This window comes from Cryptomeria japonica, chromosome 7 (genome assembly GCF_030272615.1).
Source record: "Cryptomeria japonica chromosome 7, Sugi_1.0, whole genome shotgun sequence".
In the NCBI taxonomy this organism is placed as follows: domain Eukaryota; kingdom Viridiplantae; phylum Streptophyta; class Pinopsida; order Cupressales; family Cupressaceae; genus Cryptomeria; species Cryptomeria japonica.
Genome location: NC_081411.1, coordinates 15,874,008 through 15,946,096, shown reverse-complemented (window position 1 = coordinate 15,946,096; position 72,089 = coordinate 15,874,008). Strand labels below are relative to the sequence as shown.

General features: G+C 36.1%; 1 protein-coding gene across 1 annotated transcript; it reads right to left on the bottom strand.

The window, feature by feature from the left end:
* Positions 1-57,404: 57,404 nt before the first annotated feature.
* Positions 57,405-59,742, bottom strand: LOC131037165 (protein CDI). The gene is made up of 2 exons (XM_057969227.2): positions 59,586-59,742; positions 57,405-59,176 (listed from the first exon to the last, which is right to left on the bottom strand). The coding sequence occupies exon 2, from the start codon at positions 59,153-59,155 to the stop codon at positions 58,004-58,006; it is 1,152 nt and encodes a 383-aa protein (XP_057825210.2). The 5' UTR covers positions 59,156-59,176; positions 59,586-59,742; the 3' UTR covers positions 57,405-58,003.
* Between the last annotated feature and the right edge of the window lie 12,347 nt (positions 59,743-72,089).

Below are 72,089 nucleotides of genomic sequence, written 5' to 3'. Positions count from 1 at the left end.
GCCCTTCAGGTAAAAACATCTACAAAAACAATGGGTACCGAAAGAACTTCCTCCAACAAACATTGTTTTTTGTGTTAATGACAAGATATATCACATAGCACCTTCATCCTTACATGGTTTGGGCCTATTTTCCATGGACGACATAAAGGTCTATTACAACAAAGTTGCCAAATCAATGGAGTATGTCAGACCTTGTTACAATTACAAAAATTGGATGCAGATTGTTTGATATAAAAAAAGTATGCCTAGGTATGCACTGTTAGCAAATTATATACAATAGAAAGATAATGATCAAAGTAAACAAGTGGCTGTATACATTGATGGAAGGCCAAAAACAACAAGGAATATTGTAGGTTTTATAAATAGTATGCAACTTGGGTCAACTAATAAGCAACCCAATTGCATATTTGAGGCACACGAGGGAAATCATATATTCATATGTGCGATAAAATCAATAAGTGCAGGGGAAGAGTTGCTAATCGATTACAATTGAATCGTATAGATACAAACAAAGTTACTAACATGGGGATGGTACGTACTATATACCATTTAAACCAACCTCCAATTAATGACTCCAATATACCATCTTATTATTAAGTTTTTTTGCTAAGTCTATTGGTTTCATTTCGCTAACGTGTTTATATTTTTTCTTTGCCACAGGGAGAACTGGATCCGTCATATAGCACAGATAGGGATGTAGGTCCCAACATTTCTACCGAGTAGGTAAAACTCATTGTAATTGTACAAATTAGATAGAAGCAAACTGTTACATTATTATGTTATTTTATTGAGTGTTTTAGAGTAATTTTGATAGTGTTAATAATATTCTTGTCATAGATGGATGTTCAGGGAAAGGGAAAGGAACCTCCCTTACATTAACACCTCAACACAATATTAAGTGATGATGACTACACAATTTCCACAAACCCTATAGAAGTGATAAAAATGTCTATCACAAAAATTAATAAAGAGATTGTTGCTTTGGTATGCACGACCCCTCAGAATGATGAGATAAAAGATAGGCTGAATCAATTGATGCAAGTGACATAAAACATGTGAGTAAGCAATAATGAAAGCTTTAATTATAACAAAAGTTCAAGGGTGTGTGCACAAAGATGGTGGTCAGAAAAGTGGACACCACCCAAAAAAAACATGGAAAAACAAGCAGCGCGTACGCACTGCTTTTAGAAAAATGAGCGCGTACACTCTACGCCTAGGAAATTGATCGCATACGTGCTGTTCATAAGAAAATGAGCGCGTACGCGCTAATAATCCAAATAAAGCCGCGTACGCGGTGCCTGGTAAAAAAAGTTTTTAAAAAAAAACTGGGTCTCATTTACCCGTGAATAGCGCGTTTTTAACTTCATTTTTTCCCCATTAGCTCTCCTAAACCACGAACGGGGTGCTAGATTTGTCCTCCAAGCTATGGATCAAGGTTAGTTTTTGTTTATTTTTGTCTTTCTTTCTGGTTTATGCAATTTGTTTTACATTTTGAATTTAATTTCATTAATTTTGATTAGGTTTTTTCATTTTTTGTTTCAAAAACCAGATTCTTCTAATCCAGAACAAGAACAACCAAATGTACCTCCTGAAAACCCACAAGAACAACCAAATGCGCCTCTTGAAAACACATAAGAACAACCCCCAATTCTTCCTTTTGACCGCACACCCGAAACATAGGAAGAATTAATTAATCAGTTAGGACTAAATATGTCTAAAATCAATAGACTGATTGTTAAATTCAAAAATTCTGAACTTGACCATCATCAATCCCTCGCCACTAGCCTAGAAATATTATCTAGTGGTGCCATAGCTGTTTCCCCAGAAATTACCAAATGGGGAAGTTTTAAGGATATGTGTCGTCAATTCTATGCTAATGGGCTATCATACGATGGAGTAAAAAACAAAAATATTACTAAACAACAAATATGTGTCATTTTTGTTGATCCCAAAACTGGTCAGTCATTACCTCTTAATGTAAAGATGTTTCCCATACATTGGTGTACCAATGTGCAAATGAAGAATCGTTTTTGGTAGAGGTGGTGGATGGTCTTTGATGATCCACCTTGTAATAATTATGAGGTGCCATTATATTTTTTGAGAAAAATACATTGTGAGTTTGTGCTCAATGTGCGGCCAAACTATTTTGACATGAGAGAGTTTCATGGTAGAGGTGGTGGCTCTGCCCAAGATAGACCTGGAGCCCGTAGGCGATTAGCCGCAAAGAGTCGCCGCCCCCTAGCACCCAAACCCAAGGTGCATCATGTTGTCCCATTAGAGCTAAAAGAGTCAATGGAGCTACAGACTCTTCAGGGGGCCACAACATTGATTGGTGCCATCATCCAACATGGGATGTCATTAGCACACCCTATTGTATTAGATGATGAGCCATTAAAGGGTGACAGAGAGCCCATCCAGCATATGTGTGTCATTTGCTCGGGGATATGCTCGGGGATAGATGATGCAGCTGGTGCAGATGGATCCTCATATCATCTGTGCATGATTTGCGGTTGTAGATGTCAGGCTCACATAGTTAAGGATGTCGCGCTGACAGATGAGTTGATGGACATGGTGTTTGCCCATAAGCCACAGACACAGATGTGTTGATTTGAATTCATAACATTTTATTTATCAGTCACTTTAAATTTGTAATTACATAAATAAATTTTTATTTATACATCGATTTAAATTGAGACAAATAATATGCATTTTAGGATGTAACAGTGGTATCCCATACACCTCCCCCAGTTACTATAGCTGCAACTTCGATGCTTGAGGTATAAATTTTGTAACATGTTAAAATAGAATAGTACACTTTGAATTCAAAAAATATAAGATATACTTACTATCTTTAATGCTTGGTCCAATTTCTGGTTTGTAGGTGTTGACAGGGGACGAAATGTCCCAAATTGATGACATCACGCTCTCAGCAATTGATTTTGGCCTACAAGGCTATACGGTATCATATTTTGTACAACTCTTTTTATGTATTGTTTTGATGGAATATGCAAGTCATTTCATTTTATATTTTTAAAATTATGTTTAATTTATTATCTGTACTAATATCTCATGTTAATTTTGTTTTTTTAGGGTACCCCCTCTGCGTCTAGGGCTCGTCCTAAGAAGAAGAATTCCTCGAAGATGCCAAAACGTGGGAAGAAGGTAATTGAACACATTTTTAGTTGTACAATTGTTTGAAAATTTTGAAATCAAGTATTAGTTGGGGTTTGTAGATTGATTAGTGTTTTTTTTTTTCTATTTTACATGTACAACGACCATTGAGCTTTGTGGATATGCACGCATACATGTGAACTTGTGATATATTATAATCTTATAATTTTTTCATACAGGAAATATCCATACCTATTTTGTCTATTTTATATGCACGCGTACATTGAGCTTTGTAGATTGATTAGTGTTTTTTTGTCTATTTTATATGCACGCGTACATGTGAACTTGTGATATATTAAATCTTATAATTTTTTCATACAGGAAATATCGATACCTATTTCGTCAATGGCGAACCCTCCTCCCTACACTGAAGAAGCATCTCAGGATCTGGTACACTTTTGTTTGATATGTAAAATTAACTGTTTTTAACCTTCAATACTTATCATTATATTAATTGTATTTAATCTTCGAATATTTTTTATATAGGTAATAGTGATAGTTTCTACATCGATGGTGAGCCATCCTCAATCCATTGGAGAAGCATCTTAGGCACAGGTACGTCATTGTTCTCTATATTATAGCTTTTAAGTGTTTTTGATATATTTATGTTAGTACACTGTATTAATTGTACATTTAATCTACAATAGACCCCTTCGTGTTACGACCATAACGTGGATCCATTTAAGTATGTCTTCAAGAAAACTCCTAAGAGTGACAAGGAGAGGAGAGCGAAGACATTAGCTCCTAGATCAACCGATGAGGTAATCTACATTTCAATTGAAAAGGAATTAAAGTTAAATGCATAGTTTTGTTGTTAATTGTGAACTATTTTCTACAAAAGAATTTTAATTTGGCTTTTGAATTGTGGTTTTGCAGCCATCTATAGAGTCGCCTACTACATCAAAGAGGCTTGATTTTGATGATCCACCACAAGTTTAGGATCACATAGTGTTAGTTTTGGTCATAGAATGACCAATACATGTAGATATATTCTACATTTTTATTGTATATCGATTTGGACATGACATATGCCACATTTTTGTAATACTTGAATTGACTTGGTAGACATGCCTTTTTTATATATATAAATATCGATATTTGATCCAATAAATGTGTAATGAGTTCATTATTTTGTATTCGTTGTATTTTGTGGTTGTCCTTTTATAAATTTAAATGAATATTTGCATATGTAATCAACAATATGAATATAAACAACAAAAATATATGATATAAAACATTGCAATCGTGGAATATGATTTGATAAAATTTCTAAAATGTTGAATTAACCCTACAAAAGTCCTTGTATTCGGTTCATTATTGTGTATTCGTTGTATTTGGTGGCTGCCCTTTTATAAATTGAAATGAATATTTGCATATGTAATCAACAATATGAATATAAACAACAAAAATTGACAATATAAATATAAACAACAATGTGTTTGGTGCAAGAGAACCCTCACGCTCGCAATGATCAAATTTTGTTCGTCATGTGCACAAACTGATGTCACAAGTGCATCTAGGTGGGCAGGTTTATGCTAGGCATGCCCCTTTCATGCATCCCAAAGCGCCCAAACGTCGAGAGTCATACCGTACCGGTGCAATCTCTCAATTGCCTCGAGTCCAAACAATTGTCAAAATTTGACGGACTGTTTCTTCAAAACCAGGACACATATGGTCAATCTATTTGATCTCATGGGTTTACGTGAGGCTCCTCTACAATAGCCTATCTCGGTTTTCGATGACTCGGAGCCATTTTCAATTATTAACATTTTTTCACCTGCTCCAAAAATTGTCAGTTGCATGCAATGAAAAGTTGCAAGATTGGCTAGAATTGATTCGGTTCGTCATGTGCACAAACCAACATTGCGAGTGCATCTGGGTGGGCAGGTTTACACTAGGCATGCCCCTATCATGCATCCCAAAGTGCCAGAATGTCGAGAGTCATTCCATACCGGTGCGATCTCTTAAGTGCCCTGAGTCCAAAAAATGGTCAAAAATTGATAGACTATTTCTTCCAATCCAGGACACATACGGTCGATCCGTTTGATCCCATGGGGTTGCGTGAGACTCCTCTACAATGACCTATCTCAATTTTCGATGACTTCGAGCCATTTTTGATTTGTAACATTTTTCTTTTGCTCCAAAAACCGTCAGTTGCATGCAATGAAAAGTTGCAAGATTGGCTAGAATTGATTTGGTTCATCGTGTGCACAAACTGACATTGCGAGCGCGTCTGGGTGGATAGGTTTACGCTAGGCATGCCCCTGTCGTGCATCTCAATGCGCCAGAACGTTGAGAGTCATTCCGTACCGGTGCGATCTCTCAAGTGCCCCGAGTCCAAAAAATTGTCAAAACTTGACGGACTGTTTCTTCCAATCCAGGACACATACGGTCGATCTGTTTGATCCCGTGGGGTTGGGTGAGGCTCCTCTATAATGACCTATCTCGATTTTTGACGACTCCAAGCCATTTTCGATTAGTAACATTTTTTCACTTGCTCCAAAAATCATTAGTTACATGTAATGAAAAGTTGCAAGATTGGCTAGAATTGATTCGGTTCATTGTGTGCACAAACCAACGTTGCGAGCACATCTGGGTGAGAAGGTTTACGCTAGGCATGCCCCTTTTGTGCATCCCAAAGCGCCAGAACGTAGAGAGTAATTCCGTACCGGTGTGATCTCTCAAGTGCCCTGAGTCCAAAAAATTGTCAAAACTTGACAGACTGTTTATTCCAATCCAGTACACATACAATTGATCTCTTTGATCCCGTGGGGTCGCGCGAGGCTCCTCTACAATGACCTACCTCGGTTTTTGATGAATCTGAGCCATTTTCAATTAGTAGCATTTTTTCGCCTGCTCCAAAAACTGTTAGTTGCATGCAATGAAAAGTTGCAAGATTGACTACAATTGATTCGGTTCGTTGTGTGCACAAACTGACATTGCAAGTGCGTCTGGGTGGACAGGTTTAAGCTAGGCACACCCCTTTCATGCATCCCAAAGCGCAACAACGTCGAGAGTCATTCTGTATCGGTGCGATCTCTTAAGTGCCCCGAGTCCAAAAAATTGTCAAAACTTGATGGACTGTTTCTTCCAATCCAGGTCACATACGGTCGATCCATTTGATCTTGTGGGGTCACGTGAGGCTCCTCTACAATGACCTATCTCGGTTTTCGACGATCCGAGCCATTTTTGATTTGTAGCATTTTTTCGCTTGCTCCAAAAACCATCAGTTGCATGCAATGAAAAGTTGCAAGATTGGCTAGAATTGATTCGGTTTGTCATGTGCACAAACCAAAATTGTGAGCGCCTTTGGGTGGACAGGTTTACACTAGGCATGCCCCTGTTGTGCATCCCAAAGCACGAGAACGTCAAGATTCATTCTATACCAGTGCGATCTCTCAAGTGCCCTGAGTCCAAAAAATTGTCAAAACTTGACGGACTATTTCTTCCAATCCAGGATAGATACGGTCGATCCGTTTGATCCCGTGGGGTCGCGTGAGGCTCCTCTACAATGACCTATCTCGGTTTTTGATGAATCCGAGCCATTTTTTGATTTGTAGCATTTTTTCGCCTGCTCCAAAAACTATCAGTTGCATGCGATGAAAAGTTGCAAGATTGGCTAGAATTGATTCGGTTCGTCGTGTGCAAAAATAGACGTCGTGAGCGCATCCAGGTGGGTAGGTTTATGCTAGGCATGCCCCTGTCATGCATCCCAACACACCAGAACATCAAGAGTCATTCCATACTGGTGCGATCTCTCAAGTGCCTTGAGTCCAAAAAATTGTCAAAACTTGACGACCTGTTTCTTCCAATCTAGGACACATATGGTCGATCCGTTTCATCCCGTGGGGTCATGTGAGACTCCTCTACAATGGCCTATCTTGGTTTTTAATTACTCGGAGACATTTTCGATTGGTAGCATTTTTTCGCCTGCTGCAAAAGTCGTTAGTTGCATGCAATGAAAAGTTGCAACATTGGCTAGAATTGACTCAGTTCGTTGTGTGCACAAACCGACGTCACAAGCGCATTCGGGTGGGTAGTTTTATGATAGGCATGCCCCTATCGTGCATACCAACGCACCAGAATGTCGAGTGTCATACCCTACCAATGCAATGTAGAAGTTGCTTGACAACTTTTTTGACAGTTTTTTGACAACAATGACAATTTTTGCTCAAATTGTATCTAGTCTCAATCTATGATCCCTATGACTCGATAATGACTCAAATAATTCTCCATGATTATACAAGAATCAAGAATTCTCATGACTGACTAGGGACACATCACATATACTCAAAACATTGACACACAAAATAGTCACAAAACATTGTCACATATTATTCAAAAATTTGCCTCTAAATATGGTCAAATCAGCTCTTGGCTATTTGATTATACAAAAAAATGTCTTACAAATCATCTCATGGGCTTTAATACAAAATTTGGCATTACAATATGTGCGATTACAACTCATCGCCATTTTAATATAAAAATCATCTCATGGGCTTTTATACAAAATTTGGCATTACAATATGTGTGATTCAGCTCATCGCCATTTTAATATATAAAATTTGGCATGTACATATGCACAAATAAGCTCATTACCATTTAAATATACAAAATTATGCCCCTAAACTTGTAAAATTCAGCTCATGGACATTTATATATACAAAAAAATAAATATAGAACAATTCATCGATGATTTATACAAAATTATCAAAATCATTCTACTATGAACCGTAGAATCAATCAAGTGAGCCTTCAGGATCGACTCTAACCTGTATTGTGTCAAGTATTGCCTTGTGGTCAGATTCATGAACTTTCCATAAAATCTTGTTATGAGGTCTACTAGGATACTTCATCAAATGAATATTTGTTGCAACAACAAGGTTAGAGAAATGAAGAATATGTCTGTGTGTTTCAAAGTCCTTGAACAACCAAACATTAGAATTCTTGATAGGGTATCTCCGAAGCCATGTTCCTGTCACGACAAAAAACCCTATTGGGTACTCGATACTCTCTTCGTCAATGATTGTGGTTGTCAATTTTCTTTTAGGCTCAACACAACGACACAAATAGTAATCGGTTCCTTCTTCATTGTTCTCTTATGCAACAACTGCATACACATGACCTGTATTTTATAAAGTGTTAATTAATACCAAAAATAAAGTATGATGTACAACAAAATGAACCAAAAAGAATACTTGCAAAAAAATTAACTCAAAAAATCACCTGAATCCACTAGGTCAGATACATGGTCAAAATCCACTGATGTCTCCATCTGGCTCAATTGTAGTGCTTTGGGAATTTGATATGAATCAATGGGAACCAACAGTCTACAAGACCATTTTGTCAACCCCCTCTTGTGATTCACATTCTTCCCACAAACAATACATGCATGAAGAACAAAAACATACCATCTGTCTCGTATAAATTACCAGTGAACTTGAATTTGAACTCATAAATGAGTGCATGTCACTCGATCCTGCAACTGTACAACAATCTAGATAGTTTTCAATGTTAGATTCAATGATCAACCAAAAATATTTATGAACCAATGACGTACCTGGATTACCTGGACCCATCGTAGACTTACACCATCGCACAATTGTTTTTGCATCTACCAACTCAGTACCACCTTCATACTTTAATTCTTCCCTGGCTAGGGCTCTTTTCACACATGCTCTTGCACCATCGTGCTCTCCCTTACCATGTCCAGCCTCAGTGAAATTATAAAAATGTTGTACACCGCTTGTCACATGCATCCTTATCAACCAATAAAACATCCTTGCATTCTTGAATTGTGTGGTGCAATTATCTGACCATATTAAGTGTCGGTTGTATTGTATGTTCCTTTCCCTTAAACTATCATAGAAAACTTTAAAGCATCCTTGTACAAACTCCGATGAATGAGTATGATCATCACTTATGTAGAAGTGATACTCTTTTACAACCTTTCTATCCTCCTCTGTGCTATCATTTGCATGCATGAATGCTATGTGTACAAAAATAGAAACTTGTGTAGAGTGATAATACATGGATTGCACTTCATTTTGAGGTTGTAGTGTATAATTTTCAGCGAAATCAATGATAGAGACAATGGTGCTAAGAGGAAATGTGTCCTTACATAACTTGAATTGCTCATCTAACCATCGAGCTCTATGTGTATGCATTATGTACTCATAAACTAGTTTCTCTTGAAACATTTTCATAAATTGAGCTACACATCATTTTTCACTAGCTCGCATCTCTTCAAATCTTTTCCATTTTTAACTCCATATGTGTCTGTCTTGTATTTTCCGAAAGAAACTAGTTTCGTACTAATTTCATGTGTGCTCTCCAAATGTACACATCTTGGCAAACTTTGCAAACCACCACATATAGCACAAGAACCTTCCAAACAAGGCATCTTATAATAAATGCAACCATCATGTCTATTACATAGCACACTTGAAATAAATTCTGTTACCGATTTAGGAGGTGTTTGTATATTACATTCCTGCAAAACATTGTTAGTGTGCAAAGTAGAACAAATATGACGAAAAATATCATAATGCAAGGAAAATTCAATATGCATCCTACAACAACACGTGGTGCGTACATGATTAATCTTAATATAAAAAGGTTTTGCCATTTCAAAAAATCTTTGAGAAATTTTTATTTAAGGAAATTTTTGAAGGAATCTTTCATAAAATTTAGTTTGAGTCATATCCAAATAGTGTTTGGCATGTGGCTCATGATTTTTAGACCCAATTCGCCTTCTAACAACATCTCTTCGGTTGGGTGATACTCTTGTGTTGTCATGCCAAAAATTTTCAATTAATGTTTTTAGTGCATCAACAACAACCTTGACTTTGCGTGGTAGTCTACCCGAAAATGCCCAAAGAGAATTATTGTGAGGTTCCTCTATTTGTTCCCACCTCTTTAATGCTTTACTTAATGTTGTTCTACTAATGTTTAATGACTTGTTTTGCTTATCAAACGATCTTTTTTTATTTTCTTGCTCATTATGGTTGATGTAATGACACGTCGAGTAGCATTAGAATCTTTACTACGTGATTTTGAACCAATAGATTGATATGCATCAAATAGATTTCTGACAATAGTTCTTTCATTGTTACTTTCAGATGATCTTAGGCGTAGAATTTTCATTGTCTCTCTAAAATTCAATTTTTTTATCATTTGAACAATTAATTGACATCTTGCGGTTCGACTTAAGTTTTTAAAATAGTTTTGCCATATTCTTTTAACCATTCTCCTACAAGTTCGTTCATTCATTTAATTGGGCATTGACTTCAATATATTCTCATCAATGTCAATTAGATACTTTGGTTTCCTATGAATGATTCTAGGAGGTGTTAACATCGGTGCATTATGTACATCAAGTAGAGAAGGTGTAATATGTTCATCATTTATTTGATTATTCAATGCAGTATCTTCTTCAATTGCATTAGGTTCAAACGGTAAATTATCAAATGTTTCTTCTTCAATTGCATTAGGTGCATTATATTCATTTGGTAAATCGAATTGAGATGTTGAGGATGACATACCTTCTTCTCCCATTGTTCTTATGTCACGCAATTTCATCATGTGCTGCCTTTTTCTTTCCTTTTGAGCCTCTCATTGTTCCATCGTTCCTCGCTTGTTCTTTCCCATGGTTGATATCAGTTGACCTAAATAGAATCATATTACATATATATGTAAAGAAAAGTTCATAAATAAACAAATAACCACAAATATGCATCTTATCACTATTTTTTGGAATCAAACTATTAAACAATTACAATTCAAACATTTGAAACCATGCAAAAACAAAAAACTAATAAAAACAACAATTCAATCATTTGAAATCATGCAAAAACAAAAAATTCACTTACTTTTATGTATACAACAGTGATAGAAGTGCAGACACAGTTCCAGTGGGACCTTCAACGACCTCAAAAACTTCTTTTGAGGCCGTTGAGGCTCTTGGGCAACTAAAACTATGTCTATAAACCGCGTACGCGCTACATTAATAACCACATACGTGTTGTTAGATCATAAAATGTTGACAAGCCCAATGGTACTTTTTTCCCATTCTGGACTGATAAGTAGTGCGTACGTGCTACCAAGCCTAAAAAATGTTATCGCAGGGTATCGAATAATGGGAATAGTACCCTGTACGTGATAATTCTAATACTTAATGTTAAGTATAGATGCCAAGCTAACAAGATGAGAGGGGGGGGTGAATCATACAAACTTAATCTTCCATAAAAACAACAGATTCAACCTCGGTAACATATGCTACAATAATATAACCAAAACTGCTAAACATGCAAACTCAAAAGCATATAAACATCATAACACTCATAATACCAGATTTAACGTGGAAACCCAAATAGGGGAAAACCACTGAGGGATTTCGGACCCACTAAGAAATATACTCTTCTAGAGTATGCTTGGTTAAAAGCAAATCCTGTTAAAGATTACAAACACATTGTTAGATGTGACCCGGTTAAGGGATTTCCCTCAAATCTGTTAGGGTCTTCACCTTGTTCGAAATGACCTTGTTAAAGGATTTCAAACACTCAATCAGAATGTCACCTTGCTAGAGGGTTTTACAAATAAGACTGTTAAGTCCACTCGGAGAGATTTTCTATTACTTTACAAAATAACAGTAATAAAAATCTATCTACAACTTCACATCTAAAATGCTAAAGCAGGTTCTTATTTGTTCAATACAATAGGACTTATCTTATCCATCTGCTAGGCTCTATACTCTGTTAATCAAATAGGTCTTCAATCTTCTGTGCTCGGTAATCACTATGTAGCATCCTTGTGCATACACTTGCCCGCATGCATTGTTTATCAACAGTTCCTTATTTATAAACAATTTGCCAACCGCTTAATCTCCTTGATCACATTTCCCATGATCAATCATAGCCATCAGATCTTAAACTTGACTAGGTTCAATGTATCATTCGATCTGAAAATGTTTTACCCCACCTTGGAAATACATTTCTTGGAACTTGTGCTAGGGTATTATGGTTCAATCTGAGCTGTAGATCTTCCTGCCAATTTTCCTTTGCCATAGATTCTTTAACAAACTTCATTCACGACATACCAATCATTTAATCAATTCCAGCTCATTAGCTTCCTTCATTAAATAATGCTTTTATTCATTCAATGCATTCTGTTATTACTAGGTTGCAACTCGGTAAATACTAAACTTCACTCGGTAGACATTCTGCCTTCATTAACCGATAGCGATAACCTTAGGGTTTACCGACTAGGTTCTTTGCTCGGTAACATAGTATAGTATCAACCTTACAATCAACAACATATGTAGGATATCAAAACAATCTAATCATCATGATCTCACCATTATCTAACTCGATAATAGTTGCCCATTGAATAACTTATTCCTCCCCTTATTCATCACATTCTGTTTGTCTTTTATCGACATCTTTATACTCATCAGATCATACTTCTTAAGATATGGCAACATCATACTAAATTAGAAAATCAATTTCTTGACATCAATGACAAAATAATAATATTAAAACAGTAAACATCCACAATCAATTATATTCATAATCATCAACAACTTTCTCAATATCCTTATTGAAATGCCAACAATCTTCCTTTGTCTGTTATAATGCCAATAATCTCCCCCTTTGGCATTGATGGAAAAACCAATTGATTTGAATAATTGATTCAGATTCAGATTGCTGAAATGCTGAAATGCTCTCCCCCTATCATCAGTCTTCTCCCCCATACATTAGTCTTCTCCCCTTTTCTTCAGTCTTCTCCCCCTTTGACAACAATGCCAAAAAGTAAAGAACGAAAACATAATTTCTTCTTGTATGAAGTGATTTCCTACAGTTATGTGTCAACTTAGTCTCGGTTAGAGCATTTTGTCTCCAATTCCTATTTCCTGTTATTGTTTCCTACACACCTTTAGAAAAAAAACTCCTAAAGTGTGTAACTCAACATCAACTCCTAAAAGATATTCTGTAGAGTCGTTGAATTGATGCTTTCACTGAACTCGGTCAGTGAATGGAAGATAGGGGTAGGACTCCTAACTTACTTCTGAGATACTGAAAAGTGTCCCTTGGTAGTGGCTTGGTGAATATATCTGCTATTTGTTCCTTTGTGCTAACATACTCCAACACTACTTTCTTCTCTTGAGCTTCTTCTCTAAGATAATGATATTTGATAGAGATGTGCTTTGTCTTAGAGTGCATAACAGGATTCTTTGAAATGTTAATGGCACTAGTATTGTCACAAAATATAGTTACTGGCTTGGTAACTTTCTCATTTATACCTTCCAAAAGTTGTTTGATCCATGCTATATTGGTACAATTCAATGCTGCAACAACGTATTCAGCTTCTGCTGTTGACTGTGAAACACATCCTTGTTTCTTGCTAAGCCAACTCACTAGTCTTTCTCCTAAAAAGAAATCTCCTCCACTTGTTCTTTTCCTGTTATCAATGTTGCCTGCCCAATCAACATCAGTATAAACTTTTAAATCAAAGTCATTTCCTTTCTGATATACTAAGCCATAATCTTCAGTGCCTTTCAAGTATCTGAAAATTCTCTTGATTGCTGTCATGTGTGTTTCCTTGGGATCTACAGAGAATCTTGCAACTATACCTACTGCATGTGCTATATCTGGCTTGCTGTGAACAACATATTGTAGTTTTCCAATCATGGATCGGTAAAGTGTCTCATCAATAGATGCGGATTCATCATTCTTTGATAATTTACAGTTGGTAGTCACAAGAGTACTTACTGGTTTTGAATCCTCCATTCCAAATTTCTTCAAGATTTCATTTATGTACTTGTATTGAGTAATGAAAATCTCATCTTTCATTTGCAGTATTTGTAAACCTATAAAATATTTTATCTCACCGATTAATGACATCTCAAATTCTTTGCTCATTTAATTTCCAAAGTTCTTGCATAGAGAGTCATTTCAACAAAATATAATATCATCAACAAATATGGCTGAGATCAGTATTCCATTTTCATCATTCTTCATGTACATATTGCTGTTTTCACTTGTTCTTATAAAACCAATCTTGATCAGATAAGAGTGCAATTTGTCATACCATGCTCTAGGTGCTTGTTTCAAACCATATAAAGCTTTGTTCAATTTACATACCTGATCATTATTCTTGTCTTCAACAAATCCTTCCGGTTGTTCAATAAAAACTTCTTCCTCTAATATACCATTCAGAAATGCAAATTTGACATCCATTTGATATACCTTGAAATTATTGTAAGCAACATATGCCAACAATATTCTTACTCCTTCAAGTCTTGCCACAGGTGCAAAAGTCTCACTATAATCAATTCCTTCTTCTTGAGCATAACCTTTGCAAACTAGTCTTGCTTTATTTCTAATGACCTCACCTTTTTCATTCAGCTTGTTTCTGAAAATCCACTTTGTACCGATTACATTTTTGTCCTTTGGTCTTGGGACCAGTGTCCATGTGTCATTCTTCTTGATTTGGTCAATCTCTTTTGTCATAGCATTTATCCAATCTTCACTGTTAAATGCCTCTTTCACTATCTTCGGTTCAAATTCAGATATCAGACATGTGTTCTGTCTCAGTTTGTTCCTTATCATCACTGGATCATCCTTATCTCCTATAATCTGACTTGATGCATGATGTCTTCTGACATACTTGGCTAATATAGGCTCGGTAGGCTCTGTATGATTTTCTTCATCATTCGATAACTGGATATTCTCTTCATTTCCTTCAACAATTCTCTCGGTAAGACTTGTCGGTTGAACATAGACAAATTCATCATAATCTTCTGGTTCCTTGGAGTTTCCTTCATCATTTCTTTCTGCAAATTCATCAATTTTTACATTTGCACTTTCTACTATTTTGTTAGATGATTTGATCAGACATTTAAATGCTTTGCTTCTAGAAGAATAACCAAGAAATGTTCCTTCTTCACTTTTCTGATCAAATTTTCCATTTCTATCATCTTTGTGAACATAGCATCTACTTCCAAAGATTTTGAAATAAATTACATTAGGTTTCTTGTCATACCAGATTTCATATGGTGTCTTCAAAATTCCTTTCTTCAGTTGTACTCGGTTCAGGGTGTAAACTGTTGTGCTTATTGCTTCTCTCCAAAATGTTTGTGGCACTTTCTTTTCAATCATTAGGGTTTTGGCACAATCCATAATAGATCTATTTATTCTCTCAACAATTCCATTTTGTTGTGGAGTTCTCGGTGTAGAGACTTGTCTTTTTATACCATGATTATTGCAGAATAAGTTGAACTCATCAGATGTGAACTCTTCTCCTCTATCTGATCTAAGACATTTCAGCTGTCTTCCTGTTTCATTTTCAACTCTTGCCTTGTACCATTTAAACATTTGAAAAGCTTCTGATTTTTCTTTTAAAAACATTATTGACATCATCCTTGAATAATCATCCACAAATAATGTGAAATATTTATCACCTTAATAACTTTGAACTTTCATAGGACCACAAAGATCAGTGTGCACAAGATCTAAAATTCCCTTAGAAGTGTAGGACTTACTTGTAAAGCTTGATCTTGTTATCTTACCCATCTGGCATCCTCGGCACATAGCATTCTCAAGTTTTTCCAAACTCTGTAGACCTCTTACTCGGTGCTTCTTACTTATTTTGATCAGATTATCAAAATTTACATGACAAAACCTTTTATGCCATAACCAGGTATCATCTATCTTTGCATACAAACACTTGTTCCAAGTTGAGTCAAGGTTTAATTTGTTACCTTTTGTTTGTGTCCCGGTAGCAGCCAACTTTCCATGCTTGTCATGAAGTTTGACAATTCCTTTATGAAATTCTATTTGGTAACCTGTGTTGTTTAGTTGTGCTACACTCAACAAATTGTATTTCAATCCTTCAACCCAATAAACATCATTGCATTTTGCATTGTCAAGAAGTGATATACATCCTTTACCTTTTACTGGACATGGTGCATCATTACCAAATCTTACATAATCTTCTAATCTAGCAAATTTGTGTTTATCACCTGTAATGTGATGTGAGCATCCACTATCTATGATCCAAGAATCATTAGTATTTATGTGAGATATTAGGGATTTTTCTTCATACCTTTCTTTATCTGATCCATCTTTGATAGCCACATAAACTACTTCCTCTATATCAGTTTCATCTAATTTATCATCATTGGATTCCTCATCAGCTATTAGGCATGTCTTTCTATCTCTTCTTTTGAAGTCTCGGTGTCCTCTATAATGATTATCTTTCTGTCTGTCATCTCGGTAATCTCTCTTTTCAGTAGAATCTTTGTCAAGACACTTAGAAGCCATATTTCCTATCTTATCACAATTGAAACATTTCAAAGGTAGTTTTCCTTTATACTTACCTTTGCCTCTTGGTAACCTTCTGGCTAATAGTGCTTCAAACTCTTCTTGCTTTCTGATTTCCTCATACAGTTTGTGCACTTTTTCCATGTTCTTGCGAAATCTTTCACTTTCTCCACTATGATCCCCTTCAGTGTACTTACTCATTCTATCATTGTAACCATCAGTTTCACCAATATGAAAAGAACTAAATGTAGATTCAACTTTATTTACCGATGACCCACTATTATCAAAGTTACTTAACTCAAATGCATGTAGCTTACCAATAGTAGCATCCAAGGAAACTGGCATATTGGGTACAGACCTCAATTCATTGATTGTAGAGACTCGGATTGCATAAGTTGGTAGAAGGGTTCTTAACAACTTACTTGTTATATCCTTTTCTTCAATAGTTCCACCTGCTCCTTTGATTTGATTGACAATCTCCTTTAGTCTTGTACTGTACTAGGTTATGTTCTCACCTTCATTCATCCTCATAGATTTAAGTTGTCCTCTTAGACTGTCCACTTTTGCTCTTTGAACATGTTCATCATCGCCATACACAAATATGAGCTTGTCCCACATTGCCTTTGCATCATTGTAGTCTTCTAGATCATTAAACTCTGAGTTGGTCAATGCAGATGTTATTTCAATCATTGCTTGGATATGTTCTTGCTTTGCCTTTATCTCTTCCATTGTCAATGGATAGGTGCTCGGTGTAATGAAATCATTCTCTAGATAATATACAACATATTCTCCAACTTCTGATAGGTGCAACTTCATCCTTTTCTGCCATGTAGAGAAACTTGACTTGTTCAGCTTCGGTGCATCTCTCTTATACATCTTTAGATCTTTGCCTCAAGTACTTTTAAATTTTTTTTCGGAGTCCAATGATCTGATACCAATTGATAGTTCTAATACTTAATGTTAAGTACAGATGCCAAGCTAACAAGATGAGAAGGGGGGGGGTGAATCATACAAACTTAATCTTCCATAAAAACAACAGATTCAACCTCGGTAACATATGCTTCAGTAATATAACCAAAACTGTTAAACATGCAAACTCAAAAGCATATAAACATCATAACACTCATAACACTAGATTTAACGTGGAAATCCAAATAGGGAAAAACCAGTGTGGGATTTCAAACCCACTAATAAATATACTCTTCTAGAGTATGTTCGGTTAAAAGCAAATCCTGTTAAAGATTACAAACACATTGCTAGATGTGACCCTGTTAAGGGATTTCCCTCAGATTTGTTAGGATCTTCACCTTGTTAGAAGTGACCTTGTTAAAGGATTTCAAACACTCAATCAGAATGTCACCTTGCTAGAGGGTTTTACAAATAAGACTACTAAGTCCACTCGGTTAAGAGATTTTCTGTTACTTTACAAAATAACAGTAATAAAAATCTATCTGCAACTTCACATCTAAAATGCTAAAGCAAATTCTTATTTGTTCAATACAATAGGACTTATCTTGTCCATCTGCTGGGCTCTATACTATGTTAATCAAACAGGTCTTCAAGCTTTTGTGCTCGATAATCACTATGTAGAATCCCTGTGCATACACTTGCCTGCATGCATTGTTTATCAACAGTTCCTTATTTATAAACAATTTGCCAATTGCTTAATCTCCTTGATCACATTTTCCATGATCAATCATAGCCATCAGATCTTAAAATTGACTAGGTTCAATGTATCCTTCGATCTGAAAATGTTTTACCCTGCCTTGGAACTTGCATACATTTCTTGGAACTTGTGCTAGGGTATTGTGGTTCAATCTGAGCTGTAGATCTTCCTGCCAATTTTCCTTTGCCATAGATTCTTTAACAAACTTCATTCACGACATACCAATCATTTAATCAATTCTAGCTCATCAGCTTCCTTCATTAAATAATGATTTTATTCATTCAATGCATTTTGTTATTACTCGGTTGCAACTCGGTAAATACTAAACTTCACTTGGTAGACATTCTGCCTTCATTAACCGATAGCGATAACCTTAGGGTTTACCGACTAGGTTCTTTGCTCGGTAACATAGTATAGTATCAACCTTACAATCAACAACATATGTAGGATATTAAAACAATGTAATCATCATGGTCTCATCATTATCTAATTTGATAATAGTTGTCCATTGAATAACTTATTCCTCCCCTTATTCATCACATTATGTCTGTGTCTTTTACCGACATCTTTATACTCATCAGATCATACTTCTTAAGATATAGCAACATCATACTAAATTAGAAAATCAATTTCTTGACATCAATGACAAAATAATAATATTGAAACAGTAAACATCCATAATCAGTTATATCCATAACCATCAACAACCTTCTCAATATCCTTATTAAAATGCCAACAATCTCCTTTTGTCTGTTATAATGCCAACAGTACGTGCTTATGAGTAATAAGTACCGCGTACGCGCTCCTTTTCCTTAAAAAAGTTATGGCAGGGCAGTGAAGTAATAGTTTCAGTACCCCGTATGCGCTATTGGTAGTAGACAAGATGTGAATGAAAAGGGAGAGAGAGAGAGAGAGAGAGAGAGAGAGAGAGAGAGAGAGAGAGGGTAGGGGGAGGGAGGGAGAGAGAGAGAGAGGGAGAGTAGGGGGAGGGAGAGAGGAGTGGGGATGGTGGGAGAGAAGAAGGGGTATGGAGGAACGAAGAGGGGAGAGGGAGAGGGAGAGAGAGAGAGAGAGCGGAGAGAGAGAGAGAGAGAGGTAAGATGAAAGAGGGAGATAGGTAGAGGGAGGGAGAGAGGGAGAGAGAGGGGGGAGGGAAGGTAGAGAGAGGGAGAGAGGTAGAGGGGGGGAGCGTGGGAGAGAAGAGGGGGGAGGGAAGGTAGAGAGAGAGAGAGAGAGAGAGAGAGAGAGAGAGAGAGAGAGAGAGAGAGAGAGAGAGAGAGAAGAGGGGGGGTGGGAGAGAAGAAGGGGTATGGAGGAAGGGAGAGGGAAAGAGGGAAGGAGGGAGGGGGAGAGAGGGAGAGGTAGAGGGAGGGAGAGATGGAGAGAAGAGGGGGAGGGAAGGTAGAGAGAGGGAGAGAGGTAGAGGGAGGGGGAGAGAGAGAGAAGAGGGGGGTGGGAGAGAAGAAGGGGTATGGAGGAAGGGACATGGAGAAAGGGAAGGAGGGAGAGGGAGGGAGAGGGAGAAAGGGAAGGAGAGAGAGGGAGAGAGAGAGAGAGGGAGAGGGGGGAGAGTAGGGGAGGGAAAGAGGAGGGGTCTTAAGGGGTCACAGGATACCATATGACCTCTTAGGAAAACATATGACCTCTAATGACACCTAAGGGGTCATATGGTGGGATAATAAAATGATATATTAAATTTAAAGTTATGAATAAAACATCATACAACGAGACTCCAAGCAAACAAACAATGAGGCTTCACTAAAAAACAAGTGTAAGAGATTGACCTAACCCTAAGAGTACTGCCTAAGTTGTAAAACATATGATGTTATTAAATTTGCAAGGTTATAAGACTGATCTTGATTGTAACTATAGGAATCACACACTTGATTGTTGTTTGACAAGTGATGATCATCATATACTACCATTGCCATGCATACAACAAACTTTAATTTCTTTAGGTGACAGGCACTGTGTAATAACATGGGAACTCTCGCATACCCACCACTATCATTCTACATGACATCATCTGTGTTACTCTCCCTCTTTCTCTTCCTACCTTTTGTTTCCTTTTGAAAAACATATTGCAGGTACTCTGACTTGTCATGTTGCTTTGTTGGTCCACTATTTTCCACATCTACTCTGCTCATTAAAAACACATTTGAGAAGAATATTGCTACAGGTTTCCTTGTTTGTCACGGTAATACACCCGTGGTTTAATTTCAAACCCTATTCCTCCTATTCAATATACACACACAAATCCATCAGTCAATTTTTTTAGGAGAGGATACAAGATAAAAATCAAAGAAGAAGTTGCAGACAAGAAATAAAATCACTTACTTCTATAGAAGTGTAGACATAGTTGCAATGGGGTATGGAGGGAGAGAAGAAGAGAAAGAGGGACGGGGTACGGAGGAAGGGAGAGAGAGAGAGAGAGAGACCTTGTATGCATTTGAGAGGGGGAGACAATACACTTACATGTGTATATATATGTTTAATATATTATATGTATATAAACATATTATATATACAATATCATATTATACACATATTATATATTACATATATTATATGTATATACACATATTATATATAAAATATCACATTATACAATAGCGCGTATGCGCTATTTATAGTAAAGTTAGCGCGTACGTGCTGCTTACACTATAGGTACCCCGTACGCACTGTTTAAACCATAAGTACCCCGTACACGCTGTTTAAACCATAAGTACCCCGTACGTGCTTTTGACTGTTTAGGCTTGGAAATAGGCCTAGATGACAAAGCTATGGTTTGGAAGTTTGATTTCCCTCCATTTCTCTCATTTTTGACGTGTTTTATTTTATCAACTTGGTTTATCAACTTTGTCATCATCAAGTTTACACTTTATAAAGTGGGTATTTCTAAAATTTCCACCATATTTTCACCCATTTTCTGAGCTTTCTAACCACATATTTTTTTTTCAATTTGAACAACAATAACATATTATTATTGAATTTCTTTAACCAGTGTCTCCATAGTTCTCACAGACATAGGTGCATCATTTTTTAAATAAATTTTTATATACTTATCCAAATTTAAAAAACTTTATATATTATTGTAGTGCACTTGATTATTTACAATTTAAAAAAAAAATAAAATTTTTGATTTGTTTAGTGCAAATTATGCTTCGCGCACGAACAGGTACCTAATTTTTAGGATGTGCTCGATTGGAAAAATCATAAAAAAAAATACTCAACAAAAAATTACAAAAAGTTACACATCTTCTAGTGCTCACTCTTAACTATCTTTTCGCCAAAGGCTTTGTCAAAATACTAAATCTAACTATGACTTTTTTGATGTGCACGTCAGACACTATTATGTTTTTCAGAAAAAATTAGGATCAGTTTTTCATGCGCGAAAGATTTGACCCCTTTAATCTTATCCAATTTTGAAAATTTTTAGTAGTTTGGAAACTAGATTCAGAGTACTACAATATTTGTTCTTTTAATATCTTCATATCTTGAGCGGATAACTTTCAAATTTCGCCTCCAAGTTCAAGTTCACCTGATTTCAGAAAAAAAGTGTCCACTTATACCCCCCTTTTTGACCACCATCTTTGTACACTTACCCTCAATAATGGTTTATATTTTATACTCTTTTATGTTACTAACTAAAATATGTACTGATTGTCTTTATCCTAAACATTTATATACTCAATATTAGATAGACTATTGATAAGAGCTTCCATGACTTGCCCATTCTCCTTAATTTCTCTTCTTTGATCATCGGTGAGAGTACCGATAGGGACAACATAAGTATTCTCAACATAGTTCCAGTGTTGAGCACCCATGCTTTTAATGTATATCTTCATTCTGTCCTTCCATATCTTAAAGTTATCTCTGTAGGACCTTCCCTCTTCATCATTAGAATAGGATCTTTACCTCAAGCGATTAAGCTTATAACACAAAAGACCTGGAGGATGCTCTGATACCAATTGATGAATAATGATGAACAATAAATACCCAATAGGTACTGGGAGGGAAGGGGGTGAATCAGTACACACAAAAACTTCTTAAACAACTTAAACTGTAAAGTCTGCACTAACTGGCAAACAGTATCGCCGATCTAAATCAAGGCACTATCGGTAACACAGTATGACTGTAAAAGATATAAACCCATAATATCTAGATCTTCTCAAAACCTAATATCTCAAATTCACCCATATGCTTGAGCAGGTAATGCATCAAAAATTTAATGACCATTGGATCAACATGCTTTTACTGCTTAACAGAAAACACTAAAACATCGCATGAAAAAGCATCACACATAACACACTGATTTTTCACATGGAAACCCAATTGGGAAAAACCACGGTGGGGATGAATACCCACAAGTTGTTCTTGAACTCTTCTAAAGTCCGCTCTGTTAGGAGCCTAGTCTGGTTGAAGACTTTACAACAGGTTTTGCTAGGAATCGATCATGCTAGGGATCACCCGGTTAAGGGATGGCTAAATACCTGGTTAGAGGTTAAAACACTATTAAAGGTTACCTTGTCAGAAGATTTAAAGAACTCAATGATTTTGAGTCACCCTATTTAAGGATTTACAAAAATCCTGTTAAAGCTACCCAGTAAAGGGATTTTCCATCTGCTGAAATGGTGAGAAGTCAACAGGTAATACACTGATTTGATAACAACACTTAATGCCAAGGCAGATCTGCTTCAGTTCCTTTACATCTGCAATCACACTCTGTAGATCTCTACTCACTGCTCCGCTCTGGCAAGAATCACTTCACACACATTCATTTGCCAACAACTTCAAATGAGAATCATCATCAACCTTATAGACAACAATTAGGTCGGTGGCAAAAACCTAAAACCCGAAGCATCTAGGTTAACAATATAGTCGGTCCAATCCTAACCATTTAAACACATTACATGGGGTAAAACAATCTTGAACAAATCTCAAGACATTCTGCATCGTCCGTTTTTCACCGCTTCTGGAAGCTGATAACCCATCATGCGCTCTCCACTGTTTACTAAGATTTTGCACATTCCCGAGGTAGATATAATCAATCTTCTTCATGCAAGATCCTCAAGGAGATTCTTCATGTGCACAAGGCTGATGTGGCAACACGATCTGATCTTCATTTCAATGCTAACTCATCATAGGATGACGTCGATCGGATCACACAGACTTGGAATGCATCAACCAGAAACCCTGAAACCGAGACTACTAACCGATAGTTATGTCAAATGAAACCCTAGTACAAACTTTGCATATACCGGTTCACATTCCAACATACCGGTTCACCTTTTCACCTATACCGGTTCATATCATCATACCAGTTCACTTCATACCATCATACTGGTTCTCTTGCCAGTTTGCTTACTTCAATATACCAGCTCATACTTCAACATATTAACATCAATGACAACATACAATCCTATCATGTCATCAAACTTTGCACATATGCCAACAATGTACATGTTTTTACAAAATTATATGTGTCATCATCAACTTGGTGGACATGATTAGGGTATTGCAGGTAGTGCAAGTGATGACCATGTTCTATACATTAAAACTACTCCTTCTTTGGACTTGTGAACTTTCTTTTTTAATGCTAGTGTTATTTACACATGCCTTTCCCTATCTATACTATTGCTCTTTCTCTAGAATGAATAATAAGAAGTTTTGTGTGTATATATGATTATAATAATAGTTTATTAAATTGTTAATAAAGTATTTAGTTACACAATTAGAAGTTCTCATTTGATCTGATCTGATCACTTGAATTTTAATTTATTATTATTAAATTATATTTCAAAGTAGGGACATTACAAAGACCAATAAGACAACGTGAAGTTTGACAACATGAGATAACACATTGAAGCAATCTAAATAAATAGATTCCATGGGCTATCTTTTGTAAGAACTATACTAGTTTATCACTTACACTGCCCTCTTGTCACAAATTTCCATACCTTTGTCCTGCATCAAAACCTACCTTCCTTATTCTCCTTCATACTGTTATATCATTAAGATTAACATCAAACACTTAATAAAGGTTCATATTTCTTTACAACTCTTGATAAAGGTTCATCCTCTTTTACAATTCTTGCAGTTTTCATATATTTAATGTATTATTCATTAGGTGTTGCCAATGTTCCTGTGGAAAGGTTGCCTCATTCGAGGTTATCCCCATCTGTATTGATGACTACAATGTCAACAACAAGCAATGTGTAGACGTCCTCTACTACTCGTCATGTTGACCCGCCCATTGTTGGTAGATTCCTCTTTTGCTCTCTCTTTTTTTATGTGTTTATTTCCTCGAAGTGTTCTTTCTTGGGGGCATTTCATACTGGATTCATTTTCTACATTAGGAGATGCACATGAGAATGCGACAAAGGTGAATACTAGTGATAATATATCATCATTTCTTGGATCTTCTCGTATTGCTAGTATGGGAATGTTGCAAACCATATTGGTGGTGAGTGACAAAGAATTGATTCCTTTGAAGATACAGAAAGTTCCAGGTACTTTAAAATTGTTATTATATATAGTGTAATTGTAATTTACTTATTGATCATTCATTTTGGACTAATGATCCCATATTTTTTTTGCAGGAAATGATATTTTTTATAAAAATCTTAATGACATTGCATTGCAGATGTTTGGGCCCACCATACGTAAAAGGTGGAACATCATATGTGAACTAACCCTAATCCACTATTTTTATTTCACATTATTTCTAGAATAGTTTTCCTTTGATTCATTTCTTGAACTATATTAAAGGTAGCTTCAATTCATTTATGAATCTAATAGGTTTGTTTTTGCTTAAAAGGTGGAATGACCAAGAAAACTGGTTAAAAGATGAACTCACAAACCGTATGGTTGAGTTGTTCGGAAATGAGACTTTCGACAAAACCGAGCTCCTTGAAAAAGCTGACACATATCTAAAGTATTTGAGGGACCAACATAGGACACATTTAGAGAAGAACTAAAGTACGAGTGTCCCCCCATGATTCCAGAGAGGGAGTGGAAGGACCTGATTTTGGGTGTGAAGGAGAGAATTGAAAGGAAAAAAGGAAACACACCACCAAACGCCAAAAGAAGGTATGCGATACTATTAAGAATGTAATTATGTACTAATTACTTTTTATATTTATATAATCTAACATATTTCAAACTTTTCATAGACTGAGTGACACGCCAAAAGCAACCAAGGCAAGCCAAGAAAAGCACGGGAAACACAGACTCGACTCTGGTGGTTATATGAAACTTGCCACATGAATTGTAAGTATCAGTAAATGAAATATCGCATAAAAATATTTATAAATTGCAAATAGTTTTTTTTTATCAAATAATAAAAGCAAAATTCATGATACTAAACAAAAATGCAAGGCTCTGAATTCAATAGAGCACCCACACAAGATGACATAAGGATTGCCTACCAGCAAGGCTATATAGCCGTGGTTGAACGACTGCGAGAATTTAGTGGGCAAACACGAGATTCTGATGCATCCATCACACAGGTAAATAAGCTATATGAAAATAATTTCAAATTGGATACTTTACCAATAATCTATTTGATGTTAAGTTCCAACATAAAGTGAATTTATTTATTTTAATCAAGAAATAAATTATAACAATGCGCATGGCATTGGAATGCAACCTGATAATCGTGGAACACAACCTCTACATGAAGGTCCAGATGTGCATCCTAGTAGTGGAGGTATTCATTTGCTATTTAAATTTTTTTATGTAATTATTAATACAGATAAACATCTTAAATTGTAATTGGTGTAGAAATTAATGTAACCTTTTTTGTTAATATTTTGGAGCATGTAGTCAGTGGTGACCAAGTGGAGCATGATCTGGGTAGACAACATCATGAACATGATGTTCCCTAGTCAGATAAAGAGGACCACTATTATTTCTTTAAACATATTTAATTGCAATTGGTGTATTGATTAATGCAATATTTCATATTTCAACTCTAGAGGATCTAGAGGGTGTTCAACATGTTGAGGTTGAGACTCGACAAAATGATTTCAAAGATGATGTGACCCCATCAGGTAAAGAGCGCCACGATTATGTTCTTTAAATTAATGAAATACTTGTAAAAAAAATAAAAAATGATTTTAATTTAACCTATTTCTTTGTTATTGCAGAGGACCCCCCTTTGCATCGATGTCCTCGTCCTCAAAAGAGGACTAGGCATACATTGAGATCACGAGCAAAGGGCAGAACAACTAAAGAGGAGGGAAATGATGAAGAAAACGATGCTCCACTTAGACTTTACATAGCTTCAAAAAAAATAAAAATGATTGTAATATACATGATTTGATAATGACTATTTTTATGTGTTAATGAATGTAATTATGTGCTAATGAATGTTCATGAATGATATGTGTTAATTAATATTGATGAATGTTGCGTGTTAATGAGTGTTAATGAATGTTATGTGTTATTGAACGTTATGTGATAATGAATGAATGTTAGATGTTAACAGGGAATTTAGAGTGATGTTGAGGAGGGGGAAGAGGGGAGGGACCAAATGAGCTTCCACCTTCACGTGGTTAGCTCTGTTAAGTAGAGAATATTAAACTATTCTCGAAACCAAGCGAAGCTCAATAAGATAACACACTTTTCAATATTTCATTATGTTGCAGAGTTAATCTTATTGAATAATGTATATTGAATCTTAATTGCAGGGTCCAACAGAGCCAACACGAACAACAACACCACAAGTAAGTGGTTTATTTATTTTTATTTTTTTCATGATAATCTGGGAATGTTCATCTGCAGTGTTATATGTAATTATGAAGGTGAGAAATTTATATTTTTGTGTTTTGACATTTATTTTTTGTTTCGAGTGGATGACTTGGAAGAGGTCAGTGATTACTATCAAAACATGGGTCGCTTTGATGAAATCGTATCCGTGTTTGTAATGAGCAACAACACTGGAATGAATTTACATATTTATATATTCAAGATCATGAATATGATAATGCTGCCACTACTATCATGAACCATTCTCCAGAGGCATGGGATCATATGCAATTCAAAGATGTTGTAGTTAAAGTGGCCAATGTTGAATTGTACTACAAAGCTGTACACTTTTATTTGCAAGAACACCCAGATCTTATTAATGACCTCTTGAATGTCCTTACCCTTAGGGTAGACTACACACAAGTGGTTGACATCATGCATAAGGTATGGATCTCAACTCTTTTATTTTCTTACTGTTTTTAGGATTATCGAGATGTCTTTCACTTGGGTATTAAGTTTTTCTAGATGTTCTCTTTAGTAGCTATTTGGTTTGGAAAAAATTCATGAGTATCTTTTGTAATGTTGTATTTGTTATCTACACTGGACATCTCCATCTTGTGAAGCTGTACATGGTTACAGTACATAGCAACAATGTAGCTATTGTTAACGAGACTTTGAATGAAATTTATGTAGAAGAGGAAGATTATGATAGGCTTCGAGAATCTATAGATATGCAAGATAACTTTGATCAGATAGGGCTTTCTTAGAGGGTGAGAGGAACTTCTCTATTGGTTCTTTCATTAAGTTAAAGTGGGATGTAATTTAACATTTGAATAATTTTCCAATGATCTTAAATTTCAATTAGGTTGAGAAAGATGAACTTCTTGAATTTCGGTTAAAGGATTTTCTATAGCGAATTTTCAAAAAACCAGTGACCTTTCGAGGAGGCAAATGATTCTTGAATTCAGTTTTGTTATATTTATTTCTTGCTAAAAATTATGAAATGCGTACTTATAAATGTTTATGAAGTTGTGCCTATATAAATTGTTGGCATTGAGTTGTCATTGATGTCAACCGGTATTGCAGGTAGGCTATCGGTATTGAGAATGCACCAGTATGGTGATGGTGAAAGACAAATAAGGTATTGAGAAGATTAACATGAAGGCTTGTCAACCGGTATGGTCAAAGACAAGTAGTTGTTGAGACTATCAGTGACTTCACTGGTATGATGCATGTGTGTGAGAGCATGTTGAGTGATAACCGGTAGAGCTTATACCAGTCTGGTGTTTGGCTGCCTATTTATGATGAAGAGGCAGAATGTTAAAGTAATCACAAACCATCGGAGGTAAAGATATGCTACCAGTGTAGTATACACTACTAGTTAGCAAGAGAAGGTGGTTTCACTAGTAAAGGCTCGTGCCAGTATGAGTTTTTTGAATGTTCAAGTGTAAACTAACTATGTGTTAGTGAGCTAAGTGTATGAATGTTGTGATGCCATGTGGAGATGAGGTGGCAAACATGCAAAGGTCGGTGAAGCCTCCATCGACATGGTTGTTGAAACAACTAGTCGACTTTAATGAAACAACAAAAAATTGCGGGATTGTAACTAACTGATGCGGCTTGAGGAAGAAAGTATGACAGAGGAAGATCAGGAAGCATTTGGCATTTGGATTGAAGCAAAGAAAATTAGATTGCAAGAAGACCTCAAAAAGGAAATAGCTGAGCGCTTTATGAGTCGACATATTTCAAGGTAGAAAATCATGTACGAGATTGCTATCTTTAGCAAGTATGCATTGGATAATGGAAAACGTGTACAGATGCATTCCTCGAGTACAGGTGAGCAATCCAAGATAGACTGGATCAGATCTTATGCAGATCTTGTTAGGTGAAGGAAACATTAACCGTCTAAGTTTGAATTGTTTCTTGGCGGAAAAACTCAAGTTTAAATATGATGATCTGAGGTTGTTGTTGTTGCTGCTGTAGAGTGAAAACAAGTGTAAATTTTTTGTTTGAAAGCTGAAGAGATAAACACTTCAAGTGTTTATGAGTGAAGATATGACTGATAAGAAGAAGTAGCATAAACCGGTGTAGGGAAAAACCGGAAGAGTGTGCATTGATCACAGAGGTGACAAACCGGTAGAGGCTGTGTCTGTTTAAGAGTGATCGAGTGTGAGTTGAAGGTGAAAAGACATTGTGAGAGGGGATTTAGACAAGTTATCAACAATGTCAAGTTGCAGAGTGGGTGGAGAGAATACTGACCGCTAAGGGAGAAACCGACAGAGGAGAATATTGCAAGATTGCAAAAATTCATTTGCAACAATGATTTCATTTGTATATCTAAGATTCATATTGTTTTCACTAAGTTGTAGCTTAGTGCAGGGGTTGTAGCTCTTTTAGGTTGTAGCCTATAAATAGTGCAGGGGTTGGTGCCCTAAATATTATAATCAGAAATTTATTGTGAGGCTAGATTGGAGCAAAAGATCTCTAATAGCTATTCTCACCGAGGTGTTTCCCACTTTGGGTTTTCCTTGTATATATCTAGTGTTATGTGATGTATTCTTGTGCATGTGTTATGTTAATGTTTTAGCAAGTCCTTTCACATAGTCTGCCTACATTTTTTAAGTTACCAGTTAGTACCCAATTTGTTTTATATATCACCGACACCTCCTTGTTGAAGGAAAAGAGTCTAAATCATTGATTCACCCCCCTTTCAGTGATCCATTGTGTCCAACAATTGGTATCAGAGCATAGGTACCCTATTTTGTCAAAAGCATTCTCTAGCTTAGGTAGATCCTATCAAGTGTTCACAACGGCAAGAAATGAATCCGCCTCCTCAAAAGCTCCTATGTTTGATGTTGTCAACTATGTCTTTTGGAGCAGAAGAATGGAAACCTATCTATCCTCTCTAGGTTGTGATGTATGGATGTCGGTTGTGAATGGGTATACAATCCCTAATAATCCCCCTATTGATCCAGATGCTAAGAGGAAATATGAGAACAATGTTAAAGCTAAGAATGCCATTCTCAGTGGGTTGTTAGATAATGAGTTTGTTAAAGTCATGCACTGCTCTTCTGCCAACGAAACTTGGGACAAGTTGCATAAAATATTTGAAGAGGATGCTAAAGTCAAGGAAGCCAAGTTGCAGACATTGAGTGCACAACTTGAGCGTTTGAAGATGAAAGATGAAGAGAAGATAGCTGACCATCTCCAAAGGGTTGATGAAACAACAAATACCATTAACGGGCTTGGAGAAGAAGTAAAAGATGAGGTGATAATAAACAAGGTACTTAGATCTCTTACATCTAAGTATGATACAAAGGTCTCAGCTATGGAAGAAGCAAAAGATCTAAAAGTCTTTACAATGGATGAGTTGTATGGCTCCCTAACTGCTTATGAAATGAAGTCTGTCAGTACTGATGTTGTGAAGAAAGAAGCTGCATTCAAGACATCAAGAAAAGGAAAAGAAGAATCTGCTCATGACGCAACTGGTGAAGACTCTAGTGACATCATGACAAACTTTGTCAGAAGACTCAAGACAAGTTCAGGCAAATATAAAGGCAAGTTGCCTTTGAAATGTTTCAACTGCGGAAAGATTGGACATTTTGCTGCTAAATGTCCTTATGGTAATAAGAATGAATATGATCAATCATGTGGTAGCAGATCATATAGTAAAGATAGGAAGAAAAATGTCTAGTGGCATAGTAGAAAAGGCTACCGAAAGCAGAGCAGTCTTTACACACATGAAGATGATACCACAAATGAGAAAAGTGCCTTAGATGACTATTGCAGTGGAGATGATGTCAGAGAAAACCTTTCTATGGCTCAAGAGGTACAAGTACTTGAAGAAGCAGAAGAGGAAGAGCAAGAAGGAGAAGTTGACTTTGAAGCAGAACTCATTAGTGTCTTAGATGAGCTAAAGAAAACAAGAAGAGATTTAAAGAAGGTAAAGAGGGTTGTAGCTGAAGAACAAGAATTGTTGGAGCAATCTCTTGAAAAGTCCAAGAGATTAATCTCAGATCTAAAACTTTAGTTGGAAGAGGCCAAGAGGATGTGTGATGTCACTAGTACCGATCTGAGAGAAAAGGAAAATGAGCATCAAAATCTGGAAGTAGAAATAGTGAAACTCCAAAAGGAATTAAAGAAATGTTAGGAAGAGATAAAAGTTAGAAGCAAATATGAAGGCAACACTGAAGCCCTGGATAAGATGTTGAGCAAACAGAAGCAGTCTAAAGATACTGGGGGCTTAGGTTTTCAAGAAGGTCAAATTTCAAACATAAGAGACACATCTGATAAGGAAATACAATTCACCTCTTCAAATGAAGGTGAAGAGAAGAAGACATTCACGGTAAGCAAGGATATTGGCAAGAAGACGTATGCAGATGCTGCTAGAAACCGCTACACAAACCTGTATACTCAATCAATGAACCGAAGACCATAATCAATGCACCGACATGTAGATCCAAGGAGAAATGTAAATATTGATCATGAAGGATTCACAAGAGTTAGCAACATGAAAGGAAGACCCCCGGTGAGGCATCCGTTTGCAAGTTCAAGGCAACCTAACCGGTATGTTCCAAATTTTCATGGTTATCGTCACCGGTGTAATAAATTCGGTCATAGAATGGCAGATTGTAGGAAAATGAATGTCAGCCCTAGTTTTGAGAGTAGAAACTCATTTGCTACATTACAAAGTACAAATGTCATATGATATAATTGTAATGAGTTTGGTCACAAGAGTTATGAATGTAGGAGTAATATGCACATGTCCTACAAGAATGCATTGAATACATCTTACAGTGCTAAAGTGAAATGTTATAAGTGTCAAAAATTTGGTCACATAGCAAGGCATTGCAAGATGAGGACCAACAAGCAAAAGAAAATGGTACCAGATGAGAAGTTAGAAATAGAATCGGAACACAAGGTGACAGAAGAGGGAAAGAAAGAAGAGAAACCGGTTTGGGTAGAGAAGGAGAAAAATAAGACAGAGTCCAGCATGATTGTGTAGACTACTCTACATGCTGAAAGGAGGAATTTATGGGTAGTTGATAGTGGTTTCTCAAATCACATGACTGGAGACACGAAAAAGTTCATCAAGCTTGATGATTGGAATGGTGGTTTAGTCCAGTTTGGTAACAACTCCTCCATAAAGATTAAAGGTCGGGGTACACTGAATATTGATGGAAAGCTCAAGGCTCATGATGTGTACTATATGGAATGTCTGAAGCATAACTTGTTGAGTGTAAGTTAGATGTGTGAAAAAGGCTACAAGTTCTCATTTGACTATGGATTGTCAGATAAGAAAGCAGAGTGCTAGATAGGTGGTAGCAAAAGGAAAGAGAACATAGGGAAATGTCTACAATATGAAGGAATGCTATGAGTCCTAATGCATGATGGGATAAGTTGATGAAAGCTGGTTGTGGCACCAGAGATTAGGCCATGTAAATTTTGATAATCTAGTTAAAATAGGCAAGAACCGGTATGTGAGAAACATACCTCAGATCATAAAACCGGCAAGCACATTCTGTGATGAATGTGTCAGAGGTAAGCAAGCAAAGGTCAGTTTTAAGACAAAAGAATATAACACCTCAAGACCTTTGGAGTTGATACATACAAACTTATGTGGGCCAACAAGGACAAGAGAATTGGCCGAAGAAAGGCATTTCATGCTATTTATAGATGATTACTCAAGAATGACTTGGGTAACCTTCCTGCATGACAAGTCCCAAACATTTGAAAGATTCAAAATTTTCAGCAAGATGGTGGAAAATGAAAGTGGACACTGGTTAAAATGCTTAAGATCTCACTGAGGTGGAGAATTTTCTTCCAATGAATTTGTTGACTACTATGAGAAACATGGAATTCGAAGACAGTATTCAGCTGCAAGGACACCTCAACAAAATGGGGTGGTAGAGAGAAAAAATAGGACAGTTAAGGAGATGGCTAGGACTATGTTGAATGAGGCCAACATACCAGATATATACTGGAAGGAAGCAGTTCATACTGCTGTCTACACTTTAAACCGGGTACAGTTAAGAGTGAATAGTAGAATGACTCCTTATGAGTTATGGAATGAAAGGAAACCATCACTCAAGCACTTCAAAGTGTTTGGAAGTAAGTGCTTCATCAAGAGAGATGCTGATGGATTAGGAAGTTTTGATTCCCGAAGTGATGAAGGAATCTTATTGGGATACTCAACCAATAGTAAAGCCTACAAATACTACAACAAGAGGTTGAGAAGGGTGGTTGAGAGTATAAATGTGAGAATAGATGAAAACTCACATAGAGGAAAATCTGCTCTGACACCTTACATTGATGATTTAGATGTTGAAAATGAAGAACAATCTCAAAATGGACCGGTAGAAGATACACCAAACAAAATTCCCAACCGGTATGTGCAGAAGAATCATCCGGAAGAACAAATCATAGGAGATAGAAATGAAGGTGTGCAGATCAGAAGGAGATTAGCCTGAGAAGGTGAGCAGGTAAATTTCTGTCTCATGACTAAAGCAGAGCCCAAAACCTTTGATGATGCTAGCAAAAGTGAGAAGTGGGTAGATGCCATGGATGAAGAATTGAGACAAATTGAGAAAAATATGACTTGGGAACTTGTTCCTAGACCAGCAGACAAGAATGTCATAGGTACCGAATGGGTCTACTGGAACAAGATGAATGAAGAAGGTAAGATAGTTCGGCATAAAGCAAGGTTAGTGTGTAAGGGATATGCACAAGTGGAAGGTATTGATTTTGAAGAAACCTTTGCACTGGTTGCTAGATTAGAAGCAATAAGAATGTTTTTGGCCTTCTCAGCCTATAAGGGGTATAAAGTGTATCAGATGGATGTAAAATCTGCTTTTCCAAATGGTAATCTTGAGGAAGAGGTGTATATGGAACAAACAAAGGGGTACTTGTTGCATGAAGATGAGAGTTTTGTATGTCGGTTGAAGAAAGCCCTGTATGGTTTGAAGTAGGTTCCCAAAGCATGGTATTCCCAGTTAGACAAATACTTGAAGGAGAAAGGATTCCAAAAAGGGAATGCAGACAACAACTTGTATGTCAAATTAAATAGAGATCACATGATTATAGTTGTTGTATATATGGATGATATTATCTTTGGTGGAGACAAGGACATCATGTGCAAATAATTTGCAGATCAGATGAAGACAGAGTTTGAGATGTCCATGTTGGGTGATTTGTCTTATTTTCTTGGTTTACAGATCTCACAGAAGGAGAAATAAATTTTCATCTCTCAAACCAAGTAAGCAAAAGACATGCTAAAGAAATTTCAAATGGAGGACAACAAACCAGTAAGTACTCCCATGGTTACCAGTTGTAAGTTGAGTAAACTAAATGAGTCACCGAAAGTTGAGAAAACACTGTATAGGTCTATGATTGGTAGTTTGTTATATTTAACAACATCTAGACCATATATTGTACAAGCTGTTTGCATGGTAGCAAGATTCCAAGTTGCTCCTAAACAGTCTCACCTGAATGCAGTTAGAAGAATCTTCATGTATCTGCAAGAACTATCAGCTACGGTCTGTGGTATCCAAAGAAATGAAACTTCTCTTTGCAGGCTTATACTGATGTAGATTGGGCAAGAAGTATTGATGACTTGAAAAGTACAAGTGGAGGTGCTTTCTATTTAGGAGACCGGTTAGTATCATGGCATAGTAAGAAGCAAGATTCCGTGTCATTGTCTACTGTTGAGGCAGAATATATTGCAGCCTCTACTTGTTGTTTACAGGTTTTATGGATGAAGCAGACACTGAAAGACATACAGGTGGAGATACTAGAATCCATTCCAATCCAGTGTGATAAATCAAGTGCAATCAATATCTCCAAGAATCTAGTAATTCACTCAAGAACAAAACACATTGCAATCAAGTATCACTTCTTGAGGGAGAAGGTAGTTGACAAGGAAGTCATGGTAGAGTATGTTCCCACTGATGAGTAGATTGGTGACATATTTACCAAGCTACTTCCTTTGGGCCCATTTGAATTGGGACAAAAGATGGGAGTTGTCCCCCCATTTGGATGCACTTGAATGCATAGGTGATTGCATGATTAAGGGGGAGTCAACCATTGCTACTATCTTATTACTCTTGAATCATGAAGCATGGACACAGGGGGAGAGTGTGTCTTAACCAGATGCAATCAAGGGAGAGATTGTTGGTGTCAGACTAAGGTTCCCTTTTCCAATGCTATCAAAGGGGTACAAACACCGAAAAAAAGATGTTGACATCAATGCCAAAGGGGGAGATTGTTGGCATTGAGTTCTCATTGATGTCAACCGGTATTGCAGGCAGGCTACCGATATTGAGAATGTTCAAGTGTAAACCGACTGTGTGTTGGTGAGCTAAGTGTATGAAATTGTGATGCCATGTGGAGCTGAGGTGACAAACATGCAAAGGTCGGTGAAGCCTCCATCGACATGGTTGTTGAAATAGCTAGTCGACTTTAATGAAACAACCAAAAATCACGGGATTGTAACTAACTGATGTGGCTCGAGGAAGAAAGTATGACAAAGGAAGACCAGGAAGCAGTTGGCGCCTGGATCGAAGCAAAGAAAATTAGATTGCAAGAAGACCTCAAAAAGGAAACAGTTGAGCGCTTTATGAGTCGACAAATTTCAAGGTAGAAAATCATGTATGCAATTGCTATCTTTAGCAAGTATGCATTGGATAATGAAAAACATGTACAAGTGCATTCCTCGAGTACAGGTGATCGATCCAAGATAGACTGGATCGGATCTTATGCAGATCTTGTCGGGTGAAGGAAGCCCTAACCATCTAAGTTTGAATTGTTTCTTGGCGGGAAAGCTCAAGGTTAAATATGATGATCTAAGGCTGTTGTTGTTGCTGTAGCAGAGTGAAAATAAGTGTAAATTTGTTGCCTAAAAGCCGAAGAGATAAACACTTCAAGTGTTTATGAGTGAAGATCTGACTGATAAGAAGAAGAAGCATAAACCGGTCTAGGGAACAACCGGTATAGTGTGCATTGATCACAAAGGTGACAAACTGACAGAGGTTGTGTCTGTTTAAGAGTGATCGAGTGTGAGTTGAAGGTGAAAGGACATTGTGAGAGGGGATTTAGACAAGTTATCAAAGAAGTCAAGTTGTAGAGTGGGTGGAGAGAATACAGATCGGTAAGGGAGAAACTAGTAGAGGAGAATATTGTAAGGTCGCCAAACTTTATTTACAACAGTGATTTCATTTGTATATCTGAGATTCATATTATTTTCACTAAGTTGTAGCTTAGTGTAGGGGTTGTAGCTCCTTTAGATTGTAGCCTATAAATTATGCAGGGGTTGGTGCTCCTTTGAGTTGGTGCTCATAAATTAGGGGTTGGTGCCCTAAATATTGTAATAAAAAATTCATTGTGAGGTTGGATTGGAGTAGAAGATCTCCAACAGCTATTCTCACCGACGTTTTTTCCACTTTGGGTTTTCCTTGTATATATCTGGTGTTATGTGATGTATTCTTGTGCATTTGTTATGTTAATGTTTTAGCAAGTCCTTTCACACACTCTGCCTGCATTGTTTAAGTTACCAGTTAGCACCCAATTTGTTTTATATATTACCGGTACATCCTTGTTGAAGGAAATGAGTTTAAATCATTGATTCACCCCCCTCTTAGTGATCCATTGTGTCCAACATAAATTAAAAGTATGATTCCTTGATGAAGATTGATTCTGAAAATACTTGATTTAATTATATCAGATCAACAACAGACCAGTGCGTTCATCCCTTATTGATTTCATACTATTTCAAATTGAAAGATCCTACGTATAATCATGGAGACAGTTTTAATAACTTGTTTTCAAAACAAGACCATCACATCAAAAGCATCTATATGGATTGTAATTGAAATATAAAATGTAGTCAGTCTTATTGAGTTTTAACTTTGCTCTGAAAGAGAAATAAGATAATTTGAAACTTGCCAACAAACCTTTCAAACTGATGCTCAAATTGGAAATTAGTCTCAATCATAATAGCATAAGATAACACATTGATGTAATCTGATAAAATAGATTTATCACATGGAACTAATCAATCAATTGAAAATAATATACCATTCAAAATGAAGAACACTTGAAATTTATATTGAAAATAGATAATCAAACCAGTTGATTTCAATATATATCAGCCATCAACTTTGATATTTCCATAAAACAAACTGCATAAGTGCTGTATAAAATTGTCTTGATAAGATCATAAAACTTGAGGTATCTCCCCCCACTTGTTCTAAAAGATCCTCCATTTATAGATGAGGATTTAGTTTGAAAGTGAAAGGGCACACCCTTTCATTAAAACTAAAACTAACAAAAAATAACTAAAAACTAACTTCCTAAAAACTGTCTTTACAATATGAACATATTATAAAAACATAGAAAAACATGACTTTGGGCTCCAACTTAGACACCAGCTCTGGTCTCCCAACATCTTGTCGCACTTCTGGATATGCTTCAAGTACTTCTCTGACTTATATGTGTCTGCATCATGGATGATATCCCTTACAATGACTTCCAGTGTGACAAAGTTTTCCATCTGTTTCACAGTCTCTTTTAATTCAATTCCATCAATCTGGGCAATATCAAGGGTGACATTGAGAAGACTACGACATTATGAGATCCATACATCTTTATCCTTTATCTCACTCTTCTAATCAATTAACTCTGGGAAACCATGTTGAATAGTGTCTTTGCATTCATCTATTCAAATTGTAATTCTTCATCAAATTTATTGTGCTTAGCCGACAACCTCTTTATTTTTTCAATTTCTTTTGTTTCCGCTTCGGCCATTATTTTATCATGCAACCTTGTTCCCAATATGTTTGAAATTTTGTTGTGTGAAACTACATTGTCCATGTTCTTTTGAAATACTGTCCAAAATTATTTCAGAAAGCCTTGTAAAACCTCAAATATTTTAGTTAGTAATACACCAGCAATATCTTCCCTCACACTTTGCATCTGTTTTAATATCCTTGTATTTTCTTGTTGCAACTCCTTGCATTTTTTCTTCCATTGAGAGCTATCTAGAGTAAGAACCATTGGCACCTGGTGCCCACTTCTCCTTAGCGTTTCTTCATACAACGCCTTGTACTGGTTCCTCTCCCTCACTACTCTGACCATCTATGCTTTATTGAATTTTGAAATATCCACTCCGATATCAGCAGAAACAATTGAATCAATTTCACCAACTTTTATTTTCATCATATGGCCAAAGGACTTGTCAACATCAATGATCTTTGGTCTCTTGTGGGGAGGGTACATAGCCCATAACCTCAAAGATTCCTCATCCTGATCAAATCTTGAACCAATAAATACATCATTTACACCTTGTATATCCAATTTGAATTCCTTGTTTTTTGAATGCAATAAACTATCAAAGATAAAAGAAGCATTGAGGTCCCATCTGGGAAACAAAATCACCCCAGCCTCTGTAAGTAGTTACCTCCCCTTTTGAGGGGTCATTGTGTTTATCTCTGCATCAATTTCCTCTTTTAATTTCTTTACCAACTCAACCTCATTATCTGGCATTATGTTGGGAATAGAGTCCCTCAATTTTTTCCCTTTAAAATTGTACAAGAATGATTTAAATTCTTTGGAATGAATAAAAACATCATCAACAACAAAAGTAGAAAACTCCTCTAATCGAAAGTTAGCATAAACTTCTAATGTTGTCTCTATTTGGCCCTGCATGTCTGGCTCTTCTTCCTTCTCTGACACTTTCCATATAGAGACAATTGCATTCTCATCATATTCACTTTCTGCCTCCTCCTCCTTGGTTTCAATTTTGTGGAGTCTTCGTCTCTTTTCTGCCAGTTCATTATTCAATTGATCAATTACCTCTTTGGCCTCTGTATCCTCCATATTCCTGAAGATATCTTCAACCTTAATACAAACATACAGATAACCTCCCAAGTTTTGCCTCTTCTTGCAAGAGTGAATGTATCCTTCAAGATCATAGTTTTTCCTGGCATAATGCTCAAACAAATTGTATTCTTCTATCAGCTTCTTATCAATTATTTCATAAGCTTTGGTTGACACTATGGTGAAATCACCAAAACTTAGTACAATAGCATCACAATAAGTTCTTCAAACTTAATATAGTTGGACCTCATATATCAAGAATCCCAAAGAGATGTCCACAATTGGATGGGATGCTCCTCACCTTCCATGTTCTTGGTATTTAATTTAGGCCCTCAAGCCAAAAACCCTTTACATATCCATAAAATAACACTAGATGCATCAATAGTAAATAAAATTTGAAATTGGGATGAGTATCATCCCTAAGGTTTTACAAACTTTCATGTAACCTCTCCACTAGATATGCTACATAGTCAAAAGGCATAGGTTCATACATTTGTATATCAGAGGCTAACACTACCGGCCTAGTGCTTGCCAGATTAGGCACCTCCACCCCTCCTACTTGCCCACACGACATATATGTGCACACGACATACATGTGTACTGCAAGTAGTGTTTGAACAAATCAATGCTGAATGTTGGTCCATCTTCCTCTGTTAATTTTCCTGCCTGCCTCTTGTGAATGGCAAATTTCCAACTGATATATGTAGTGTCCATTTTGAGGTATTCTTCCTCCAACTTCCCAAAGGACAAATGATTATCAGGACTGGGGTCTAAATTGAAAGCCTCGTTTATGATACCCGTAAAAAAATTAATAAATGCTTCCCCATTTGGGAGCTGAATGCACCTCTTCATCAAATTATAATTCCTCACCAAAACCTCTAGCAATCTTATGTTTACAAAAACATTGGGGACTATTAGCTTACCTAAATTTGTCATCCAAGGATTGCAGAGCGGCATCTCCTTGCTCCTCAAATAGTGGAACATAAACAGTTCATGTCCCCTTACCTTGGTCCAGACTATTGGCCATTTGGTGGAATTGATTATGTTTTGCATTGATGTTTTGTCACTGATGCCAACACTAGTTGTTTGGATGTTTTACCGACACCCTTCTAGTCCCGATAGGCTGAGTGGTTTCTGGTTAACTTGGATCCAACATGATCTGGTAGGTTCCGGTATAGTTTGGTGATGGAGTTGGCTTATTCATGATACTCTTTCTCATATTTGGTTAGTTGGTTTTGGTTTGATGACCAGATGCTATCCTGTTTGCCTAGAAGCTTGGTTTCTAGTTCCGGCGAGGGTTTCACAGATAGAGATTTTGGTGGAGATCTTTGATGAATTGCATAAGTGGTGTTGGTACAACTTCTGATGGAGTTTCAGGATACTATTGGTGATCATGTTCGAGACTTGGTGGATGGAGGTAATTGTTGTAGCATGTGGACCTATACTGGGTCCCGGTTGATCTAGGCTATTGACCGACATTAATGTAATGTGTGGATAAGACCTATTAATGTATTTCCAGAATGTCTTATGTGTTGGATATTATTTGTTTGGCCTTAGACCGACATGGTTTGTAATTATGTAATCGGTTTATTATCCGATGGTTGACCTAATTGTTTATGGTCAAGGGTTTGTATATATAGATGTAAGATCTCATTGTAGATCATCATGGTTATTGTTAGAGGTCATGGTCAAGGAATGTAATGTATGAATAATGTAATATCATTCAGGCAGAGCAGTTGGTCCATCATTGAAGATCGAATTGAGTTTTTGTAAGAGGATTTAGTCCTCCAATATTGAGCTTAACCAGAACTGTACTCAGGCATAGGAAATGCTATCTTTTGCAGTTCAACACTTCGTTGGATTGTAGTCTGGATTTCTATGTAGTTAGTGAGACTTTTTTTGTGATGAGAAATGTGCTCTAGGTTGTTGGCCTTCTTGCATGTGCAGGCCTCTCAATTGTAATTCACATACTTACTGCAGAAGTATTATCTCATTGTGGGTAGGCTTTCCACCGTGGTTTTTCCCTTTACTGGGTTTTCCATGTATAAATCTTGGTGTCATGTGGATGATATTTATTCTGTGATTATTGTTTATACTTAATTGGTTTATCTGCTATTCTGGTATTAATGTTTTGGGTTCCGGTATTAAATTTTAAATTGCTAATGGTTCTGGTAATATGTGACAACTGATTAACCCCCCCTCTCAGTTGTCTTTTGGTTATTTGAACTACTTAACAATTGGTATCAGAGCTTTGGTCCTTTCTGCAGAAAGCTTAACCGCTTGAGGAAGATCCTATGGCGACTAACCGTTCAAGTTCATTCAGTTCTTCTGGAGCTATCTTTTGAAAGGATATTCTGAGGCTTGATGGAACAAACTACACAATATGGAAGATTTAGATGGAGACTCATTTTGAGATGTCTTGGCAGGGAGATTTGGGAGATCACACAGAATGGTGTCACACCGTATAATCCGGGATTTGACAATCCTCCTCCGACAAACCTGGACAAAGAAATTGAGAATGATTGTAGAGAAAGAGAAGCCCTCTTGTGTGCACTTTCTGATCAACAAATGATGGGATTAACTAACAAATCATCTAGAAAGGCTATATGGGATAAGTTGGAGACTCTTAATGAAGGTAACCCTACAGTGAAGATTGCTAAACTTGATGGTTACTGGGTGAGATATGAAAACCTGAAGATGGAAGAAGATGAAATGATTACTGCATTCATGGAAAGGGTAAATGAGATTGTTATTGGAATTCAATGTTGTGGTGGAACTCTGAGTGAAGATGAAATTGTTTCTAAAGTCCTGAGAGCCTTACCACTGGCTTACAAAATGAAGGCTACTACTATTAATGAGTTGAGAACTTTGGCTAATATATCTGTCAACATAGATACTTTGGTTGGGAAACTATCTGCGTTTGAACTTGAAGAATTTGGACCTTCTAGAGCTGCGAAGACTGAACCTGATTTTCATGCATCTACATCTGCAACCAGTAAGCAAGACTGGAAAGATTTGTATGCAAAGGAATTGGAAGATATGAAGAGAGAAGATGATGAGTTTGAGCAACTTGAAGCACTATTTGCTAAAAGAGTACCTAAAGGACTGGTAGGAAGTAAGTATGCAGGAAAAGTACCTTTTCAATGTTTTGCGAAGAAGATTGACAACTAATGAGGTATATTTAATTTCACAAGTTGAACCAGTATCAGTAATTGAGGCATGTAAAGATGAATATTGGTTGAAATCTATGGAGAAGAATTAGATCAGATTGAGAAGAATAACACATGGACCTTGGTTCCCCAACCGAAAAATAAAAATGTAATTGGAACTAAATGGGTTTTTAAGAATAAATTGAATGAGGATGGTCAAGTTATAAGGAATAAGGCTAGATTGGTTTGTAAAGAATATTTTTAGAAGGAAGGAATTTATTATGGATAGACTTTTGCACCTGTAGCTAGGATTGAAGCTGTAAGATTATTTCTTGCCTATACTGCTTATAAAAACTACAAGGTTTATCAGATGGATGTTAAATGTGCATTTTTGAATGAGAATCTTGATGAGGAAGTTTATATTGAGTAGCTTGATGGTTTTTCACTATCAGATGACACTAATATGGTTTGCATGCTAAGGAAAGCTTTAAATGGATTGAAACAAGCACTTAGAGCTTGATATGCTAGGTTGGATAAATATCTTTTGAAGCTTGGTTTTATTAAGGGCAATGCTGACAATAGCTTATATTATAAGATCACTGAAAATGATATAATGATTATTGAAGTATTTGTTGATGACATTATTTTTGGAGGTGAAGATAAGTTATGCATGAAATTTTCTAAGAATATGGAGAAAAAATTTGAGATGTCTATGATCAGTGAGATGAATTTTTTCTCAGGTTTGCAAATTACTCAAACTGACAAAGGTATTTTCATCTGTCAAACTAAATATGCTAAGGAATTGTTGAAGAAATTTGGTATGGGAGATTCTAAACCGGTAAGTACTCCTATGGTTACAAGTGAGAAATTGACAAGAAAAGATGTTTCTGCACCAGTAAATCCTACAAGATACAAATCTATGATTGGAGGTTTTCTTTATTTGACTCAGACTAGGCTTGACATTATGAATGTTGTTTGTATTGTTTCAAGATTTTAGAGTGATCCTAGACAAAATCATGAGACTGCGGTGAAAAGGATTTTTAGATACTTGCAAGGTACATCAGAATATGGCTTGTGGTACCCTAAGGATGATAACTTTACCTTATGTGAATATACAGATGCTGATTGGGATGGAGATTTGATGGCTGGAAAAGTACTTCCGGTGGAGCTTTCTTTCTTGGAAAGAAGTTGGTTTCATGGATCAGCAAGAAGCAGTAATGTACTTCTTTATCTACTACTGAAGCTGAGTATGTTGCTGTTTCTACTAACTGTACACAAGTTTTAAGGATGAAGCAAATGTTAAAGGATATAAAGGTGGATTGTGATGCACCGATAGTTATTCACTGTGATAACTCTACTGCTATTGATATATCAAAGAATCTGGTATTTCATTCTAAAATAAAGCACATATCTATCAAGTATAATTTTTTGAAGGTGGAAGAAAATGAAGTTAGACTGGTTTATGTGAACACTAAAGAATAGATTGCAGATATTTTCACTAAACCTTTGTCCAAGGAATCATTTGAGCACCTGAGAGACAGATTGGGAGTTTTTGCCCCTCCGGTAGAGACTTGATTGATACGGTTTGGCATTAGTTTGACATGCATTAACAAAGATACTATTCATTCCAGCATTGACGTGGGATGCTACTGCTCAGGGGGAGTGGCCAACTTCGTGATTCAATGGTTTATGTTTTTGCTTTGATATTTTTGCTAGATTTCTGGCATTGATGTCAAAGGGGGAGTGATATTGATGTGAAAAAGAAAATGAAAAAGTAAGGGGGAGTGATACTTTTGAGAAATTCAAAGCTTTACAGAGATATTATTTATAGGGGAGATATTGATATTCAGAGCTGTATGTGGGAGGTTGTTGGTTGTCTTCCATTGGGGGAGACTTGTTTGACATTTCTTGGTACGTAGATGTTTTTCACATCTAGTGTTGTCATCAATGCCAAAGGGGGAGATTGTTGGCCATTTGGTGGAATTGATTATTTGTTGCATTGATGTTTTGTCATTGATGCCAACACTAGTTGTTTGGATGTTTTACCGACACCCTTCTGGTCTCGGTAGGCAGAGTGGTTTCTGGTTAACTTGGATCCAGCATGATCCGGTAGGCTTCAGTATAGTTTGGTGATGAAATTGGCTTATTCATGATACTCATGCTCATATTTGGTCAGGTGGTTTTGGTCTAATGATCAGAAGCTATCCTATTTGCCTAGAAGCTTGGTTTTTGGTTCCGACGAGGGTTTCAACGACATAGCTTTTGGTGGAGATTTTTGATGAATTGCATAAGTGGTGTCGGTACAATTTCTGATGGAGTTTCAAGATACTATCGGTGATCATGTTCGAGACTTGGCGAATGGAGATCATTGTTGTAGCGTGCAAACCTATACTCGGTCCCAATTGATCTAGGCTATGGACCGAAATTAATGTAACGTGTGGATAGGACCTATTGATGTATTTCCGAGATATCTTATGTGTTGGATATTATTTGTTTCACCTTAGGCCAACATGGTTTGTAATTATGTAATTGGTTTATTATCTGGTGGCTGACCTAATTGTTTATGGTCGAGGGTTTGTATATATAGATGTAAGATCTCATTGTAGATCAACATGGTTATTGTTAGAGGTCATGATTAAGGAATGTAATGTGCGAATAATGTAATATCATTCAGGTAGAGGAGTTGGTCGATCATGTTGGCAATTGACACTCATTGGATTCATTTTGTTGTTATTGATGTCAACAAGATTAGATGGAAGTCATATACTAACATTAGGAGGCATTCACCGACAAACACCGACATTGAGTATCCAAGGTTACAACTGGCACCAACACCGACATTCAACACTTTAGAGAAGCCAACATGAAGGAAGTTTTATTTGAAAAATCATTTTGTAATTATTGTATAAGGCCGACATTGTATATCTTTTGTATTGTAAGCCGACATAAGACATATTGTTTGTAAAGGGTATATAGGTCAGTTTGCTAGGTCATTGTGATATATGGATGAGATTGTGGATTATTATAGAATAGGATCGTGGATATAGAATTGTGTAATGCGAAGATCATATGTATGGGAATGTTGTATCATGCAATGATCTGTAGATGTTTTGTAAGGCATTCTTGGAGGGAAGGAGATACCAGTAGAAGTGTTCGGGGTTTATAAACTAGTACAAAGAAGAGCTATAATCAGAACTCTTTTTGGCATAGGAGATGTATTTTGTGAGTTCATTATCATTACTTTACTTCAGCAGAAGCTTGTAGTCAGTGAGACTCTTTAGTGATGAGCAGTGTGCCTTCCTGCATGTGCAGGCCCCCTCTCTATGTAATATCTTTCATATGGCCAGTGAATTGATATTGTGTGTCACAAATCCCACCGTGGTTTTTCCTCTTTGAGGTTTTCCACGTATAAAATCTGTGTGTTATGGTGTTCATTCATGTGGATGGTTTATTTGCTTCAAGTTGTATGTTTATTCATTTACTAATTTATATGTGTATGTTATAAAATCATATAATCTTATCTTACCGACAGAACACTGATTCACCCCCCCTCCCCCCCCCCTCTCAGTGTTCTTGGATCCCAATAGATCATTGAAGTTCGAATTGGGTTTATGTAAGAGTATTTAGTCCTCTGGTATTGAGCTTAACCAGAACTGTACTTAGGCATAGGAGATGCTATCTTTTGTAGTTCAACACTTCTCTCGATTGTAGTCTGGATTTCTATTTAGTCAGTGAGGTTCTTTTTGTGATGAGCAGTGTGCTCTAGGTTGTTGGCCTTCCTGCATGTGCAGGCCCCTCAGTTGTAATTTACATACTTACTGCAAAAGTATTATCTGTGTGTGGGTAGGCTTCCCACTGTGGTTTTTCCCTTTACCGGGTTTTCCATGCGTAAATCTTGGTGTCATGTGGATGGTATCTATTATGTGATTATTGTTTGTACTTAATTGGTTTATCTGCTATTCCAGTATTAATTTTTTGGGTTTCGGTATTAAAGTTTAAATTGCTATTTGAACTGTCTAACACAAACATCTTCGACCTCTCTGTACCTGTCTTCTAATTGGTCTCTCCCCGACAAGTGCTACTTCAACCTTCTGGATTTTGGGTCGGGTGCTTGCATTTGGTCTATCATGTCTTGGTTTAACCTCTTGAATGGAGGCACCTCTTTAGTTTTTCCTTTCTTTGCCTTAGAGTCAGGGCTCTTGGCTGCTCTCTTCTTTCCTGTTGAACTCGAAGCTTCCATTTCTGCAATTACAATTCTTTGCTTTTTTTTTCAAAGGTGCAATGTGTTCTATTTGTGTATTCTTCTTTCACCAACGCGGTATTTTGACAAGGCAATTTCTAGTTCCGCCGTATTCTTTTGCAATAATGAACTTCTCATAAAATTTGCCTCGTGCGAACCATAGATGCATCTACTGCAAGTATTAAATAGAAGATTTTAAAAAAATTTGGTTTTGAATTCTGATATGACAACGGCTCGTCGACATATGTCTCCCCGATGAATATTTCCCTTTTGGCGCTCTCTGAACAACCCTTTATCTTCTTTGACATCTTACTTTCTCTTATCGGGATACCCTAAGCCGATGACTCCTTTTCCTCCTCATCAGTATATCTCAAACCGATATTCTCATCGGGCATCGGGTGAGCTCATTTAATATTATCGCGATAGACATTGTTTCCCCGATGGGCTTCACCATCGGCATAGCTCTTCCCAATGCAACCGGCTTCATCGCCATGCATCTTCCCGATAGTGTATTCGCTCCACTCAATCAGTCCGCTCCTTCATCGGGTATCGGGGTAATCCAAAATGAAACATACCGATAAGCAAAGTCTTCCTGATAGAGTATGTTCCATCGGTATATGTTTCACAGATGATTTCTTCGGGCGTCAGGGTGGCTCAAAGTAACACATACTAATTGCTTTGGTTATACCGATGTACTCTTATTTTTGCCATTCTTATCGGTATAATTCTTACCGATAGCCTCATCGGCTATCGACAAGACAATTTTCCACTGCTACCACTAGTGTTTACTATGTCGATGGGTCATATCGATATAGTTTTTGCCGATGCATCAATTCTCCTCAACTTTGCTCCTTGATCGGTATAACTTCTGCCGATGAGTACAACTCCGGCTTGCTACGCTCTCTCATTGGTATATGGTATCCTAATGCAAAATTGGTCTTTGTAAGTTTAAGTGCCCTCATTGGTATACCTTATACCGATAATGTGAAATTTCAATCATTTTCAACTCCTTTAAGATACAAAAATTGAGAATGGATTTAATACAATCTGAACAAAAACTCTGTTCTGTATGGGAGCTTTATCCTTTTTGATAATTACTTGTGCACTTTGATCAATCCCAAGAACTTGTTTGCCAAGCCTCCTCACCACAAAAGGAAACCCAAAGTGCTTCATGTTGTCTCAATGCCACCCTCAATAAGCCCACCTGATGGTTGAATCTCTGGAGAGAAGTCACAAATGGATGGGTATTGTCACTACAAGATTGCACCTACACATAAAATCCAACAGTAATTATTCTTATGGAAAAAATGCTCAATATATAAAAAGAAATTATAGAAAAATAACATTTTAAGACCATAATTAATTTTAAAAATTATGTGCTAACATGTTGCACTATCTAAAAAGGATAATCTTTACAAGGATGCAATGTAAACTAGTTCTCAATCGTGTGATCTTGAACTTGCAGAGGAATTGCTGGTGTATTTTGTGGAACAGTTATACAATTGGTAAAACATATAGTTGGTTGTTCTCTCTCACATGCTAAAGTATATTTTGAATTTTCATTTTGGATTGAGGCATTGAAATGGGGCTTACTTTTGCATTTGGAATTGCAGGGCAAGAAATAATGCTTTGCTTCATGCTTGTTCATATGTTATGACTTGATCAGACCAGATGTGGCTTTGGAACTTGCCTAGATGAATAATATGTTTGACTATGTGTTTCCATACCTACTTTAGGTTCTTGATATACTTTGATGATTCTGTGAATATTTTAAGTTTCTTTTTAATAAACATTTTAAATCTTTTGCAGAATTAAATAGCTAATATTAAAAAAAAATCTTTTTCAAAGTTCATTCGAGAATACACAACAAAAGTTGATGAGCTTGTTAAGGACAAGTTAGAGGTTGTACAAGAAGAGAAATCAAAGGAGAAAGAAGAGAAAGATCTTGTTGCTCAACAAGGATGCATTTTGCTTAATTGAGCCTCAAGGAGCGCTTGTTCTACTCTACTGACGATTTTTAAAAATTCAAATAAATATGTGCCTATTTTGTTTATAGAATATGTATGCTCATCTTCTTCCCCTTGCTTTGCCAACACCTCCGATAGCATTTTTCAGAGCATAATTCAGGAAATTTTAGAAAATCCCATTTTTAAGAGCATAATTAAGGAAATTATAGAAAAATAGCATTATTAAGAGCATAGTTAATTTGAAAAATAGCATTTTAAGAGCATAATTAAAGAAATTATAGAAAAACAACATTTTTAAGAGCATAATTAAAGAAATTATAGAAAAATTATGTGGTAACATGTTGCACTGTCTAAAAAGGATAATCTTTACAAGGATGCAATGGAAATTAGTTCTCAATCAGGTGATCATGAACTTGTAGAGGAATTGCTGGTGTATTTTGTGGAACAGGGATACAATTGGTAAAACATATGGTTGGTCACAAGATAAAGTATATTTTGAATTGGAGCATTGAAATGGGGCTTACTTTTGCATTTGGAATTGCAAGGCAAGAAAGAATGCTTTGCTTCATGCTTGTTCATATGCTATGACTTGATCAGACCAGATGTGGCTTTGGAACTTGTCTGGATGAATAATATGATTGAATTTGTGTTTCCATACCTACTTCAGGTTCTTGATATACTCTGATGATTCTGTGAATATTTTAAGAATATTTTAAGTTTCTCTTTAATAGACATTTTAAATCTTCTGCGTAAATAAATATGTGCCTATTTTGTTTACAAAATATGTATGTTCAACTTCTTCCCCTTGCTTTGCCAACACCTCCAATGTCTGGCATGGGAGGTTGCTTTCAACCAGATATGAGTGGAATGGGAATGCCTCCCATGCCAGTTTATGGTATGCCACCTATGGGTGGCTATTGATGGGATTGAAGAACTTAATGTGGGACACCATTCTTCAATCATACATGGTTTTTTGACGCTGGTCTTCGAGTGGAAAGATTAGAATGTCATCTTGTTTTTATTGTCGTTTGGTTGGTTGATACAGAATAATGAATCTTTAGTATTATCATATTGGTCAATCTGTTCAAATCTTTCCATCCACCAAGCATCCAACACTTGAACCGTCGCATGCTTAGATTGTCAAATTATTTTTATTGTCATTTGGTTGGTTGATACAAAATAATGAATCTTTAGTATTATCGTATTGGTCAATAAGTTCAAATCTTTCCATCCACTAAGCATCCGACGAGGATGTTGTATGTCCGACATCATCCTCGTTAGATAAGCAGTGAGGGGATCATCGGAATTCCGATGCCCACCCAATTTATTCCGACGCCCAAACCGTTGCACATATAGCATCCTCATCGGTGCGGATGCCTTGGTTTCCGTTTGACTTCGTCGGAAGTCTGATGGACCCCCACAAAACATTTGACGAGGATATTGTATATCCGATGACATTCTCGCCAGATGAACAGTCATGTTCACCAACTGAACATTACCTGGAACCCATTGGAATTCCGACGACGTATTGAGTTTTACCGATGGCTAAGCGCAGTCATGGTTGTCATCGGAAGAGTCTTCGATGGTGTCGGAATTCTGACAGTCTTGAGCACTGTTAGAATGCTTGAGTACAAGTTTTCGACAAGGTTAGTCAAAATTCTGACGAACTGCCGTCAGAATTGAGCCCCAAATGTACTAGTGAGCAATCAAATGAATGAATTCATTATAGTGTGGGTTTATATACAAAAAATGGCGGTGAACAAAGTGCATTGAATGACACTCACGGTTTTAACAATTATTAACAACCATCCTACATTAATCTAACAAACAAATACTTGCCTAACAATAAACTCTAACAAATGAAACAAACAAGCCTAACAATAATAGAGATTTTAAATAGAATAGAAACAAAAATTAAACATATGAGAATACCGTGCTTCCTCACTTCAATCAAATACATAATACATATTTATAGGATTTTCATATCCTATTATTTAGGAAGCAATATTCCTAAATATATTGAGTTGTTTTGACAACTCAACATACAACCAGTAACAAAATAACCTATTAAACAAACTATGTAACTAATAAATCTAACAAATATGTGGACACTTACAATAGTTTTCCCAACATTTAATTTGAGGATACATCTAGAGAAATTTGGCAAAAAAAAGTGTTTTTGTCATATCCAAAAAATGTTTTAGATGTGGCTCATGATTTTGACTACCAATTCTCCTTCTTACAACAACTCTTTGATTAAGAGATATCCTAGCGTTATTTGAGGCATTTCGATAACTCTCATTAGAGATTTTTCACTTATTCTCAATGCTTGACTTCTTTTTCTAATGAGGTGGAAGCTTTCTTTGTTTGATTTCTTACTGTTGTTGATAATGACACTTCATGTGATATTACTATCTTTGGCGTGTGAGGTAGAACCCACACCCTCATATTTACTCATTAGATTCTTTATAATATATTTTTCACTTGAAGCATTCAATGTTCTTAAGCTAATACTCTTCTTCATAATGGGCCCAAATTTTTAGAATTTCATTTCAACCAATAATAGACATCTTTCAACTTCATTTAACTTCCCAAAATGAAATCTCAATATATTATTGGCACATCTTCAACAAGTACACTTAGGAATCTTATCAACCATTGATTTTAAAACATTCTCATCAATATCAATAAAAAAATTAGGCTTTCTATGCAAAATCCTAGGAGGTTTTCTCAATGATAAAGTTGCCTCAATATCAAGAATTTCTCCAACATTTATTTGAGATGAGATAGATGGCATACCATCAACTTGGGATGGTTCAAAAGACAACATACCTTCAACTTGGGATAGTTCAAAATATGACATACCTTCAAGTTGGGATGGAAAAATGGTGTACCTTCAACTTGAGATGTGAAAGAGTGTGTACCTCAAATTTTAGTTGTGAAAGATGATGTAGCCTCAACTTGAGATTGGAGAAATGACATACCTTCAACTTGAGATGCAAAAGATTGAGTGTCTCCAACTTCAACATTCAACTTCATTATTGCACAAAGTTTTTGCATTCATTGTCTTTGTGTTGCCAAATCATTCTCTCTCTTAGCTTGAGTGAATATTTCATGTTCATCTTCAATTGGCAATGATTCTATGTCTTCTTCTATGGTGTTCAATTTCTTACTTTCACAAAATAGCCTCATTCTTTCTCTTTTCTTTGCATCTTCTTCTTCACACTAATTCAATGTTAGTGTCTTTCATTTTTTTGGCATGATGATATATCATATATGTATCATGAATAAGATTATAGATATTGATTCTATCATAATACAATAGAGCAAAGCAATCTCATACTTTCAATGACTCCTTTTAAAAATTACTAGGATCACTTTAAACTTGAATTGTGTATCATGCTCAGACAGTTATAATACACATAGGACAATCATAATTACCACTAATTAAAGTGAAGTTAAATGATTATAAAACTGAATATTTTTAGTTTCCTATGACAATCCAACTTGAAATATAGAGATGTGGTGTCATTATGACATATTTTATTTTATAAATGAAGAAGATAGGATAGTCACAAGTCTTCTAGGACTATCATAGGTCTCTTAGGATTGTCATAAGTTTCTTAAGACTTTCATAAGTCTCTTGAGATTTTAGTAGGACTTTGAATATCTCATTGATTCAAAACAATAGGGGCATCACCCTACGTTATGGTTTATGCCCAATAGAAGCATAACCACTAATTTTTATAGAGCTACCAACACTGAGACCTTATTCTACAATGAGATTAAAACAAAATGTGAAAGAAGAAAATATAAATCTAAATAAAATGAAAACAATGCAATGCAAGATCCAAATCCACACTCATACTTAATCAATAAAGCCTAAGATCTATGCATAAATGAAATGATAGACAATAACATCATAGAAAAGACCTTACGAACTGCTCCATTGTTTACTTAATAAACTTGAATTCTTAATATAGATTGCTCTCATATTTTTAGCATAATCATGATATCAACGTGATAAAATGAAGGTTTGATTATTGATGCTTGACAGATGCTTGCTTTCTTGATAATGATAATGCTCGTGAAAGTACTAATGATTTGATAATAGGAGTGCTAGAGGTTTGACAATGAAAGAGCTAGAGAGAAAAATGAGTGAGTGGAGGTCTTACTCATATTTCTCACTTAACATTTGATCAATGTTGGAGATTAATTAGAAATATCAATGGATGAGAAATTTTGAGAGAGGGTACGAACTATAATTAGCACATGTATTAATGAGGTGAAAGGATAAAGAGGGCATAATGCATAGAGGAAATAAGTTAAGAATTTAATGTATTTATTTGAGGAGGGATACTTAAATAAATTATTTAAAATTATTTAATTTTGGAAGAATTCTTATTGAAAATTATTTAGTTACAATGAACTAAGAGATGAATTGGATTGTGATAAATTCCAACACTGCCATAGAGATGATTGAGCAATAGTATGTTGGATTTGTTTCTTCCTAAATGGATGAACATTGTTTGACGAGATTTGGTCATCTTCAACATTTAGTGTTGAACATCTACCATTAGTGTAGGAGACTTTACATTATTGGGTGGGGGGCAACACAACCTCTCTTTGTCTCTCTTATAAGGGGGAATTTTTCCTCACACGAGTTTTTGTCCTTATTATTCTTCATAAAGAGCATTTTGTTTTCATCTCTCTTTTGGAGAGGAGTTTTGTCCCACTGGGTTTTCTCATTTTCTCTATTTGTGAGAAGGTTGCATTTCATTTATACATGGGTACCTAACATGGTCTAATAACCAAGACCCATCTTGCATCATTTGCATTTGTGTACATTCTTATTAAGTTGCACTTAAACAGGTTGTTAGTGTGAAATGAGTGTTTTATGCAGCTAGTTCATCACCTAGATCATTTTCACACATGCTACCTAAGTTTACTTAGGGTACAGATAAGATAATTATCACTTCATGTCTCGAGTCATAAGATTAGACACATGTCGTAAATTTGTGATCAACTTGGCCTATAAACCAAGGGGTTCCCCTTGTAATCTTATCTTTTTAGCAATCTATCATTTGCATCCTTTGATATAACAACATTATTCTCGCATAGCTGATCTCTCTTGTGTTTTCACGAAGTTCTTAGATTTTGGGTGGTTACAATCTTCAATCAAATCTTGCTTGGTATATAGTGCATTTTATACCAACTCTTAATGGTATCAAAGGAAGCAATCAACTCTTACATATTTTGGAACTCAATCCAATGGTTAATCCCAAACCCATAATTGTACATCCTCAATTCTTGCATAGTCCCACTCTTGGTATTGCTTCCTCATTGATTGCTCCAATCCCTGAGTCCAAGTTGAATCCCTCCCTCAAAGCTTCCAATTTCGCTTCGACTATCATGGTTGATCTTACCCTCAAGCCCTCTAAAGCCAAAATAATGAGTTTTTTTGAACCCTTGGGGTGTTTTTATGAGCCTCTAGAGAACTCCTTTGTAATTGACATAGAGTATAGTGATGATTCTTCAAGCTATGAGACCAATTCCACACAATGTTATGGTTCTCCTGACCCTAATGTTCCTCAGCAACCCCCTCTTCTTTACCCTCTTAAAGAGGACTCTACTAAGCCAAAGGAGGTGCCCATCTTTAAACCCACCTAGACACAATGTAACATGTGCATCAAGCTTCAACAAAAAATGAAAGAGATATGCAAGGCCTTCAACACACATATGAAATTTTTGCTTAGTGGCAAAATGACCCAAATTCATCAAGCCAAATGCAAATTTCAGTTGTTAGAGAAGCCGGTTTTTTAGAAAACCTAGGAATGGTCTCAAGAAGACCTTGACAACAAGTTGTGGGAGAAAACAAAGATTATGGCAAAGACCTTCAGAAGCTAAAGAATAATTGCAAAAGAAATTCAGATTATTAAACAAGAGGTCAATAATCCCTAGCTGGAAGTCAAGATTGCAAGATTAAAAAAAAATCAAGAGGCCTTAATGAAGAGTTTCTAGGAGCTAATGGATCACTACAAGGACTGTTAAGAATACTATCCTCACTATTCAATTACACCAACAAGAGTTGGAGCATCAAAAAGAAAAGAAAAAGAGGAGATGTGAAGTAATGGTTGCAACTCAGAGTAGCCTCTCACAAGAGGGCCAAAAAAGACTGAAGTATCCGATCAAGCTTCCCAAGTCTCCCACACAAGTTAAAGAGGGCATTGAAAATCCAAGGTTTAAAGTTGTCTCCTTTGAAGAGTGGCTATAATTAATGCAAAAAGAATGGCAAGTAGCAAAGGGACAAAAGCTCCTTACTAATAGTTAATAGTGTTGTGGCTCTTTGCTAATTCTCTATTTTTTGACTGTTCCATTTTAAAGACTCTATTTTTTTCTTTTTGATAAATCTCACTCCTTGAGAGATTAGTTTTGTTTGCCTTAATGGTGGATATATAATGGGTCCTAACCCTTTCCCATGCTAATCAAATCAAAACTCTTACATTAAATTCTTTTATAAAGGATGAGATTGTTGGTGTAAAAGGGGTATTGTGCCTAGTATAGTTCGACACTCGGGGCCCAATTACACATGTTACTTAAGTTTACTTAGGGAACACATATGAAACTTCCCACTATAAGTGGATAGGTATCATATTATCACTTTTCCACCTTAAGGGGATGATAGGTTATCACTATATGTCTTGAGTCATAAGATTAAGATACGTGTCATATTCTTATGTAATCCTATGTTCACCTTATCCTGCATATTAAGGTGTCCCCTTTGTAATATTCATTCTATATTGTATCATTTGCATTCATATAACATTATTTTTTCATTATAGATATCTCTTGTGCTTTCATGGAGTGCCTTGATCTTGGGTGGCTAATAATCTTCAACCAATCTTGCATGGCATAAAGCATTCTACACCCAACTCTAACAAAGATCCCCAATTTGTTATCTCATTGGTTCATAGCTTTGAGTCGAAAGTGTTTACCCCTAAAAAACAAAAAAGTAAGTTGATTGCTTGCTTTGATACCATGTAATAGCTGCCATAGAATGTTCTATACCATGCAAGATTTGGCTAAAATTTGTAACCACCCAAGATCTAAGAACTTCATGAAAGCACAAGAGAGATCAACTATGAGAATATTGTGAAATTACAAAGGTACCCTAGTTATATAGGTGAAAGTGATCAAAGTGTGTGGGATTACTTCTTGATAGCCTTTTTGAGAGATGTAGGATGCAAATCTTCGTAGATCTTGAAAACTTGAGTATGCCCTTCTTTTGCATCAAATGATGATATGAAGAATTAAATTTTTTTATAGAAATACTTCTTGATAGATCAAAGTGATCAAAGCATGCATAATTACTTCTTGATAATCGTTTTAAGAGATCTAGGATGCAAATCTTAGTAGACCTTGCAAAGTTGAGTATGCTAAATGATGACATGGAGAAATAGAAAAAAATGACAAAATTGCCAAATTTAAAAGTTTCCTCCTTGTGCCTTTGTATTGTATGTCCAAACCGATGCTTACTAGTGCAGATAGGAACTCTACCATTGAGTATAGAAGATTCAAAAAAGTCAATTTTATCTTTTGTTTCATTCAAATTGAACATTCAAAGCGAGATCTATGAGGGCTCGAGGCTGCAAAGTCATTGCTAAATCCATATGACAATTGCCATTTTGGAGCATTTTGGGTCAAATATGACCCTGTCATTACATCAAGAGCATATTCACTAAAGTCTTCATACATCTCCCAAAGCTTGATCATAAGGCCACAAGGGACTCAATACCATTAGTGGCCATTTGTGTGCCACTATCACAACTACGACCAAGTACTCGTAGGATATGTGCAATCTTTATGTCCCACACAACTCCTTTCCAAGTTGTTGATGGTTTAGGAACTAGTCCATAGAGATAGGGGAAAAAATTAAGCCACCTACAATTTGTTAGAATTCCATCTCTCCAATACTTCAAACTCCCTCTATCCAACCTAATTACAACATAATGCCTTTTGATACCCATGATTATCTCCTAACTTTAGTCACACAACAAACCAATCAAAATACTTTTAGCAAAAGCTCTAATACCAAATGTTGAGCTGCAACTCATGTGGACTAGCTAAGGCTCAAACCTAAGACTTTCCATCTGTTGTTGTAGTGCTCTAACAATTGAGCAAGGAAATGACTACCCGACCCCTAAAATGCACAAGACATCATTATTTTTTATACATTATAATAGATGTTTGGTGCATTCTAGAGGCCAGATAGCCATTCCCACCTCTCTTTTAACAACTCATTGTTGGTTTTGATGTAACTTATTTCAAACACGTCAACTTGCCCCCTCCCTGCTTGCTCCCTCCCTCCTTAAGCCACACTATAAGTGCTTGGGGCTCTTAGCCTCACTTTAATATCATGTAGGAGTTGGTATAGAATGCAGACCATAAATCAACTATAAAAGGATAATGATATTCTACAAAAGGATGCAAATGATATATTTATAAACAAGATTGAATGAATTACAAAATTGAACATAAGGTTACATAAGATTATGACATGACTTGGGACATAAAGTGATAACTATCCTATGTGTACCCTAAATAATCTAAATAACAAATGTGAATAAGACCCAAGTGATGACTAAGTAAAACATCTTTTGCACACCAGGAAATGAAGAAAAGCTTCTTCAAACCATCAGTACTACTCAAAGTCATTTCCTGAATTGAAGATGACAACAAAATAAGAATACACCTTAATAATATAACCGCAGAAATTAACTTGAAGATACTAAACATGAATCAGAATAACGTAAACTGCCAATGTGTGGTGATGCAACCACCATTAAGTTCAATTTGACCGTACATCTTATGGGTACATAATATTATCTATTTTTTGCAATGTTCTATGAGCCAATCACCCTGCAATCGCACATTGCCTTCTTTTCCCGCTTAGCTCTGCTCTCTAAAGTCAACTGCATATTCGTCATGTAGTGTTTTGGTTATTTATAGTACTCTTTCAGCATCATGTATCTTTGTTCTTGATGAGCATAATAGATAAAGAACACACAATAAGGCAAATTCCAAATAGTTTACATAGCCAGATGATTTTTCTGGCTAGATAAATCACAAATGATCTAGATATCGATAATTTATGTGTGTAGTAGACATATATTTAGGGTAAATGGCAACTAGGTTGCTAAGAGCAATAATGTTGATGTCATATCAAAAGAACAATAAATTATAACAATTATAGCAAGTTGCAGGATGTAAACAAAATATTCCATTCTATATTTACTTCTAGAAGCATAATTTCAGTACTGATACCTGAATATGATGCATAGATTCAAAATAATGTGGTCATACAGACTACACTATAGGTAACTACATACAAAACCTTACCATCAACTGCTACTACAATATCTATAGCAGATCAGGATAATATAGCCCCATTCTACCTGAAAATGTTGTAGCCAATACACTGCCATACCAAAATCCTGTAGCAGGATGATAACATTGGACCTTGGCAATACCCATTGTTGGCTAACCAATTCTGCCATGAAAGAGCCAATGAATTAGTGTTCCTGAATGGACACAGAAAGAAATTCAATGAACTTCATTGGCGAACTGCACGGTTCAAATAGCAAAAATCGGATATCTGTGGTCGTTGATTGATTAGCTTACATCATGACACAATTAAAGAATTCTTGAAAGAAAATAATTGAAATAATGAATCTGCAACTTCTCCAAACTGAACGATCAATGAATTGATAAATCTGGTATAGACATACTTTCAATCTACAGAGACTCAAGTGAAAGCTCTTTAACCTTCACCCCCTCTGCACTGGCCTTAGCAAGAACCTTTTCCTTTAAATATTGACTTCCTTAAGCCTCCCTTCCAGATCCACAACCCTCTTCTCAATTCCCTGCGATCTCTCTACCATCCTATCTTCCAATAGACTAACCAGCTCGTCCTGAACAACCCTCTGAATCCTCTGGGACCGAACATACTCATCCCTCTCCTTAACCCAGAGATCAGCAAACTCACAGTCCTTCCATGCCTCGAACCAGGGACCCCCTGACGTATAATGAATTGCCTTAGGAAAACCATTCTCCTCATCAACCTTATTATGTCCAACCAAAAAATTCCACACAAAGGGAATGGAGCCAATGTCAGTATCATCCAGCCACATGAACCTGTGCAAAAATGCACCAGACTGAGAATTCACAACATCAGGTGTCAAAACCCTGTTCTTTGGGTGCGAGCAATTATACAAAACCATGGATGACCAATTCTTCCGAGGGTAAACCGTCTGCACAGCTCCATCCATCTTTGTGGTGCTCTTTGGGGTATAATCATGCTGAACACACATAATTGCATACTTATCATCTATAAGCTCGGCCAATTCCCTTATATCTGCAGTGTAAAGAAAGTCACAGTCCACAAAAACAGCCCAGCCATCGAATCCGGCCAAGAAAGGAGTCAAAAAACGAGTAAAAGAAAACTCTGTGCTTTCTGTCAAGCCACGGCTTCGCCAGTAAAGCCCTGCATTGCGCAAATCTGGCTGTTTGATGGGAATAACTTCAACAGGAATAGTTGCGTGCTTCAGGATTGAATAGCGGCATACTTCGTAAGCTGCATCCTCACGCGGATCGTAGCCTACAAAGACTTTTAGCTTGTTTAGGGTTTTCCCGCTCTTTGTTACCACAGGACCGCTCGCTTTGGCCGAAGCCAGTAAATTTTGACTAGAAGCAGGCTTGGAATCCGGCAAATTTTTACTTTTGTCATCCTCATGGGTATTTGCTAGCGCAGAGGAAGAAGTGGCTGCTACACCTAACCCTAGCCCAGCGGCCCCAAAGATTAGCTTAAGAGCTTGGCGGCTAGGAAGCGAGGACTCAGATCCTGCGTTTCCTGAGCTATAAAATTGCATACGCAGCTTGGATCTGGCAGCATTCATGAAGCTTGATGGTGGCAAGACTTTTGGCGAGATTTTTCTAATGCAGTGACGGAATAGCGCCATGACTGAGGCCAATCAATAGTTCTGAAAGAAACGAAAAGATTGCACGGCTTAATTCAGCTTGAAACACACGTAATTTCCAAAAAACTATAGAAATTCTTTCAGAAAAAAAGAAGCCGTGTTTCTTTACAACAGCGGGAAATGCAAAGAACACAGAAATAATAAGCCCTCTTAGTGTGCATTTTTACAGCTTTAAAATTGACGGAAACAATTTTCGGACGCATGCAAGCACACATTACACATAATTTACCTAAAAAACCTTTTTCTTGCAGAAACGAGAAAAAAAGAAAACTACAGAAAATATTTTCATTACAGGAACGAGAAAACATTCACATCTAATACTTCTGAAAGAAATTCAAAGAAAATCGTCCTAAATCTACATTTTAGAAATGAACTGAAACTAATTTGCGAAGAGATTTGAAAATCGACTTACTCTTTACTGCTCGATATTTCAGGAGTTAGCAATCCCAAACATTCCCTCCGAATATCGTTCCTTGGATGAAAACCACTCTAAAGGGTAACCTCGACGGATTCGATCGGGAGACCTCGTAGTTTTTTGAAGTGTTTCCAGACAGTTGGAATTGTCACTTATTTAAGGGAAAATATCTAAAGCGATTCATGTCGATTAAAGTCTCTTTTGTACGGATCTTACGCGTTGAGCCAGCTATGAAAATGACAGGTGGCGTCCAGAGAACCATTAGAGTTCTGCCACGCGGCTTGAAAATTTATGTGGTGAGAGAACGGTAGGAAGTAATGTTTAACTGTGTGCCAAACATAAGGCGACTATAGTAATGCTCAAGAGACCACGGGCCCTTCACCGACAAACACGTGAATACCCATGGTTTTCAAATTTATGATTAATAAGACTGAATTTACTATAGTTGTGAGGAGCGTTTCTCATGTGGTGGTGTGCTTTTTCTAAATTTGGTTGTGTTTGTGGTTTTTATATAAATGTTTCGAATCACACTTTGTGATTCATTATCAAGATGATAGAGAGCTTAAAAAGTAAAGAAATCACAGAGTGTTTCAAAATGTTGATGCAAAAAACATAGACACAATCAAATCCAAAAACAACAAGAAGTAAAATGATGGATTGTGGAACATTGTACCTTTAATCAATACCCTTCATGGGAGGGAACTATCTTTCTATTGATTTATATAAGAAATTCTAAAGACAAAAATCAAATTTATCTTTTCTAAAATAACGTCGTAGAGCATTTAATTCATCAATCAAATGTCAATTGTATTTATGACTTGAATGACACATCATTATTGTATATGTCATATCTCACTTTATTGTATATTTTTCATTGTATTTATGACTTGAATGACATATCATTATTGTATATGTCATATCTCACTTTAATGTATATTTTTCATTGATTGATTTTAGAGATGGTCATTTCACAACTAATTTGTCATTCAATTTCTATAAAAAAGTTGTAATGCTTTAAATTTTGTGCTTAAATTGTTAACCCTATTAAAGGATAGAAAATAAAGAGCTATGAATGGAAGTGAAAAGAAGCGTTGTGAATGAACTAAAACCCTAGTGTACAAGGGGAAGTTGTAAACTGTGGTGTCTCTCCTTTTGGCATTGATGACACAAATACTAACAACATGGAGTCAAATAAATTCTCAAGGATGAAGAACAAAGGTGAATGAACTAAAACCCTAGTGTACAAGGGGAAGTTGTAAACTGTGGTGTCTCTCCTTTTGGCATTGATGACACAAATACTAACAACATGGAGTCAAATAAATTCTCAAGGATGAAGAACAAAGGTGGAACAATGTGTATCAAGAGTGCAAATGTCGTAAAGTGTAGGGAAGAGGAGGCTCCCAGGATCGTTTTCCTTGCGATGGCACCTACTGATTCAATTAAAAAAGGGACAACATAGAAGCGAAAATGATTTCGATAACCAAAGAGGTTGAAATCTGAAGCCAGGCTAGCAATGAAGAGCCCACTACTGGAACCAATCAATGATACAATAATTATGGATGAGGTTCATGACATGGAAGGAAAAATGAATGGTAAAATAGCCATTGATGGTGAATGATTCAAAAGATCAAGTGAATTGAAACTCTACAAATGAAGAACAAGGTAAATCCATAGAATTTTAGTTACCTGATGAAGTTGTTGATTTCATTGCTGAGAATCAAGCTAGAACTATTATTCTATTTTTTCTAAGAGGAATGCCCACTGAATTTGACTTTTAGAAATGGGCTAAACTTAACTGGGAAAACAAGGGTTGGGAGATTGAAACTATGAGGGGATTGGGAAAGGGTTATATTTCTTGTATCTTTAAGTCTCTTGGACAAACTTAAGCAATATTACAATACGGTACGTGGGTGATATGTGGGCAACTGTGTTATTTGTAGGCTTGGACCTTTGAATTTCATCTTGAAGGGCCTTCCCACTCACATTATCCTATGTGATCAAAATTTGCCTTTTAAAATCTAGCCTTTAGACCTTAACTCATAGACATTGTCGCACAACTTGATAAAGTAATCTGGTGCAAACAAAGTTAAGATGAATTCTCTAGCCTACGAGTCCATTTGAGAGTTTGTGTAGAGGTGGATCTGAATAATCCCTTGCCAGAAAGGATCAAATTGTTCATCTTTGATATGATTCCACAGGGTTTTATAGAATTTAGCAGGAAGCCCATCAAAACCTAGGCTTTTGCTAGACTTCATAGAAAAAGAGCATGCTCAATTTCATCCAAGGAAAGAGTATGATCCAAGTATCAACTGTAACTAGGATCAATCTTGTAAGGGGTATAATACTTGGCACCTTCATCTAAGATATGCTAGATGTCAGCCAAATTATCCTCTTCCTTGAAAAATTGCTCATAAATATTTTTGAACAATGTCATAATTTCATTAACGTCTAAGTGTAGTCCATCCTCATCCATGATTGCATGAGTTCTCTTTTTTCTATGTTTTTAGTTAAGATAATTAAAGAAGAACTTGGATCCTTTATTTCCTTCTCTAATCTAATCTATTGTAGCCTAGCTCTGATTTTAGCTTCCTAACCTTAAAAATGGTCCAACTTTCAAAGTCGAGATTTAGTAACAACAATAATAGTTTGAATCTTTTCATTTTTAGGATCAAATTTTAGTTGTTTCCTTGCATGTTCAAGTTTACCTTGAAGGGAGTTTCTCTACGTTTGCATTTCTTTGCCATTCTCCTACCAAATGATCGAAGAAATTCAGTACATTGAGATAGAGCGAAACACCACCACTCAATCCAAGACTCTCCTTCTTGTGGTTTAGGAGTGGAATTCCAAATCCCAACTAAGGCTAAAACACAATCAATTTTTTTAAGATGGGAACTATTAAGTTTATAAGGAAGTTGCAAAGAAGAGGATGGATTATGAGTAAGGGAGATGGAACAAATAATAGGAAATGATTAGATAAGGTGGTGGAATATTCAACTCGCACATAAGTACCAATGGGATCTTCATTTAGATGTATAGTATGAGATACATAGAATCTATCCAACTTGATTAATTTCCTATCATTTCTAGGTCTACAATTGGACCATGTAAACCAATATTGGTGTGACTTGAAAATTTGATGTGCATGGGATCAATCACACCAACAACATTGTGACAATAGATCCATTTCTCAAACTCGTCATTACTGAGCTTGAAATAGTTAAACCAATTGTAGTCTCCACAATGCTCAACCATGTTGAAATCCCCTCCCAACACCTAATCAACAATAGGAAGACTATTGGACATCCACTCCCAAAGAGTAGCTCTTTCTTTTGGATTATTAGGAGCGTAGATGGAGCAAAAACCAATTGGTTGTTCACTGATAAGGGTAAGGACCCACACACAATTTTGTGAAGGATCTTCACCCTTATTAATAACATGTTTCAAAATCCAAGGGGATAATCCAATAATAGATTCTCCACTACTGTCATTATGAGAAGTGTAAAGGAAAACAACTTCTTTTGAAATGTTGAAAAGGGTAACATCTAAACACTCCTTGATTAACTAGACTACTTGAAGGAATAAAACATTTGATCTCCATTTTAACAAGGTATCTTTAGCTTTAAATTTACATTGAGGGTGGGAAATCCCTCTCAAATTCCATGACAAAACCTTGTAATTCATGATGAATTGGGTAAGGTTTTATCTTCCTATTGCGGCAAAGCATCAAACTATTAGAAAGAAAAAAAACTTATTCATTATTCAAGAATTCATGTGCTCTTGTTGATGAAGACCATGATCTTTGTCTAGAAGAAGGTGAAGGAAAAAAAAAAAAAAAGACTTGCTTCCATTAGCACCTACTGAAGGAGATCTAAACCTTTGTTTGGAATTAGATGGAGGGGATAAGGAAGACCTACTAGGAGATTTCAATAACCCTTGAGACTAAGTGGGAGAAGGCTCACGAGAAGAAAGGTGGGGTCTAGAAGAAGGAGTAGAGGCGTAGAGGGCTCCTTCCCCTTCCTAAAAATTCTCCATTCATTCGTCATAATGGCTTTGTAGGAAGAAGAACTTTGAAAAGCATATATATTATTGACAATTTAATGCTAGATTGTGAAACCATCAAATCAATTCATCAACCAAGCCAAAATACTTTTTTAGTTAAGCTTGATTTTGATAAAACTTATGATAGAATTTATTGAAATTTCACTCTTAAAATACTTCATTGGTTGGGTTTTGGGCCTAAAATCCAAAATCATGTTCAAACGTTGTTCAGAGACACCAATGCTCATGTCATTATTAACCAAACTATGTTAGAATCATTTGAATTGCAACGATCCATAAGACAAAGATATCCTTTATCTCCATTCCTATGTGCTTACAACTGATGCTTTGGGACACCTTCTTCAAAAATCCAATCAAATGAATATTATTAAAGGAATCTCTATTCCTCATAATTGTTAGAGCATATTTAGCTATTAGTTATTATTTTACAATTAGTGATGCCTTTTGGCTTAAGTTCACTTAGGAGTGCTTGCTTCTAATTTAACTTTTGTGCATCTAGGTTTATTTATAGTTGAACATTATTTAGCTGCTCATGCTTGTACATTAGTTCTCCTAAATTTTTCTCCATGCTTTATATTATGTATTCTTTGCTTTTGAGTAATATGACATTCATTTGTGCAATTCTCATTTGTGGAAGGTGTTTTTGTTTACCATTTGATATTGCAGGTTCTTGTGTGTGAGAGTCACTAATAGACTAAATCTCCCAAGATCACCTACAAAACCAAGATCAACTTTCTACACAAAAGCAATAGAAAGGAATGAAATGTTGTAATATGGTGTAATATAAGAATAATGATATTATCACACTCAAAATGATACAATATGGATCAATACTCCCTTGTATTGATTGAGTTGATATGAACTCACTTGAATTAACTCATAAGGTAGAGGTGAGTGCTGATTATATAATAGAATGCGGGCACATAATTCCAAGAATAATAACTCCCAAATAACCAAATTAGGTGGGAGTTTTACCTACGTAGAAAATGGTAAGCATGTGGCATGACCTACTCAGAAGGAGACAAAGTAATGGTTATGAGAGGTGACATAAGAAGTCAAAAAAGGGTGTGAGACTCAACCACCCATGTGTGGGCAAGAGTGACACATGTAATCGATGGGTTACACCATGTGTTCTCACATAAACCATGTCCTCTATAACCTAAGTATGCTTAATAATGTGTAGGAAAAATAAATATAAAAAATGTCCACTAACACCCCCTCTTAAGAATATCTTAGGTGGGTGAAAACACCCAAAGATGCAAATATGGGTCCCAACTACAAGGCCATGTTAGGTACACATGTACAATGATGAAACCTCTCAAAATATGAGAAAGAGAAAACCCATAGGAAAAAACTCCCCCACAAGAGAGAAGAAGAAGAAAGACCATTTTCCAATGTAGAATCTCTTGCATTATTGGTGAATGCTCAAGACAAGAAGTTGAAGATGGTCCATGATTGCTGAACAATATTCCTCCCCTTAGGAAGAAAAAAAAACATGGATGAATGCATGACATCTTCCTATTCCTGAAAAGAATAAGGGGGAAGAATGGTGAAGAAATATGATGCCTCTATCAAATTAGGTGTTCTAGGACACATTTTAGAAGATGACAATCTAGAACCTTATGGAGATGGAAGCATAACAAAATCTAGAGACAAAGGTATTTGTACACAGGAAAATGTGGTGATCAAAATGAATAAATCGAGATCAGATGACCTACATACCAATGAGACTCTTAGTGCAAGTATAAAATAATTTAAACTAGTTTAACTTCCCAAGGGGTGTCCCATTGTTCTCTATCTCCCAGGATCCCTAAAGCCAATGTTTTCTCTCAAATCATTGAGCAAATGACTTAGGAATGATAACTCCAAGAACTAGTGATATTGTGATCTATATGCATGAATGCATTCTAAGATCTATATGATATGTTAAAAACTATGATGCTTAAGCTAAGATTGAGATAGTGATATGATAAAGAGATTAACAAATTATCCTAACATGATATACTAGCATGGATAGTCTATGATATAAAATGAAATGCTTCTAAATGTTATGATGATATTTTAACAAAGAGAGGTTAAAATGCTTAGTAAATTAGGCTATAATGTAGATGCATGAAAACTTGGATATGGAGAATGAGGAATGAGAGATCTATTTATAGAAAAAATAGGGCAATGGAGGGTTAAGATTGAATAATATTAACATATGGTCAGGATTGAAAGTTACTCAATCCATGTTTACAATTTTCACCAATGAAATGGTGACAATTGTCAACAAGAGATGGCTTGAAAGGATATGGAAGAGGCATTAAATGCCAGAGGAGACATGAAGGTTACCTTAGGAGGTAAGGTTATGGTTAGGTTAGGGTCATCCATTGGATAAAGCTTTTATCCAAAGGGTAAACTCTTGTGCAAGGGTTAGATAGGACAACTAGGGTCAAAACCATAAGTGTTTGATGAGACCCTTGAGTTAGATGAGGGTTAAGTTAGAGAGAAAGTCTCTAACCATGAGGGGAAGGTTGAGTTAACCATTAATGGTTTGGAAGACTTTGGGGACAAATTTGTAAGAGTCCTTCCAAATTTGGGGGAACTCAACAAGTTAGCTTGTTGAAGAAATATAGCCTTAAATGCATTTAGAAGACTTTCCTCCAAATTTGAGAAGTGACTTCCTCAAATTTAGGGAAATGACATAATTAGGAGTTGATTAAAGCTAATTGATTAGGATTAGATGGGTTCTAGAAGAATGTTTAGGAGGCTAGTGGTAAATGTAGGAAAATGCAAGTGGGAGAAAAAGAATTTTAATTAAAATAAAATGTTTTATTTCAACTAAAATAGATGCAACCTGCATAAATACAAGTGGGGGGATTTTTATAAATAAATTAAATTTATTTATATGCAATGGTTAATTTAATTAAATGTAAATATAATTAAAAGGAATAAAAAGGGATTTAATTAAATAAAGTGATTTATTTAATTAAAGGCTAGAAAAGGTTTAGGTTGATTTAATTAAATAAATTGAATAATTTACTTAATCAAATAGATGAAAACGAAGAAGTTAATTAAATAGGATTTAATTAATAGGAGGGATGGGGTTAAAATAGATATTAAATATTTATTTAAGAAAGTGGTCAGATTTATACATCAACAATATCTTCTCTGAAGATAAACATGACTCCTCCAAATGTTGCTCAATAGTGGCTACAATCATGTCAAATTGTGAGGAATGATCATGTAGGTAAAGAACAAGAGGGTAAGAAGGTTCTCTCTCAACATCTAAGAAGACAAATTAGCTTCATAAAAAAAATGTATGTACTCAATAGTGTCCTCGAACTCTACAAGATAGGACTTATAAAACAAACTTGCAATGCCTATCAAGTACTCATCCCAAGTAGTTGTGTTTGGAAGACAAATGAATATCTTGTTACACTCGGTCAATAGGAGCCATGGATGTAGTAGTACCGGTATCATCAGAAACAACGGTCGATGTAGGAGATGGAATCTCAACACATGGCTCTTGAACCTTAGTTGAAAGAATGCCAAGATTCACTTGACCATATCAAATCTCCTCAAAAGTGTCCACACTAGATGCTTGAGTACATACATCAACCAAAGGAGCAATAGAAGAAAGATGTGAGAAGGTGTATACTCAAGATTGATGATTTTCCTCCCCAACTACAACAATATCTCTGCTATGTGAATCTTTAATAATCACGGAATTTGGAGTGAATTCGACACTTTTCCCTTCCCCACCATGTGTGATTTGATAGATAAAAAGGATATTTATTTACAATGAAGGCACGCAAAGGACATCATTGAATGATGGTCCATTTATTTCAATTGACCCTTTCCCACAAACTGTATATATGTGTTAGCCATCACAATGTTTGGTGATGAACAAGTTTTAAATCAAGAGAACATACTCTGTGATGAAGCCATATGATGTAAAGCTCCAGAATCAAGGATCAATCTCCCAGAATTAGAAGTTGCAATTGCAACAAGTGATTTCCCCCTTTGTTTCTGAATTTGAATTAGATGAAGATGAATAATCCTTTGACATAGTTGAAGGTAAATTGATTTTATTCTTTGCTAAAATATCCTTTAACTCATCAATTTGTTTTAAATAGCATTGATGTTCATCATGAGCAGATTTATTGTAATATGCACTAGTGGAATTCTCCTTTTTAGATGATTCTCTTTTTGAGGAAGAGGATTCAAATTATTTTTGTGGCTTGTTCTTTTTCTTCTTTTGTTTTTGATTAGGATTCCTGAATTCTTTTTGTACCTTAGGTTCACTAGCAACCAATGCTTGTGATTTGGAAGTCTTGATGATAACCATTTGAACTAGCCTTGCTTTCTCTTGGATTAGAAGATTTGAAAATACATAAAAAGTGGGCTTACCATAGAAACCCTTTTGGTATGAAAATTAGAAACAAAGACGGAATACTCAGGACCAAGCTTGGACAAGACATTGAGAATCAACTGTAAATCCTCCTTACTAATCCTGCAATCCTTTTGACGTGTTCTTAGTTTCTTAATCTTGGAGATATAGTTTTGGATGTGGTTGAAATTTTTTGGATCACGATTCATCAATCCAATGACCCGTAATCTTGTCAGTTTTACCATACAAATTTTCAAGACTCTCCCAAGCCTCCTTAGGTGTCATGCTTGATTCAAGATGAAATTGTAAAACAAAAGAGACTAGTGAACAAATGTAACCAAGAGCTCTCTCATGATTGATATCCCAAGTTAACTTAGCTTTAGGATCAGGAGGTTCAAGAATAGATTCTTTCACATAGTTTGTGTAATTTTTTCCCCTTAGATACTTCCATACTATTTTTTTCCATGATTCATAATTATATGGTGTTAGGAGTTCAATTTAAGTTTTCTCCAATGTACTAACACACAACACAAGAAATAAAAACACCACAAGATCATCCCCCCCCCCCCCATAAATTCACTCAATCAATGATCCCCGTGGAAAAATATGATGGTATCACTTAATATACTGTGATGGTGAAAAATAGAATTGGGTAGTTTAGGACCTAACCCCACTTTCCTCTACACATTGGAATACGAAAGAGCCCAAGGAGGTGATTCACTTTGACTAACTCTTGTAAAAGAGAGTCAAGGAATACTTTTAGGGTTTCTATTCATTTGCTAATATGAAAGGGAAATGAGCTAAATGTGCAATGATGGCAAACTAAGCTAGAAATATGAAGGAAATGACTAGGTAAACTGGAATAACGGAGAAATACAGAACTGAAATTGAGACACAAAGCACAAAGCTGAAGGGGAAATTCTAGTATCCACTTTGACATTAGGATTTGGGCCTGATTGAGCTGGACCAGGGTGTTGGGCACTTTGGTCCCCCTTGTTGTAATGAGCTGGACTTTTGGAATCTACTTGTTCAAGTCTTGAGATGCAGAACTGCCAAAGAATGCCCAAAAGTGCCGAGGAGCAGGGTGTTGGGCGCTCTGGTCCTGGACCAAAGCACTGCACTTCAGTCCCAAGGATCTAGCGTCTCGTTTTGGATATAGACCTATGCTTGTGAACTCTGGATTTTTGAAAGATCGTAGCTTCGTTAGATCTCTATACTTGCACCTACAACTTGAAAAATGGTGTTTGGATGGCTATATAGGGTTTTACCTGAGTCAAACCCCTTGTTTTGGTGATTTCCACCTCCACAAATAGCCAATAATGTATTCAAAATGTGTGTGCTATAGTCTCATGTGTTTACAAGATCCTAAATGAGATAGAATGTAAGAATTAGAGTTTTACCCTATGCTTTGAGTATAAACCCTAAATGAACATAATGTAAATGAAATTGCTTCAAATCACAAATGCAACAATGGACCTAAAGCAATGATGTAGATCTGAAAAACAAGTGTTGTGAAACTCTTATAAAGATATGAAAATAACATGAAACCATACCAAACCCTAAGGGAGAAGTACAAGCCAATCAACAGTTGGTGATCTCCTATCATTCTTCAATATCTCCAAAGCTTCAATTGATAATGAAAATGGTTGATGAATACGATGAATGCTTGATTTGTTGATTGAAGACTTCACATAACTTGCACTTCCACTTCACAAGAGGCTCCTTCAATTGCTAGAGTTGTTGGATCCTTCAATGAGGAAAGGAAAGGTTATATATATGAAACCCTAAATTTGTTTTTGATCATAGGCCGACCTAAAATTGATATTTTTTGCACGAAGTTGGATTTAAACATTATAATACTGCCAAAACATGATCCCAAAATTCGAGGAGAAATAGTTGGGACTGGAGTGTTGCGCTTTGGTCCAGCGAACTTTTTTCCAAATATTTAGGGATGTAAGGTATTGTGATTACAAAGTCAATCCTAGCTCAGTGCGATAATTCAAGGTGTTTAGATATGCGAAATCGGGCCTTGAAGGTTGAAATATGACTTAATCAGGGTTTTGATAAATTTATTAATTAAAAAGGATAAAATAAAAAGGGGCATACTTAGGGTTAAGGGCCTAATTTTATGATGCGTGGAGTGATAAAGAGGACTTTAGATTAAATTAAATTAATTAATTAAATTCTTAAAGGGAACTAAAAAATGCAAAATTCAACATACTAAGGTAGGTGCTAACCTAAGCATGAAATTGTACCACCCAATTAAGGGTGTGCAATTTACGACACTACATTTAGCCCCCACTTCAACGGTCATATGACACTACATGCATATGCAAGATAAAGTATAGAAAAGTAAACATTCATGAAAAATGATATATCTATAAGGTGTCGAACACACTGTTAGGAACCACATCCTACAAAACCACATTGTTAGATAAAACCACAAAATCACCTAAATGCTTACCAAGGAAATAATGAAATTCATGGGTAGCTATATGCCCCCCTTGTTTTGGCCTACTAATTAGTGAGTTGAAATAGGGTATTATGATTACCACATCGAATTGTTAAGAAAAATTGATGACAAATGCTCACAACAAGGTTTGATACAAGATTAAAACTAATGGAGAATCATTTGGTAAGAAAGAGAATTAATCCACAACTCCAACACAACCAAGAGTGTGAGAATTGGAGATCTCTAATACAAGCTGAAAGATTAAGTGGAAAATGCAGAATTAGGGCTTGGAAAAATAATTACCTCTTAATCACAATATGCAAAGACATCCACCTTCAAGGATAGGGGGGGATCTTTGATAAAGATAACTTTTTTAAAAAGAGAAGGAAAATAAGAATACCCACCTTCTCCAATGTTTAGGAAAAGAGAATTCTTAATGAAGAATTGCACACTTTCGCTAAGGAGAGAATGTTCATGAAAGATGTATTATTTCAAATAGAGAATATGTCTAAAACAAGTAACACACATATTCTATGCAAGAAATGACATGAAATGAAAAATACAACTCAACAAAGGAAAGGTGAATCATTGGAGAAAAGAATAGAAGATTGAAATATCATTCTTTCTCCCCAAGTATAGAGGAAAAGACACCAAAGAGAGTGTTAGATAGTTCAAATGACCGGAAGATAACTGAGAGGGGGAGGGGTGAATCAGTAGTCACAAATTACCAGAACCATTAGTAATTAAAACTTTAATACCAGAACCCAAAACATTAATACTGGAATGCTTAAATTACATATCGGAATAACAATTAAACCAATTAAGCATAAACAATCATCACATAATAAATACCATCCACATGACACCAAGATTTGTACGTGGAAAACCCGGTAAAGGGAAAAACCATAGTGGGAAGCCTACTCAGAGTTAGATAATACTTCTGCAGTAAGTATGTTAATTAAAATCGAGGGGCATGCACTTGCAGGAAGGCCAACAACCTAGAGCGCAATGCTCATCACAAAAGGAGTCTCATTGACTACATAGAAATCCAGACTACAATCCAGAGAAGTGTTGAATTGCAAAAGATAGCATCTCCTATGCCCAAGTATAGTTTCGGTTAAGCTCAATACCAGAGGACTAAATTCTCTTACATAAACCCAATTCAATATCCAATGATCAACCAAACCCTCTGCCTGAATGATATTATATTATTCGCACATTACATCCCTTTCCCATAACGACATATCTCTACCATATATATGATCTACAATGAGATCTTACATCTATATATACAAACTCTCGACCATAAATAATCAGGTCAAGTGCCAAATAATAAACCAATTACATAATTATAAACCATGTTGGCCTTAGACCAAACAAATAATATCCAACACATAAGTCATCCCGAAAACATATCAAGAGGTCCAATCCACACGCTTCATTAAACTGATCCATAACCTAGACCAACCGGGACCCAGTATAGGTCCACACGCTACAACAATGATCTCAATTCGCCAAGTCTCGAACATGATCACCATCAACATCCTGAAACTCCACCAGAAGATGCACCAACACCACTTATGCAATTCATCAAAGCTTTGCTAGTGAAATCCTC

Coding starts and splice junctions, on each gene's coding strand:
- LOC131037165 (XM_057969227.2), bottom strand. CDS start 59,155: ATGGCGCTATTCCGTCACTGCATTAGAAAAATCTCGCCAAAAGTCTTG.